The sequence below is a fragment of the Podarcis tiliguerta genome, assembly GCF_965153285.1.
Source record: "Podarcis tiliguerta genome assembly, chromosome: 8".
Taxonomy (NCBI): domain Eukaryota; kingdom Metazoa; phylum Chordata; class Lepidosauria; order Squamata; family Lacertidae; genus Podarcis; species Podarcis tiliguerta.
This window is the reverse complement of record NC_139541.1, coordinates 29,978,752-30,050,840: the sequence shown is the minus strand read 5'-3', so window position 1 is coordinate 30,050,840 and position 72,089 is coordinate 29,978,752. Positions and strand designations below refer to the sequence as shown.

Here is a 72,089-nt window from a genome sequence, read left to right as displayed (position 1 = left end):
CTTATTCTCCATGAATTTGTCCAATCCTCTTTTAAAGACATCCAAGCTGTTGGCCGTCACTGCCACCTGTGGGAGCAAGTCCCAAGTTTGACAATGCACTGTGTAAAGGAGCACTGTCTTTTACCTGACCCAAATCTTTCAACAAACTCATTTTGGGTCACTTCTATCAAAAAGCCAGTGAAGCAATCTTGTGGCTGGCCTGGCCATCGCACTTTGGCTCATCAGGTGCCAAAGTTGCACATTCCTCCTATATCATCTTAGGAGTCATGACTTGTGTAAAATTCCCTATTGTTCAGTAGGATTTCATTTCTCAAAAAGATCCCACATGGGCACAAATTCAATCCGCAATATGCACTTCTGATATGGGAACAATAGATAACCATTGTGAAAGGGTGGGCACCCATCTTGCCTGCTTAGAAATTAACTTTTTCCCCACCTGCTTTGCATTGAGTTCATATAGCCAAAGCATTTCCATCTTTGCAACAATGTAGCTATGAGCTATCCTGCCCGCCCGCCCGCTTGCACCCACCCCCTCCCCACCCTCATACACTTTTAAACAAGGAACTTTAAATAAATGATAAATGTTCAGCGAACCGGGCCAATAGCCTGCGATAAACATTCCTAAACCCATTATTCTGCATAAAGGGTGCCAAATTCTGCTCTCAATTATGCCGGCATAAATCCAAAGTCAGGATTTGCTGGAGCCAGAACTCATGGCTGTAAATAATGTAAGAATCTGCCTTTTGGTGCCCAGAAGGAAAGGGAGAGAGGCAGGAAATAGATTGTGGGCTGGCAGCTGAAAGGATGCATTATTCCCAAAACCATTTTCCAAAGCGTCTGTGTCTTGGCCTCCAGAATCCACAACAGCATGAATACATTGATGGTATTTTCTTACCATTAATATTGAAGGACATCACCTTCCTGACACTTTCAGGTTGTCTGGATGGGAGACAAACTAATTGCTGTCACCTTTCCTTGAGCGCAAGTCCCTGCCATTCAGGTTCCCTTTCACTCACACCTGCAACTTCTTTCCTCTCCAAGTGAAGTCAATCACTTCGGCTCCTTTCAATTTATTTTATTTTATTTAGCATTAAAAAGGGAAAAAAAAATACCAGACATTATGAATGCTGGTGACCTTGTTTTCTATGTCCTTCCTACAACACCCAGATAATGCATATATATCAGGAGTGGGGAGTCTTCAGCCCATGGACCTAATTAAGCCCGGCATAGGTCATAATTTGGCCCATGTGGCTGTTTCTCTCAAACCAGGGCTACCTGCCCCACACCAGCCTTTTTGTTTTTGATTTCTGGTGATGATTTAATAAAACCTCAAACAGTGGTACCTCAGGTTATATACGCTTCAGGTTACATACGCTTCAGGTTACAGATTCCGCTAACCCAGAAATATTACCTTGGGTTAAGAACTTTGTTTCAGGATGAGAACAGAAATCATGCTCCGGCGGCACGGCGGCAGCAGGAGGCCCCATTAGTTAAAGTGATGCTTCAGGTTAAGAACAGTTTCAGGTTAAGAACGGACCTCCAGAATGAATTAAGTACTTAACCCAAGGTACCACTGTAAGTAAGTTCATCATGCTACGTACACATTATAACAGCGTAATACATGAATTAAACAATGAGAGCAATTTCATAATGTTCTTATCCCTACATTAAGCCTTATTGCCAACTGTTCGTTAGTAGCTAGATTGATTGTAAATCCCTAACTAGTGCTGGGTATGAATGATCCAGATCTTCCATGTTAAATAAAGTTTAGCCAGTTTCTCATAAATCTATTTTGCCAGCATTCTCCTTCTTTGCTCTTTAAGTAATAAGTCAGCTTTATCATGATTGTATATTCCCAAACCTTTTCATGACATGTTCCAAAAGAAGGTACAAAATATTGCCTCAATGTTTATTTTCTTTCATAGATTGCTCTAGCTGCTGTGATTTTGTAGGAGGCTAATGCTTTGCATTCTGTGATTGATTTAAAGAAGAATTCCCTCGATCCCTAGATCCAAACACAGGGCAAGCATTCTCTGGTAAGAGAGTCCCAGCAGAGATTTAAAATCACAAAACATGCAGCAAGGCAAAGCATTGAAATATAGGCTGTTAGACCTTTAAAACACCCCCCTTTAAAGTCCCTTTTGAATCATTTTCCCATTTGGCATAGGAAATACCACACAGTTTTGGTAAGTTAAAAAAAAAATTGACTTGTCAAAGGTAAGATTCATGTGCTTTTCCATACAGCAGCAAGAAAACACAGGTAGAAAAAAAAACATGTAGTTACAAAACTTGGTACAATGTCTCTAAACACACTGCACTTGGACCAATTAGTCCAGATGTCTGGTCAGAATCACATGGTGGACGAGACTGAACAAAGAGAATTTGCTGCCCTGCATCCCTCAAGGAGAGGCGCGTAATGTAGTCAAGTATGGCAAAATAGCTTACTCTATAGTCTTAAATCATTCTTGCATTAACTAGAGCTAAGCATGCTGGTTATATGATACTGAATTTCCCACAAGTTTATGAGAATTCGTTATTTGAATTTGTAAGCTGGGGAACTCGCTAGAAACTTTCAAAGTGTGCCTCATTATATTTTACTGGGTTTGGAGGGAAGACTGAAGGTTGGATTATTTTAATGAGATCTGGTTATGCTTCATACAATATTGCTAAGCATTTGTTGGAGGGCTAGGAGTCAAGAAAGTGGTATATTGAGCCCCAATCCAGAGAACCATTGTTATGAAATAGGTTTTTAGTCACTCACAGTTAATTTCTCCAACTGATTTCAATCAAATTGCATAGTTCAGGGATTGGATTCCCTGTAGTTTACACACACACACACACTCATCTATTTATAACATACTGGTAAGGGAAGAAAGGCAGAGAGTGATTTAACAACCAACCCATCTCCACACCGAATTCTAGGAATTGTCACTCCATGAATATGGGGCTCCTAACCACTCTCAGGACCCTTAGTAAACTGCACCTCCCAGAATTATTTGGGTGAAGAAATTGCTGTTTTAAGTGGTATCCTGGCACTTTGAATGTATTGTGTGAATGTGACCTCAGTCAGCCATTGTTTACACAGTTGCAGTATAAGTTACCCCTATTTTTTTGGCCCTGGGTCACGCGTTAGGATGCTCAGGCCCTTTGCAGTGGATTTATGGTGACCAGCCACTATCCCCTGCGGCCTGGGATAATGCCATCCTGATGCTTTACAGTAACACATTACCAGCGTCCAAAAGGGTTGTTATGACTTCTTGTAAAGCTTTCAAAGACACCAATAAAATATTGATATCAAAATCCCAACATAGCTTTAAACAGGCAAATCAATGAGAGCAAAGGAAAAGCTGGTCAGGAAGCATGCCAACTTAACAGAAGTGTGATTTGCTACTGGACCTGCATAAATTATTGCTTCTGGATGATGCCAAACATTAGGTGGCAAGCAGGCGTGTGGGAAGGCTGGAGGTAATGCCACGGTGCCAAAGCCAGGGTGACGGCTGTGGAGATTATGAAGCTTCCTCAGGTGAAGTGCAGCTCACCGTTTCATTGGAGGATTTTGCACCAGGAGGGATACAAGGCCCATGCAGCCTGGGTTGCCTGGGAGACTGCAATATGCTTCACCCCTATTCCCCTCCCAGAGCTACAATTCATAAAGTTTCCTGGGAAGACGGATGGACTGTTAAACCACTGTGGAAACTGTAGCTCTATGGGGAAGAACAGGGGCTCTGTTCCTGCTCCATTCCTGATTGTCGAGCCTCTCCTACCTTGAAGCCACTTCAGTGGTACCTCAAGTTAAGAACTTAATTTATTCTGGAGGTCCGTTCTTAACCTGAAACTGTTCTTAACCTGAGATACCACTTTAGCTAATGGGGCCTCCTGCTGCTGTCGCGTGATTTCTGTTCTCATCCTGAAGCAAAGTTCTTAACCCGAGGTACTATTTCTGGGTTAGTGGAGTCTGTAACCTGAAGCGTCTGTAACCTGAAGTGTCTGTAACCTGAGGTACCACTGTACGTCATGCCTCCACAGCAGCCACTTTGTGATATGCCACACCCCATCACTGTAGCCATTTTGTGACTTGCGCCCATGGTGCTTTCTCAGCTGAAAATATTTGGTGGCCCCTGTTGTAGCTATTTTCCGGAGGCCCGAGCGTTTTTCATATCCTCATTAAGAGTACATTGGCAGTCCTTTGTGGCTGCTTCTCAGGATGCATGTCACCCCAAGTTGCCCCCGAGGAAGCGCAGGATATGAGTGTGTTAAATCAATCAATCAACCTGCTCGTTGTCAACTTCTCTGCATGGAGCACGCAGGCCCTGTGCAAAGGCTTTGGTACCAAGACTTTGCTGAATAATGGTAACTGCCAGAGGGACATTTGGTGTGCTCTCTTTGCTCCGAGCTCCCCTGCTGCTTATCCTGGAGTCAGCCTGCTGTTTGAAATGCCAAATGCTTGTTAGGAAGATGTAATCTATCTCCAGCGACTGCAGGAGTCGCATTGTGAAAGGAGCTTGGATATGCCCAATCAATTCTCTATAATTATGCTTTGCATTTGGTTGAAGGTATGAGGGGGGACAGATCTTAAGGAAGTCCCGATGGCAGTTTCTTGTGAACTACTATTTTGGCATGAGCCTGCCCAAGATATTGGCCTCATCTGCATTATACATTTAGGACCATATCATACCACTTCAAACGGTCATGGCTTCACCCAGAGAGTTTCCTGGGAAGAGAAAGGAATGTTAAAAAATGAGAGGGAAGTGCTAGGATTATCACACCATACATTGAAAGCACTGTGATGCCACAGGATGGAACTAGGCCCCATCTGCACTACACATTTAAAGCAACACAATGCCACATTAAGCAATCATGGCTTCCCCCAAAGAATTCTGGGAGCTATTATTTGTTAAAGATGCTGAGAGCTGTTAGGAGGCCCCTATTCCCCTCACAGCCTACAATTGCAAAGTTCCCTGAGAAGAGGGCTTTATTGTTTAAAACCCCACGGAGGACTGTAGCTCTGAGATGTGGGAATGGGGGCCTCCTAGCAGCTCTCAGCACACTTAACAAACTACAGTTCCCAGGATTCTTTGAGAAAAGCTGTGACTCTTTGGACAGGTCTGATCCTGCTTTAAACATATATGGGGCCAAGGATGAGTGATGATGCATGGCTATGATACACCAACATTCCCAAGCTGACCAAAGTTACCATGAGAATGCATCAGACTGGACTGGCACAATCACTACAGGATTGAAGTATTTTTCAGCTAGCTCCCTCCAGGAAAGGGCCTCAGCTCAGTGGCAGAGCATCTGCCTTACATGCAGAAGGTACCAGGTTCGATCCCTGGCATCTCCAGGTATTACTGAGAGGTACTTCCTGCCTGAAATCCTGGAGAGCTGCTACCAATCAGTGTAGACAATACTGAGCTATAAGGACCAATAGTCTGTTTTGCGTTCCTAGGTTCCATCCTGGCTGAAAGTACCAATTTCAGAGGGACTGAGAAAGGAGATGCTGAACGATCGAGATCCAACTTGCCAGAATAGCAAACGAAACGAAAAATATATATGAAAAGGGAGTCTTAAAAAGAGAGAGGCTTAAAAAAAAGAAACAGTGATGAGAAATAAGATTGTTAAGCAACATTTTTTTTAATTCTTCTCAATTATGAATATTCATAAGTCTGAATGAAGTATGGACTCAGTTAACAGCACAGCATGGAATGCAAACCAAAAGTAATTTAACACCTGTTTTGCTTCTGTGAGAATATTAAGGCGCTTTATCTTAAATAGCCGAGGCGTCATTTTTCTTTCTTATGCAAATGCTAATGAGTTATTTATTGTCCACCTGTTACAAACATCTCCGCCCTTGTCAGTCATGTTTTACATGCTCTCTGAACAAGCCTCGGTGCATCCTAACGGAAAAGCACCTTGGCATTTTAATGCAAAGCAATATCCAATAACTAACCATTTTCCTCACCCCCTTTTTTTAAAAAGGTTTTATATAGAGAATGTGCATATCAAATTGAAAATTGTGATATATTTATCACAAGTTTTCTAAGAATCCATGAAAAAAGAAGGGCGGGGAGTTAGACAAAGTTTAAATAATCATGATCTATACTTTGTAATCAATGCCATGAAATGAATTTGTTTCTATTTTATTTATTTAGAATATTTATGTTGCAATTTGTAGCCCAGAGAGGCTCTCCAGGTGCATAATTCACTCAATAAAAGTCACATTTAAATCTGGTATCAGGAACCGAAATAGCAGGGTGCCTTGATAGTGTCAGGATTACTCCGAGGATATTTCCACTTCATTCATTCATTCATTCATTCATTTACATATAATTGCATTTTGATCTCACATTTTTTCTACAAGGAGTTCAAGGGTGGCATACGTCGTTCTCTTCCCTCTCCATTATCTCCTCACAACAACCCTGTGAGATAGGTTAGACTGGGAGATGGAATGTGGCCCAACGCCACCTAGTGAACTTCATGGCTGAGTGGGGATTTGAACCATCATCTCCCAGGTCCCAGTCCAACCCCCTAACCACTACCCCTCACTGGCTTTCTTGGTCTTCCTAGTCTAGGTCTCTTCTTTTGTCAACCTTTCTCTTTTTTGGGCAAGGTTTCAGAGCCCACTGATATCCTCTTGTTGTAGGCAGTGGGGCTAAGCAAGCTGGATCACAGAGCAGCTTAGCCCGTGATAGAGTGATATCTTCCCAGTAATCTATTATATGGCAGTAGAAGATAGCATGGTGGGTGGATGTCCTACCTGTCATTTGGACAGCCACATCAGTTAGGGTTGCCATATTTCAAAAAGTAAAAACCAGAGCACTCCAAAATTGTTTAGCTTTTGTCCCCCCCCCCCTTTTTTTTAGGAAAACAGAAATTAGGAAACCACAATTTTTCGATTGACTTGCCTAAGATCCAGGACAAAGCACCACCTTTTGAAAATTCCCCCCAGACATCAATTCCACCTTTGAAATCCTGGTAATTCCCCCCAGATGTATACCAGCCCTACATTAGTAGCTTAGCAGGAAGTAGAAGGGGAGGGATGAGCAGATGGGGAAACCAGTGAGGCGCAAATTGTTTGACTCCAGTGATGTGCTTGCACCACCCTGACCTCACTGCCTCATCCTTTCCCTCTATCCCAGTGGTTCTCAACCTGTGGGTCCCCAGATGTTGTTAGACTACAACTCCCATCATCCCTGAGCTCTGGCCTTGCTAGCTAGGGATGATGGGAGTTGTAGTTCAACAACCCACAGGTTGAGAAAGGCTGCTCTATCCCCTGGTAAGCAGCTGCAGTAAGACCAACAAGACATCAGCTGGGCAGAATCCCATCATGCAATCTGCTACTGTTACAGGGGTATGCAACACGGTGCCTGGACAGTATCATGAAGAGGAGGCTACACAAAAGATACACCCACTCAGATGGAGCATGACCATGCACAGCAGAACCATAGGATGAGAGTTTACCCTGCCTCATCTTTAATGCTCAGCAGAATGTGCCAACTGTTGGGACATCTTCCTAGCTTTCCATTCAGTTATGGACCTCTTGCCTTGCTCATGTAGCTCAGAATCTTGACTTCTGAACCTTGTGTTTGCCTGACTAAATATCTCTTCCTTGTTTTCAATTAGGAGTCCTTGCTGTTGCACTTTGGGGACAGAAGTCTGACAGCTATGGTCCTTCCACCTAGATCTTTAACCTCACTTTGCTCCCTCCTTTGACAATGATTATAGGAAAACAGCTGTCCCTCTTTAAATCTCTCTGTCTCTCCCTCATTCTATCTCTAGGAGTGATAGCGCTGTGCTTGCCAACAAACACAGCTCAAAGTGCGTAAAACTCAGACGTGGGAGATACACACAAAGTCCACACACACCTCACCCAGCATATTAAGTGGATTCTGCCAGAAACAGCAGACCCGGCATTTCAACCACATTACACTATTTCATTTATTGTTTCAAAAGCGTCCCGTTGCTGTTTGTTTTTCTTTAAATGGGTTTCAGTTATCTAGGTGCCCAACTATTCCACATGTTTGAATCCATCCAAATTCAAGCTGAGATTAAAACCACAGAGCAGAGGAAGGGGGGAAAAACACTAACTCAGCTCTCAGTGATTTGGTGATGAAATATAATTGCACCTTTGGAAGGAAATTGCAAGCTGGGAAGGGAGGGAAAATACACAGTTCCCCCTTCTGACAAATTAGCTGTGCGCTAAGATGCACCTCCAGCAGCACCTGGAAGTGCTAAAAGAGCAAGCTACGGTCTGCTTGCACTTCCAAGCTGATCTTAAAAATACAAGGCAAGCTGACACAGGCGTCAGATGATGGGTGAAAATTCGCAAGATTGCACCTACCAAAGGGAGCTCCGGGCGGCTTGGGAAGGGAATGATAAGTGACCTTGATGAGTAGAACTTTTCTGCACATTAGCTTTTTTCCTCCCCCTCGTCAAAAACTTACAGAACTTTGATAATGAAAAAAGAAGATATGCATAGTTCAAGGAAGGGGCAGAATCTCATTTGCACACCAGATGCAGGTTTGGCTGAACTCCTTTCTCTCTCCTTAAGAGAAGAAGAGCCTAGTGCATTAGACCTCAAGCCCAGCACCCAGAGAACGTAAGATGGGGCCTTCTGGATGTGGACAATGGTCCACCTGGTTTAGCACCCTGTCCTCATTGTAGCTGACCAGATGCCTGTGGAGAATGGTTAAACAGGACCTGCTCACAAGGGCACTCTGCCTCCTCTGCCTTCTTCAGTTTAAGGCAGGTCTTAGTCCCGGAAACTATTTTCAAGGTTCAGGCATACAGCATTATGCTCACATTCTGTTTTCTTTTCTTATGGCCCAGATCTTTTGATCTGAATTGTTTCAACCAGGCGTGATTCACCTCACAGGCTGGCTAACCTGCAGGCCTTTAGATCTTCACAGAATTGTAGAGTTGGAAGGGATCCTGAGGATCATCTAGTTCATGGGTAGGCAAATTCAGGCCCGGGGGCCGGATCTGACCCAATCGCCTTCTAAATCCCCCCCTGCGGACGGTCCAGGAATCAGAGTATTTTTACATGAGTAGAATGTGTCCTTTTATTTAAAATGCATCTCTGGGTTATTTGTGGGCCATAGGAATTTGTTCATTTTTTTCCTTCAAAATATAGTCCAGCCCCCCACAAGGTCTAAGGGACATTGGACTGGCCCCCCGCTGAAAAAGTTTGCTGACCCCTGATCAACCCGCTGCAATGCCCAGATCTCAACTAGATCATACAGTACAGGTGGCCATCCAACCTCTGCTTAAAAACTTCCAAAGAAGGAGAGTTCACCACATTCCGAGGGAGCCCATTCCAGTGTCGAACAGCTCTCACTGTCAGAAAGTTCTTCCTGATGTTTAGTTAGAATCTCCTTGCTTGTAACTTGAATGCATTGGTTTCGGTCCTAGCCTCTGGAGCAGGAGAAAGAAAGCTTGCTCCATCCTTCATGTGACAGCCCTTTAGCTATTCGAAGATGGCTATCATATCTCCTCTTAGTCTTCAACTCCCACCTACCCCAGCCAATATGGAAAATGGTCAGGGGATGATCAGAGTTGGAGTTCCAAAATATTTGGAAGGTCACAGGTTTCCCATCCCTGTTTTGTTGCTTAGGAAAAGATTCCCAATCCTCATAATTCAGCATTCATGTTGCAAGGACAGGACACAGACTAAGCTTGTGGGCCTTTGTTCCAGTGATGGCAGCTGGCTACCGAATGGGATAATTAAGAAAGTCCAACCATCCTTCAGACCACTGGCATCCCCAGATATAGACAGCTCATTGAGCTTTTCAGTCTATCAGGAAGCCAATTTGAAACACTGGCATTGCTGAGACCAGCTTGGCTTGGCCTCACTGCTTCTGGGGTTTGTTCCCTTGCTGGGAACTTTGACAAGGTTCTAAAGCCGAAATCCACTGGGCTTTGACTAATGTGCATGTTGCTTAAAGTGAAAGAGGACCTCCCTGGGCTCAGAGGGACTCAAGCTTATCTAATGTGTTTGGCACTTGAGCCCTAAGAGAAACTTGGCCAGAGAGGGAACTATTTGAAGGAGGGGTTAGGGTGGCCACATACAAATTGCTAGAGAGAGCAAATGGTCACACAGATTTGTATATGATGTACCTCTGTTGTGTTATACGTGTAGATGGAAATTTGAAAATAATAATTTTGCTAATAATTCAATACATTCCACCATAGAAAGGAAGAATGTGACCATGTGACCTTTGTGCCTGCTCAGTTAAGGGCCCCAGTGGTCACTGCTGATGGGCAGTTTCAATGCCCTTGATACCCCTTCCTAAAGTTGCTTTATCTTTAAACTAGACTTTGACCAGACAGGCATAAAGGGAAGGGCTTGAGTCATATCTCTCCTACCAATGTTTTATTTGTGCTCGTTATACAGACTTTGCGTTGTGAAAAAACAGACTTTGCTTTACTACAAAGTTACTAAAGAATATTAACTTCCAAGCCCTGCAAGCTAGGGATGATGGGAGTTTTAGTCCAAAAACAGCTGGAAAAGTTTGGAAAACATTGATCTACAGGGAGGAGACTGGATGGCTGAATGCTGAGAATATTCATCCAGCAGTTACTGATATAGAGTAACAGCAACATAACTAATTGTCCTGATGGTCCATCAGGACGAGATTGCAAGATGGCCTTCTGTAGAAAGATGACACAGGCTTGATTTTTAAAGCCTGGGATTCTCTAGATGCTGGGGAGAATGGTTGTAACCTAGCATTTTCCCTTAAGTGCTAGGTTGCTGCTGTTTTACTTGCAGGAAACTACTGACCGACCCATGTACCTATCTAGTTTTTAAAATATTGTGTGAGCCCCTTCTTCATTCTGGACATTCTCAGACATAAGTTTACCTATTCAGTGAAAGTTATCCTTGGAAAAAAGAAAGTGTATAGCCCTTAATAGGGACTTTACACAGGGGTTGAACCAATTCCTTATTTCACAGTTTTCTTCCTCATCGTTGTCCCCTCCCGCAACTCTTAGACATGCCCACTACTGCAAATCAAGAGTAATTCTCCTGAAGTGTGCATGTGTCCCATTTTCCTGAGCTCAGCTTTACAAGAAGCAATCTCATAAGCTCAGAGGGGGTCTTACTGCTTCTTAAGCCACACGCAGGCTATGACCATATGTTCTGCTTCTACCATAATGAGGGACACAGATCACTCAACACTCCCTCCCCCCAACCGCCCATGAGGCAGCAAGGAGATATGAAAACCTGAGTCGTGACCAAACTGCACTGAGAGATCCCAAACTCCTGTCACAGTGTCCTCTTCTCATTTTATTTGACAAAGAAGCCAAGAGGAATGACTTTAATTCCGGTTAATTAGCGAGAGAACATTAAGACTGGAATAGAACGGAGAAATATTAATGTGGGGAGTCATTAATCTTTGACATTGATGGGAAAGGGTTATTCGTTTTCCAGACCAATCCTGTGTCTGTTTACCTGAAGGGAAGGCTCATGGGGGTTCAATAGGTTTCTTGCAGTTGAGAGCGGGCAGCTTTCGTTTTCAGCCAAAGGGCCACATTTGCTCTCTGGGAATATCTTGGGGGCCACATTCCAGTGATGGGCAGAACCAGAGACAAATGTGGGTAAAGCAGAGGTAAAAGGGGGTGGAGCAATTGGTGTGAATTTTGTTTGCATATATTAGGCTTCATTCTCTCACACACTCACTCATTCACACACACAAACACACACACACCATTCTAGCAAGCAAGAGGCATTATCACAGGACAATTATTTCAGCTAGCCGAAAGCAGTCAAGGAAGGCATGGGGCAGGGCCAGTGAGGGTAGCATGAGGCTCAAGAGGATGACCTAGCTGGATCTGATTAGCAGCCTTGTCATCCGCATATTATTTTCCTCTTCCTCTTCCCCATCCCCTTTTTCCTTTTGTGTTGTGCATTTCTTTTCTCAGCTGCAGCACATTCAAATACAACTCACCCATGCCGAGTGAGCAAAGAGGATCCTTTAGAACAAGGGTAGAGAACCCGTGGCCCTCCAGATGTTTCTGAAATTCACATTCTATTTAATTCATAAGATTTCCACACTGCTTGATTGTAAAAAGCAACAACACCCAAAACACCCCAAAGCAGTTTGCAAAAGAGATAAAACAATAAAATTATCACTAAGAGAAATTGACAAAGGTAATTTAATAATTTAAAAATATAAAATGACGATAGGCTAAAAGCAGATTAAGACTTGCATCAACTTTCTAAACATCTGCGAATGCTTGTCTTAAAAAAAAACGTTTTTAGCAGGTGCCAAAAGACATACAGTGAAGGTGCCTGCCTGATACCAATAGGCAGGGAGTTCCAAAGTGTAGGTGCAGCTAATGTGGATGGAACAAGTCTTTTGTGGCACCTGTAGCAGTGCCAGTTCTGCTGATCCCTAGAATGCTTGCTGGGGCTGACGGGAGTTGTAGTCAGTGCTATTTTTCACTGACTCCAGACCACCATGAACACCTCCCTTGTTCTCTTAGAATGGCAATGGCGCCCACCTGAGAGGTGTCAGAACTGAGTTCTGGTGAGTTCCAGCTGAAAAAAGCCCTAGTTGTAGTTCAGCAATATTTGGAAGGCTGCAGGTTTCCTACCCCTAAATTAGATTTTAAAAACCACCCACCATTTTCTTGTAACATCACTGTGCTTTATCTCTCCTCCTGGTTCTTTTCCAGAAATTTGCCTCTTGCAAATGAGTCTCTGGCCCCCTTTCCATGTTATCGAAGATAATCTCAGCCTGCACACTTCTTATTCTGCTCCTCCGATTAACTATGCGGCTCGCCTCAGCTAATTTGACAGCTGTTCTTGCCTAACTGGCTTCCTTTCTGAGTTCTTTATTTCCAGTCTCCTCCTTGCTCAGTCGCTCTGACTCAGTTTTATGTTCAGCCTGCAGCAAAGCAGCCAGGCCTGCTTCCTAATCCCTAAGAAGAAATGCCTTGCCAGCTCCCTGCACAGGGGGTGACCTTCAGTTCCATGTACCCAGATTTTATTACGTGCTTTTCAATGCTCTGAAACCTTTAGCTGGCATTGATTGTCAGAATCCGCTGCTGGAGCCTCCACAGCTACCAGTGGTACTGATAGGCTTTGCTGTTTTGGACATGGTGACCTTACACCTCAAGGGGTATTAAGGGAATCAGCCAGGGTTCCAAACAGCCTGTCTTGCAGGAGTCAGCAGCTCAAGAAGCAAAAGAGGGGAGTGAAAGGTTGTGACATCCGGTCTTTGCAGAGTAGGCTACATTGCAGCCACATGGAAGGCAGAGGTTTCTGCACATGAACTCAGCAGGAACCTTGACTGGCCAGGATTTACATGCCTGGAATGGCTTGGAAGTAGCCCTAATGAGGCATTCAAGAGAATGGGCAGGTAGGAACACAATCATTCATTTGCAACACATGTGCCATCAGCATCCTCCCACATTGTCAGCTGAGTCCAAAGGAAGCACTTTCAACATGTATAGGGTTTCCTCCATGGATGTGGCAACATTGGCCATCAGGGATCCCATGAATATTGAAGTGGCTCCCTCCAGACAGAGCCCATCACATACTTATCATTGCCATCACCTTGTCATCCTCACGTTGTCAATGTTGTCCAATGTATTCCCACTGGTTCCTTCACACACATGGTACCCACAAGTACTGGATAGGGCTGCTATTTTAAACTCTCTAGCACCCTCCATTCAGCCACTGCAATTGAGCAGTGTTCTAGAATGGCTACTTACACACTGCCAAAGGAGAGGAGATGCATTACCAAAAAGAAAAAAGAGGACGAAAGTAGATACAAAATTTGCACATTTGTTTTAAATTCAGTTTTGGAAAGAAGTAGTATAATGTAAATAGAAATAGCATGCATCTCACCATAGCAGAGAAGACTCAGGTAGCCTAAGTGGCTGCTCAGTCGGCTACCCAGGTGCTCACTGCTGATAGGATAGTTCCAAGTGCCAGACCTCTGGGTCTTTATCCTTAAATTGGACTTGGGCTGCCCAGCCTTTCAAACACAGAACTCTTGGAAACAGAAGCTGTTCTGTATAAAGTGTTATTGTTGTTGTTTCCATTTATAGACTACTTTACTATCCAAAAGATCTGAAAGTGATTTACATAGAGAATGATAGAAACTTTATCAAATTATTCAGATAATGTAATACATTAAAAAAGGAAAAGAATCATAACCATGGACACAATATAAAATAAACAAGGTCAGAGAGCACTCCAAGGCAGTATAATGGAAAATGTCAATCAGCTCAACATCCATACAATGTCACTCCCCATCCAGTTCACACAACTGCTACAACCATCTATTACCTCAAAAATACCATTCATACATAAAACACTCACATTCTGCTATATTACAGCCCACATAGAAAGGACCACTACCAAACATACACACATGCACAACTCTCCTAATCTCTGAAGCTCTAATGGACTCACGGCACCCACCCACTGGATCATCAAATATTCCTCTCCCATACCTCACCTGAGAGGGACCAAGATCTATACCAGAGCAGACTCTCACTGCTCCCATCCACTCAGTCCCAGCTATAGAATCATAGGATGCCTGGAACTGCAGAGCCTCAGCACCTGAGAAAGAAACATTCAGCACCAAGAATGCCCAATGGTCAGTCTGGGTGGGCCAGGCCAGTACTTCCCTCAGATGATCAAAGCTCCGGATCCTCAGAACGTATCCCTAGGGACAGCCCTCTGCACAGAATGGAATGTTTCCAGTTGCAGTCCCGCCAACTCCTGACAGCATGCCACCATTTGCTAGCCTTCAAGATGCTAAAAGATTGTTGTCCCTGAGACTAACATGTCAACGCTTTGGCCTACGTCCAATTTAAAGATGGCAGAGGGGCTTCCAAGGAACAAGAGCAACTGCTTTCAGGTCCCTTCCTCGTGCCTTCTGAGAATCAAATCAGCGGCGCCTTGAATCCGTTCCATCTTTTAGGGCAGTAATTATTGTCAAACCATGCTAATGAATTAAATACAAGCCTTTTATAGATGCATTGATCATCATTTACATGAAATAACCAGACAGCCAAAATCTCGACGGTAAATCAAAAAGGAGGAAAAATGGTTTATTCAGGTTAATCCTAGTTAAACCAGCTAAATTTTTCAACATATCCCAGCGGCCTCTTTTACAGAAGAGTGGGGGGGGAAAGGGAGATGTGACTTGAATGAGATGAGGAGGGATGGATTTCGGCGCTGGCTGAATCCATTCATGAGAAAGGGGTAGTGTTCAGGTTTTTTTTAAAAAAAAATCCTGCGAAAGCAGACAAAATGGTTTCAAGTTTTCCTTTAAACATCTCTGTGATGTGCAGCCCCCCTGCTGAGCAAGCCAACCCTTTGAAACTATTTAGCAAAACCAGCCAATCCCAGCTATGAAGTGATTGAAATTCAGCACCACAACTACTGATTCCTTCCTGTTGCTGGAGGCTATGAGCAGGGCGAGAAAGACTGGGAGCTGGTAAACACTACAGGATGCAAAATAACATATATATTTTTTTTATTTTAAAAAATCGCCTATCCTTGTAAAGGAAATTTTTAAAAAGCCCCTCTTTGATGATAGGATTGAATACGCACTAATTAAGTCATTGTGTGCGCTTGCGTGTGTGTGCGTGATTAAAAGCACCAGTGAAAAGGATTTAACAATGCTGCAAGTTTAATGTAAAAGTAGTGTGATGTTGTGTTAAAGGCAATAACTGTATTGTTTTTAACAATGACAACAATTGGGTCTTGCGTTGGCCCTTCACCATAAGTCCCAGGGTGGGTAGCAACAATATAAAAATACAGGATTTTTATTTGAATGCAAGAAGAACCTGGTGGATCAGGCCAATGGCCCACTCAAGCCAGCATCCTGTTCTGACAGTGACCAATCAGATGTCTGCAGGAAGGCCACATGGCAGGGCCCAAACACAAGAGCCTTCTCCCCTCCTGCGGTTTCCAGCACCTGCTATTCAGAAGCTTTGCTGTCTCCAGCTGCGGAGGCCAGCAGCCATCAATCACCCTCTCCTCCATAAATCTGTCTAATCCTCTTTCAAAGCCATCTAAGTTGGTGGCTATCACTGCCTCTTGTGGGAGTGAGTTCCATAGTTTAACTAGACACTGCATGGAGAAGTACTTTATATTATTTGTGCTGAATCTCCCAACAGGATGCCCTTGAGTTCTAGTGTTATATGAGGTGGGGGAACGGGACTTTTTTCTGTCAGCTTTCTCCATGCCATACATGATTTTATGAACTTTGATCATGTCACTCCTTAATTGCCTTTTCCCTAAACTCAAAAGCCCCAAATGCCACCATCTTTCCTCTTAGAGAAGTCATTCCATTCCCTGGATCACTTTGGTTGAACTACCTCATGGGAAACATTTTAACCAGCTGTCCTCAAAAGGTAAGAATAGGGACTATCCCTGGAAGGTAGGACTGGTAGGCAGACCTAACAAAGACATTTCTGCTATGTAGTCCCCATCCTGAATGGCATTCCTCTTTTTTGCGGGGAGGCACATGCATAAAGTGTCTCCACTTCTACTCCTCCAAGTGAAACCCAAAATTCATGCATCAAACTCAGGCTTGGACATTTATATTACCTGAACACTCCAGAGCACTTTACGACATTGTTCACCATAACCCCTGCAGTCCTGAGACACGGCCATATATTCTGAAGGCTTTCTGAGGAAATATACACATTTAGCTGAATCTCTAGGTCAGAAGTGTTGGGAAATCGCTGTTTTAAACAACAGTGCCAAAAGTAAAATTTAATGGTGGAACAAATATACTTTTTATTTTATATTTTTTTAAAAACCACACAAATGGCCTAGGGATTGCAGAGATGAAGTTGTCAGGAACAGTTTGTGAAAAGACATTGCCCAGGTAGGTGCTTTCTGTGGTCCTGTGGCAGCACTGAAATAACTGGACACTGAAGTTGGGAGAAATCAGCCCAAATCTTTATCGACTACAGGAGGAAAGCTGGTTTGGCATGGCAATAGGTCATGGATTCAGTTCCTTAGTCCAGCAGCTCTTGCTGATGGAATGGCGCTCAGTCAGAGTTGCGAAGCATCCAAGCCCCAAACCATAGGAGAAACCGAGCATTGAGCCCTAATGTGGTTCACGCCAAACATCCAAGGTCTCATTAGAAGATTCAAGGCAGGCAGAGGACCACACTCAAGCTTAGGGCAAACTACAGCCAGTCCTCCACCCCAAGCCCCTTATAGGGGTCCCCTTTACTATGTTGATCCTACCCAATCCATTTCCGCCAGAGTATACAAAGTCCCAATGCCACCAAACAGAAATAAACTGATGTAATGACTGAAAGGGGGGGGCACCCATCCTTGGAGCCAATTAAGGTTGGTAACAAAAAATAAAATAAATACATTTCCAATCCTGTCAACCAGCAGCCAAGTATTCCAGGGAGGCGGTAACACTGAGGTGGGGCTGGTGAGAAGCTCACAAGGGGTGAGTGACCCCAAGTCCTTGTGGGTGAGGTCTTCTAAGGCCTACTTTGTTTTGTGAGGTCTCCTGCAGAATGGTTGTCATCCCATGAGATCCCACAAGAACTCCCAAGGGGAAATGCAACTTCGCCCCCTCCACTGCTGTTTGAGCCCTCTGCCACCAGGCAACATCACCCTGTGTGCAGGACGCACCCAGGTCGGGGCTTGTCACCAAACGAGAAGAAATGAAGGCCAATAAGTTTGAATGAGCTACTAAGAGTGCGATCCTATGCTCATTCCTATGCATCGCCAGGGGTGGACTAGATGGCCCATTGGTTCCCTTCCCAGGCTACACTTCTATGGTCCTGCGAGTCTAAGAAGTTGGTGTAAAGCGAGACAGTGTATATTATTCTGGTGTTAAGTTACATCGGGAGCAAACCCCGTTTGGCATCGGGGTGGCTGCTGCTACACCTGGCAGAGGGAAAACAAGGCTTTAAAATACCCTGGGTTGCTAGGTCATGTGACTGAGCTGAATGGCCCTGGATCCAGCCTTAAGTTCGCACTGTGCAGGACGCACCCCTGCTACACCTCCATAACCCCCCTTTTAGTTAACACTGGCCTTGGCTCAGCTGTAGCTCAACTAGCCAAGAAGAGCAAGTTATGATGGTATAGTATCTTTAGCTGAGCCAAGCTTGAAGACTGAGCTGGAGATCTCCTAAGCTGCTCGTCCCGGTGGATCTTGCCATAGGATTGCCCCCCCCCCCATCATCTCCCTGGAGACATTCAGTTATGATAAACATCTTTTCTTCCATATTTTGTTGATGTTCGTATGCAGTGTTAAATGTTGCTAAAGAGTTCCCATTTTAATTGAGAACAGTCTCAGGAGGAGTTGACAGTTCCATAGCCTCCCACATTTCACATATGGGAAACATGGGAGTTCAGGCCTCCTGTACTCATAACTGTGAAGAATATACAGACCTGCCTGATTTGCAGCTTCCAAAGCATTACTTGAACTAAAACACAGCCATCCTTCGAAATGGAGACATTTCCACATTTCGCAATGCAACTCTCCAGATAAGTAATGAGTGCGAAAATGCATACACTCATGTAAAGTGTGCCCCAAAATACATTATATTAAGTGAAATGTGAACTGAAATCTTGATGAATTTTCAGGAGAGATTTTTTATAAAAAACCCCCCAAAAAACTCACATGTGAAAACGTGAAGAAATTAAGAGTGCAAAAATAAGAAACTGAGAGAAACCAGTATGGATAAGTAAGGTAAAGGTAAAGGTACCCCTGACCGTTAGGTCCAGTTGCGGATGACTCTGGGGTTGCACGCTCATCTCGCTCTATAGGTCGAGGGAGCCGTTGTTTGTCTGCAGACAGCTTCCGGGTCATGTGGCCAGCATGACTAAGCCGCTGCCAAAGCAGTGCATGGAAACGCCATTTACCTTCCCACCGGAGTGGTACCTATTTATCTACTTGCACTTTGATGTGCTTTCGAACTGCTAGGTTGGCAGAAGCAGGGACTGAGCAATGGGAGCTCACCCCATCGCGGGGATTCGAACCGCTGACCTTCTGATCAGCAAGCCCTAGGCTCTGTGGTTTAGACCACAGCTCCACCCATGTCCAATGAATAAGTACTCGGGCCTATAACCCATCAAGAATAAATGCCTGGTCCTCTGTTCTCCTGTGATTCCCATCACTGATGCCTCTCCAACATAGGTATCAAAAGGAAGGTTTTCATCAACTGACCAATCTGCAACAGATGGTCATCCAACTGCTGTTTAAAAATCTCCAATGATGAAGAGACAACCATCTTCCAAGGTAGTCGGTTCCACTATCAAACAGCTCTTCCCAACAGAATGTTCTTCCTAATGCTTAGTCAGAATCTCCTTTCTCATCATTCGGGAGATAGTGCCTTCTGAAAAAAAACTGGTGCAAAAAAATGTGTGTCGCAAAAGAGCGGCGGAAAAACCCAAGAGACTTTCTTGGCGGACTGGTGGCCATTCAGCCAGCACACAAACAAGGACTCTACAGGACAAACGACACCTGCCACATTCCATAATATACATTTGTATTAATGTCTTGCTTGATCAGCAACTTTCAGACTCTCTCTACTTCAGTGCCTATATGAACGTTGCTATAATTATTTAGATCTAAACTGTGCCTTCAGGCTGTGTAAAAGGCAGGGGGGATTTTCAGTTTGCCTTTCCTTCCCCTCAATATGTAACAATTAATATTTAATTCTAAATATATATCTATAGAGAAAGAGAGTACTGAGTGGATACAGAGGAAAAGATGTATGGCAGATATGTAATTTGATCACCTAGCATCTTGCAAGGGAAGGTAGGTGGGGAAATATGTAAGTGTGATTTTCTCTGCAAGACCGCCATCTCCTCTGAGGGTTCTTGGCTCCTTCTTCTTGGCTCCAGCTTCTTGGAAAAGCTGGTGGCTAAAGAAGGATGGAACTGTCCATTTTGCTTCTCTCATTTTTTCCAGTCTCAAATCCAGTTCTCCACATTTCCATATCAGTCCACATTTATCATTCTCCATTTCCCTTTTTGTTATTTTCATTGATTTTAGAAGATAATCATTGATTGTAGAATTGGAAGGGACCCTGAGGATCACCTAATGCAGGAATATGCAGCTGTCCCATAGAGGGATCAAACCTGCAACCTTAGCATATCGGCACCACACTCTAACCAATCGAGCTATCCACTTGGACATAAGATATAAGAGAAAACAGAATAAACACATTAAAAAAAAAAAAAAACCTCAGGAAAGCATTAGTACAAATTTCTCCTAAAACCGTTTTTTGCAGTTTTGCCTAATATACAATCTTTTTGCAATGCACTTTCCCCTAATAAAATGCATTTTTATATGTTGTTTTCAATAATGTAGGTCTTTGTATGTACACTTTACCCCCAATATATGCATTTTTGTATGCATTACATGGCTAGAGAACCAAACTGCAAAATTCAGAGACAGCTGTGTTTTGGTTTGCACATTCTTTCAGAGGATGCAGAGGGTTCATCTTTCAATACAAACTGGATTGAATTTCTCCCTCAGCTGTGTTTATTGGTTCCAGAGGAAAAAATCCATGTGCAACCCCATTGACCCAGAAAACCTTGGGAGTAAAGTGATGAAATTTGGGGTCCTGTGCTGGCATGCAGTTATTTCCTGTCATTTTCACAGGGAAACAGAAGCACTCAGGTGTAGAAAGGATGGAGGAGTAATGATGTTGTCCAATTATATTCACTGTTGTGCTACACTACACCCACTGCTGTGAATGGGATTTAGCACAACATGCTGGTATCATGGTCCAAAAGCCAGTTCTGTGATGCAACAGGTCCTGCAGTTTGAACAGAACATGAGAACCACTAGCATAATAGTCAGAAAAACCAGTTCACCGTTCCCCACATCTAAATGCACCCTTAAGTTTCATTTCTTACTAGATTCCTTTCTGTGAGATGCCGCCTTCTTTAACAACCCTGTGCCCAAACCGGGAAACTTCTCTTTTTTATTCCCCGACCCTCTTTCCACCCCCCTACCCCTGCCCCTGCAGAGAGGAAGAACTGTTTTATGAACCTTGACATGGCAGATAAAATGCTGTGTGTCTTTGTTTTGCGCAAAGTTTCCTTTGCCTCTAAGCATCAGAGATTAAATCTGTTCAGATGGAGAGGTGGGGGGGGGGGGAGAGAGAGATGCAATGTTCTTTGTTCTCTGCACAAAAGATAGACACACACACATATAAAAAAAGGGATTCTTGGGAGGGGGGCTGTGGAAGATGGGAGTGGGAAAAAGAGAGGGAATGTGAGCCTTCGTTGAGCTGTTAAGGGAAATAGCCCACAGAAACCAGTTTTTTAAAAGCAGCTATGAATATTCACCCTGGTGTTGTGATGGGAGCCCCACCTTTTATTTCTGAGATGCGAGTGTCAGCCTGCTACACCTTGAATAGAAACAAGGTTCTCTACGGTTTGGTTTTGTTGGTTTTTAAAAATCATCCTCATTGCCAAAGTTCTTTCATGAATACAAATTTACATCCCAATAGAAATCACTTATAACCAAAATCTAACATCAGACGGCAGACTGCCTAAAACTTTTTTTGAAATGACTGACAATCTGGATTTGATTGATATATGGAGGACAAAGAACCCCCTAGGTAAAGAAGGAACTTTCTTCTCTGAGGCCCACCTGTCCTGGTCAAGGATCGACCAAATCTGGACCTCCAGGGGGCTGGCACCCAAGACTAAAAAGGTGGAAATCTGCCCAAAAACATGCTCCGACCACAACGCTCTGAAATTAGATCTCAGACTTACTCAAACCGGTTCCTTCAGATGGAGAATGAATGACACTCTTTTAAGAGATCAAGAGATTGTGAAAAAGGCCCAAAAAACATTAAAGGACTATTTTGAGATAAATTTGAATACTACAGTAGAAAAAAGAACGATCTGGGACGCAAGCAAAGCTGTCATGAGGGGGTTTCTGATACAACAGAATACAATTAAGAAGAAGCTCTGGAATGGAAAGAAAGATAAAATACTGGAGAAAATACATCAAGGAGAGAAAAAATTGAGAACTAAACCAAAGTCAAAGGATCTGTTGAGAGAAATTAAATTCCATCAAGCAGAATATTCAAAATTGATTAATCAGGAGATTGAATGGAAAATAAAACAGATGAAGCAAAGATCCTTTGAATCAGCAAATAAATGTGGAAAGCTGCTAGCTTGGCAGCTGAAAAAAAGACAAAAGTTGAATACAGTTACAAATCTAGAGATTGAAGGAAGAACGGTGCAGAAACCAGAGGAAATTAGGAAGTGCTTCCACAGATATTTTAAAGAACTTTATGTACAGGGGCCTCAGAAAGAATCAGAGATAGATCATTTTTTAAAGACAAATGGACTATCAAAAATAACTCAAGATAAAAGATCAATCTTGAACTCTACAATAACCACCCAGGAAATTGAAAGTGCCATTCAGAACATGCAACTAGGCAAATCTCCAGGCCCGGATGGGCTTACCTCCAAATACTACAAGACTTTGAAAGACTATTTAACACAACCCTTGTTGGAGGTATGCAACCAGATCATGGATGGGAAGAGGGCACCAGAAACGTGGAAAGAAGCGTTCATCACATTGATACCTAAGATAGAATCTGAAAAGACTCAACTCAAGAACTACCGCCCCATCTCACTCCTGAATGTGGATTACAAAATATTTGCAGACATTTTGGCAAGTAGACTTAAAAAAGTTTTAATTGAAGTAATTCACAAAGACCAAGCAGGCTTTCTCCCTGGTAGACATTTATATGAGAATACCAGAAACATCATCGATATTTTGGAACTTTTACAAACTAACAGGAACACAAGGGCGGTGTTAATTTTTGTTGATGCGGAGAAAGCATTTGACAATATATCTTGGATGTTCATGAAGAAAAACTTGGAAGGGATGGGAGTGGGGCGGGGGTTTGAAAATGGGTTACGAGCAATTTATTCAGAGCAAAAGGCCAAATTAATAGTGAACAATGTGGTGACGGAGGAGTTCAAAATTGAAAAAGGGACACGACAAGGGTGCCCTCTATCCCCTCTTTTATTCATTTCAGTCCTGGAGGTGCTATTGAACATGATAAGGGAGGACCGGCTGGTACAAGGGATAGAGGTCGGAGTGAAACAATATAAACTTAAAGCTTTTGCAGATGACCTAGTTTTGACATTGCAGGAGCCAGAATCCAGTACAAAAAGAGTTCTTGAACTTATATCTGAGTTTGGTCAGGTGGCGGGGTTTAAGTTGAACAAACAAAAAACCAAGGTTTTGACCAAGAATTTGACACTTACAGAAACAGAGGGGTTTCAGAGAGAAACAGAATTAAATGTGGTAAAGAAAGTGAAATACCTAGGGATCTATTTGTCTTCCAAAAATTTGAATTTATTTAAGGACAATTATGAAAAATGCTGGTTGGAAGTAAAGAAGGACTTAGAAATTTGGTCAAGATTGAAACTTTCCTTGTTGGGAAGGATTGCAGCAATTAAAATGAATGTATTGCCGAAAATGTTATTCTTGTTTCAAACCCTACAGATCGTGGACAGAGAGGAATGTTTTGGAAAATGGCAGAAGGATATATCTAAGTTTGTCTGGCAGGGCAAAAAGCCCCGAATAAAGTATAAAATATTAACTGATTCAAAAGAAAGAGGGGGGTTTGCCCTGCCGGATTTGAGGTTGTACTATGAAGCTGCAGCCTTCTGCTGGCTGAAAGATTGGTTTTTGCTAGAAAACACCGACGTCCTAGATCTGGAAGGTTTTGATAATGCATTTGGTTGGCATGCATATCTATGGTATGACAAGGTTAAAGTTCACAAATTGTTTAAAAGCCATATTGTCAGAAAAGCGATTTTTGCAGTCTGGATGAAATATAAAGACTTATTAGAGAGTAAAACACCGAGGTGGCTATCACCGGTGGAGGCCAAAGCTCGAAAAAGACCCAATATGGAGGCCTATTGGCCGAAATATTGGGAATTAATTGAAAAAATTGGAGACGGTTGGAAGTTGCAGAGCCAGGACAAATTAAAAAACAAGGTGCGAGATTGGTTACATTATGCTCAAATTCAAGAGGTTTTTAAAATGGATAAAAAGGTTGGTTTCCAGGAGGGGAAATCGAAACTAGAGACAGAATTGTTAGAACCAAAGACCAAGATTTTATCTAGAATGTATAACTTGCTGCTTATGTGGAACACACAGGATGAGACAGTTAAATCTGCTATGATAAAATGGGCACAGGATGTTGGACATAATATTATGTTTGAAGACTGGGAAAGGTTATGGAACACCGGAATGAAATTCACGGCATCTAGTGCCTTGAAGGAAAACATTATGAAAATGATATACCGGTGGTACATGACCCCAGTCAGGCTAGCCAAGATGCATCACCTGTCTGACAACAAATGTTGGAAGTGTAAGGAAGCAGAGGGGACTTTCTTCCATCTCTGGTGGACCTGCCCAAAAGTGAAGGCCTTCTGGGAAATGATTTATAATGAATTGAAAAAGGTATTTAGGTATACCTTTCCTAAGAAACCAGAGGCCTTCCTGTTGGGCATGGTGGACCAGAAAATGTCAAAGAAAGATAGAACTTTGTTTATGTACGCTAGCACAGCAGCAAGAATACTCATTGCAAAGAGTTGGAAGACACAAGATTTGCCCACGCTGGAGGACTGGCAGACGCAGTTGATGGACTACATGGAGATAGCTGAACTGACCGGCAGAATCCGAGATTTGGATAAAGAAACAATTGAGGAGGACTGGGGAAAATTTAAAGATTATCTGAAAAAATATTATAAGCTGTATGAATCCTAAGAAAGTGCATGATTAGGAAACGTTAAGCTTCTGCGAATATGATTAAGTAAATGGTAAAATTAGTGACAAAAGAGAAAAGGAGACAATTTAAATTGAATATGTTATGTTTATTTTAAAGGTATTGAAATTGAGATATAATATATTGTATTTGGATACATAACATTCGAAAGTTACAACAAGGTATGAAATAAGGTAACAAAATGCTGACATTGTTAATGCAAAGAACGCAGAATCGGAAGGGGTGGGGAAGTCCAAGTTTTATTTTGTTTTTGTTGTTAAAAAAGAGAAAATTTGTTTCTTGTAACTACTTTATTTGTTTATAAACCTATAAAATTATGGAAAGAAACGCAATAAAAAAAATTTATAAAAAAAAAAAGAAATCACTTTCTCATCTGAATTCATGAGTTTTAATAGCACCTTCCGACCGTTCGGATTGGTGTGCGTGCACTTTCTTAAGTAAACAGACTAGTTTTCGACAAAAGGGTCTGATCTCTACATCCTTCCCTTAAACCCCCTCCTCCCTGGTCCCTTTCTTGCATTTTCATTAGCTGCATCGCTTCAGGTCCTGCCTTTAATACTCCCCCCTTTAAAACATTTTTGATCTTCTATCATCTTTGATGTCAGCTTCAGAAAGAATTTCTTTTTGCCTCTTTTCATATCAGCCAGCTGAAATGACTTAGCAAGGGACCATGCCAGGCTAATGTTCTATGTGGAAAGCAGGGAGGGGGGATTATTATAGGTAATCACGCAAGCTCCAGTCTTAGCAAAAGAAAAAAAGAGCCCTGATGAGAATAAGGATAGGTGTGCTGACAAAGCCAGTGTTTTGTAGTGGTTAGAATGTCAGACTGGGACCTAGGAGAGGGCAAGATTCTAATCCATACTTAGTCATGAATCTCACTGGGTGACCTTGGGCCAGCTGCTGCCTCTCAGCCTAACCGAATTCACAGGGTTGTTGTGGGGGTTAGTGAAAGAGAACCATATACACTACCTTGAGCTCCTTAGAGGAAAAGGTGGAAAACTGTATATATAAGTTACACCTCTACTTCTCCTTTACATCTGCAGGTGAGGCAGTGGATGTGCTGGCCTGCATTCTTGTCCTGGTAATGGACTGGAAGAGAGCCAACAAACTGAAATTCAATCCTGATAAGACAGAGGCACAGTTAGTGGGTGGTTGCCTGTGTTAGAATTCCTGCTCCTTGATTGCAGTCATGGGGTTGTTGTCTATCACATGATGGTGTATGTTTTCACTCCACAGAGTGGGAAGCGATGGAGACGGGATGTTTGTGTTACTGTGTTCTGTGGAGTATTGTCCTTTGTTCTTTCTCTTTGCTGTCTGATGCTAGAGAGGGGGGGGAGCCATGTTGCAGTGCTCCGTGTGTGTTTATATGTAAATAAAGTAGATTAGCCAAAATGCTGAGTTGCTGAGTTCTGTTACGCAAGCTGCGAAGACTCTGCGGATCCCTAAATGCGCCAATGTCTGTTGGCATCCATCGCTGTGGTGTTCGGGCAAAAGAAAGCTTTTGAAGCTCCTGAATGATCGACCAGGAGGGAGGGAACATGCCATTTCGGCATGTATCTCTGCCAGGGTCCTACCTGAGTGTAGGACGAGCTCCTGACAGCCTGCTCTTCAAGGAGTCACACTCCCTCTGAAGGAGTGGGTATGCAGCTTGGGGGTAGTTCTGTCATTTGAGGTTCAGGTGGCCTCAATGGCCTCCCATCAGCTTCCCTCTATGTACTGTGGAGAGGAATATGTATGCCTATATATTTGTTGTATAGAGGATACAATCCAGAACCTGCCAGAACCTCAATTGCCACCAAATGGAAAAACCTTACAGGATTTGAGGTTTTCACTTTGGTATAACAACAGGTGGAGTTTAGCATTAGTTGAAGAAGGAAAGAACTTCAAAAAATACATGTTGCCCAAAGCTTGGGGGACCCTGAGAAATGTTGTGCTGTTCACTGGTCTCCAAGGCCATTGAGTCAGAACTCTCAGGCTGAGCACAGCCGCTTGCCATTCAAAACCTGCACCCCAACTTTCTCTGCAACATGAGATGTGATCCCAGGGTCCACCCCCTCAGATTATGTTGGCAAAAGGGCTTTTGTCCTCTCTGCTGGAAGCATCATATTGGTGACTCCTTTTAGAACATTCGCCAGATGTCCACCCTTGACCATAAGGTGTCAAGGCATGCTCATCTCAGAGTGCTTCCTTTCATTTCCTCCTAGAGCACTCCAAAGGAAACAGCTCACTCACCTGCCCTTCCACCTGAACTACAGGTGAAGCAGAGGAGGAGGCAGAGGCGGAGGCAGAAAAGACAAACATTAAGTGTCAGGAGATGGGCTGGTGGTGTTATCTGCTTGACACTCATCTGTTCTTGTCGCATGGATGGACCAGTCTGTTGCAATTCATTAGCTCACTTCTCCCTCTCTCTGCATATCTGCTGTAGGCTTTAATGTGACAAATATATTAGCAGGGAAGGGGGGCATGGAAGGCCATGGGGGAAGCATAAGCCATCTTAATTGGTTTACATAAAAGGCAGAGGTCCCTTATGCTCTTTGCATTAGCAGTGAAACGAAGGACTTACCTCTTGCCCTTCAGCTGTGCAAGCAGTCCTATATAAAGCAACAAGCCTGAAGGAAAGAGGGGTACCTCCTCTGCCTCCCCGTCTTTCCAGGTTGGCTTGAAAACAACAGCCTGAAAAGGTATTCAAGTCCTCCCTTCATCATCATCATCATCATCATTTATTATTTATACCCTGCCCATCTGGCTGGGTTTCCCCAGCCACTCTGGGCGGCTTCCAACAAAATATTAAAATACAATAATCTATTAAACATTAAACACTTCCCTAAACAGGGCTGCCTTCTGATTGCCTTCAGATTCATTGTAGTAATGGCTGGAGGAGCAAACAGCTATATGAGGAAAAGTTGACAATTTGGTAGGGTGGGGGGCAGAGAGATGAAAAGCCCATGTGGGTTACTTTATTTTTATGAAATTTCTCCTTCCACCTCCTCTATTCCCCTTGCAAAAGCCCCAGCAAGCTTTCGGATTAGCTCAGCTGGTTTTCTTCTGTTTACCTGTTTACCTGCGGCTGAAAGGAAATACAAAAGGAAACAAAGCAAACAAAGAACAATTACCACCCCGAGAGCACAGCTCGGAGTGTGTTTGATACAGCTGAGGGTAGGCAGGCGGCTGAATGAAAAGCAGGTGAGGTGGGAGAGTCGACTGTATCGTTTCAGACAGCAAAGCAGGAAGTGCCGCTTCCTGAACGGAATGTGGAAAGCAGCCTGAGACTGAGTCAGATCATCCATCTAACTCAATATTGTCTACACCAGTGGTTCCCAAATTGGGTGGGACCATCCCACGGCGAGGTGGGATTACTAAGAAGCAGGAGGTCACTGGCTGTATAAATGACTACCAGTCTTTGAAAAGCTGGCATCACTGGATCAAGTTAATCACTTTTGTTGAATTGATTAAGCTAAATAGTTTCCATTGGATTTTGAACACATTGTTAGCATTTTGAATTTTATTGTTCTAAGGTTGCCATACATCAGGGATTTCCTGGACATAGCCAGTATTCAGCCCTCGTAAACAGCGTCCAGTAGGAAATTGCTTAAACATCCGGGAAAATCTGGATGTATGGCAGCCCATGTTGGTAGTGTAGATTTTGGCAATAAAAACAATAGATCAATAACTAGAAAAAGCTCAGCAACTTTTTTAAAAAAAAATAAAAATAGGCAACCCTAGCATGTTCCTTATTAAGTCATGCAAACCAATCTTCTGAATAATGCTTTTTATAGAATAGGGTCAGGGTTACTGGGAATGAGTTTATCAATTTGGCATAAGAGAGTTATGGTAAGCAGAGACCACAGTATGCTACCTCCCCACCTCACAGGCCACTACTAAGGGTGGGGGGGGGGAATTCAGTTCCATTTGCATTTAAAGGCAAACCTACCTAATTCACATCCTATGAAAAAATACGTGAATTGAAACACTGTCCTTCTTCCAAATTCGCACTTCTCCAACTTTTGCAGAGCAGCTTTCCAAACATGTGTACACAACCATGGAAACGAGGGAGGAAGTGTTCACAAATATGCAAATATTTCTGAAAATAAGAGTAAAATTAATTAATTGGGGGGGCGAGTGTATTGTTTGGGGAGTCATCAGTCTGGAAGATATTTGTGGGTCCATTCTAAAACTCTGATTCTTTATCTGTGAGGTTAGAATCTATAAGAGGAAATCAGCTGAAGCAGTCAAACTAGTTCATTTGTGAAGGTAGCAGCCTTAGCCGCTCAGCCAAGTACCCATCATCAGCATCTTTAAAGAGTGAGATCTGTTGCCATAGAGACAAATGGGTGGGCCTTTTCCCACCTCACCTGGCTGGATGCCAGGTTATCCTAGGATGGAGAACAATAGCCCAAGAGGGGCTGTGTGTGAGAGTTTTAGCTAATGCTGGAAGCTGGAGACACAGAGGATTGTCTTGTTCTGTGCTGGACCCAAAGATATGGCTTGGGGATCTTCCTGGGAACCTAATGGGAAGGCAAAATCTGCCAGAGAGTAATGCTGTGAGCCCCTCCATCCTATACTCAGGTTGCATATATGTGTAAATAAAACCATCTATCCCAGGCATAGGCAAACTCAGCCTATGTTTTGGGATTACAACTCCCATCATCCCTGACCACTGGTCCTGTTAGCTAGGGATGATGGGAGTTTTAGTCCCAAAACATCTGGAGGGCCGAGTTTGCCTATGCCTGATCTATCCTAAAGACACCACAGTCTGTCTTAAGAGCATAAGAAGAGCCTGCTGGATCAGGCCTGTCTAGTTCAGTATCCTATTTACACAGTGGCAGAACAGTTGCCTGTGGGAAATCAGGAAGCAGGATTCAAGCACAAGAACATTTCCCCTTTCTGTGGTTTCCAGAAATTAGTAGTTCTGCCTCCAACTGTAGCTATCGTGGATATTAGTCATCAGTAGCCATCTTATTTTCAAGGAAACGAAAAACTGGGCAAGTGCTGGGACACCTAGGGTATCTTGCTGCTCTCAGATATTGGGGTGTGTGCAACAGTACCAAGGAATTTGCATGAAGACTTTTAAAAAAAAAAACAAATTTGCAGGTTGTTATGGAGATGTGGAGAACTGAGCTTCAGATTGGCAAAACCATAATGGACAGATTTGCCCATTGAGAATGCAGTGAGATTCTTTGGCCTCCTGGTGTCCAATAAGACAGTGCAGACATGCTCCACAGCCAGCATGAAGGAGAAGCCAGGTTAATAATGGCTTTGCCTTCTGCATTTGTATTCAGGCTACCCACCCCTGGATACCCAGTGCATTTCAATATGGGGTTGTTACACCAAGACAAATGGTGGAGGTAGGCTCCAGAAGTAAAGGAAAGGACAGGACAATTAATATTTTACAGCCTTGCGACAAATTTACTAACTTTCGGCAGCAAATGACTTCATATATTGTCTGACGTTCTGAGCCAAAATATTAAGTGGGCATTACAGATGGCAATTTGTGTGATTTTTGGGAGCGATGATGGATGGTTGTAATCGAGCTGGAAATAGCCGGCTAATTAATTATTGTGCACTCAGAGAGAGCATTAACTGGAAGACAGTGGAAGTCTGCAGCATCACCTGTGATGAGTGATAAATGACTTTTACTCCAGCATTGCAGAGACAGACGCTCTGAGCATTCATCTGCTCGCAAAGGACAACGCTCCCTTTGGCAAAGGAGCCGTGTGCTACAGAAGTCACGCTGGCTACCCTTGCATGGAACTTCTGGAGGGGGTTGGATGTATGCCACTAACTTCAGCCTCTGCTCATCACATTCACATCGGAAACTGTGACCTTCTGAATAAAACCACTTGTCGTCCCCTGGGTGGCAAAACTGTGGCCCTCCAGGTGCTGCTGGACTACAAATCCCATCATCCCTGAGCATCTGCCATGCCAACTGAGACTGATGGGAACTGGAGTATATTGACAGCTGGAGGTTCATCAGCCCTGCTCTGACTGCTTCCATCACAGCCAGAATAACTTCCAGCTGCTCTGTCCCAGTCCCTTGCCTCAGAGGACTTGTTGCCTGCAAACTTGAATCCTAGGAACTGGAGATCGTTCAGGGACTGAGAGATGTTGGCAGACCCCTGTTCCTCAAACAGAGCTACGGTTCCTAGGGGGAAGAGGGATTGATTGTTAAACCACTCTGGGAATGGCAGCTCTATGAGGCAAACAGGGATCTCCTAACAACTCTCTGCACCCTTAAGAAACCACAGCTCCCAGGACTCTTTAGGATAAGCTATTATTTTTTAACATGGCATGATACTGCTTTAAATGTATAGTGCAGATGGAGCCTAGCTCTGTCCTTGTACCAGATTTGAGTGTGATTTTGAATATGTTTTTAGAATCTTTTGTAAGCGACTTTGGAAAATCCCTCAGGTCTTTAAACTGGGGTAGTAGTATTATTGATAAATAAATCATGAATAAATAACTGACAGTGGCTCTGTAAGGTCTCAGACTCTGGTGTCTTTACTAGCTCAGCTTTCAAAAACCCTTTATTGCCAGGATTGGATATGGGGTTTTTCTACTTGCAGAATATAAGCTGCATTGCTGTGCTCTGAGTTTTGCCACCATAGAGTCATACCCCCCTGCTTACTCCCAACAAACTGACAGATACCATTTCAGAGCCTTCTGCATATAATGATGGGCCTTTGGTGGGGGAAAGGTGTCTGATGGGTCCAGTATCCTCCCGCCTGAGTTTCCAGGAAACAATCCAATGCCCTTTCACACAGTGCAGAGTTAAATTATGGAACTCACTCCCACAGGAGTCAATGATGGACACCAAGCTAGAGGGTTTTTAAAGAGTACTGGACAAATTCATGAAGGAGAAGACTACTGAGAGCTGCTAGCCTCCACAGTTGGAGGTACAATGCTTCTGAATACCAGTTGCTGGAAACCACAGGAGAGGAGAGTGCTGTTGTATTTGGGTCCTTCTTGTGGACTTTCCTTTTGGGGCATCTGGTTAGCCACTGTGAGGACACGATGCAGGGTTCTTTTTATGTTCTCATGTTCTTATGCCATCTGGAAAACCAAGTCTGTGTTATAGGAGAATTTCAGGCAGACGATCTGCTGTTTGCTGGTTCATTCATTCATTATTATTTAAGGTACTTTAACTCACTTGCAAAGCTCATAGAAGATCAATTAAAAGCAGCAACAAATCATCTCAATGGCAAAAAGTGTGCAACATCCCAAAGAGCCCATTTAACGAGGTGGAGATAATGACTTTTCACATTGATGGTTCCCCTTCCTCCTCCTCACAAGGCAATTGGTTCTGATAGCTTCTGTAAGACCATCAAATGAGTTGCCAGTTCTAGTGGCTTTTGTAGCAGGGGAAGGCGGAGGGAGTCTCAGCTGCTGAAGCAGCAAGGGATAAGGTTGACAACAATGGCCATTTTGTTGGCTACTTCCCTTCCCATCCTGGATGCCTCATTCATGGCATCCAACAAACCACCATCATTCAAGCACAAATAAGGCAGCCTAAATGTTCACGCTTGCCAAATATCAGATAGCAATATGAGCAAATGGAAGGTAAAGAGATTGCTGGCCTTAGGACAAACTGGTAGAAGGCAGAAGTGAAGGCAAGGGAAGGAATGTGCTTGCAGACTGTTGCTTGGTTTGCCTCACTGATATCAACAGTCTGCAACCCACAAGGGGCAGATAGCCAATCAGCAGACACGGTGCTGGCCCAACACAGCCTGAAATGTCTCAGCCACCTCTCATCACTTTCTGGTTGGGATGAGAATTCCTTATCCAATTTAATGTCCCTGCAGCAGCGGACAGTGGCTTCAAAAGCCATGCTGTTTCACTCGATGCCATCACTCAGGGAATGCATAATACCTGCAAATAATCTGTGAGCTGAGATGACATTATATTATTTCACCAAGTTCCCTGAAGGCCCCTGTGTGGTCTCTCGTAAGTTGCTTTCGCCACATGCTGAACACACTCAAAAATCAATTAAACACATTGGGTTGCAGCTTCACATTGAACAAAAAGGCATTTGTTGCTTCCTCATCGCTGCTGACTAACAGACATGACTTGGGGGAAGCTGGCCATTTCACAGGGATTAGCAAAAACAGAGAGACAGGTGTTTAAATATAACTGCATCGTTCTTTTCTTTTTAAAAGATGTGTTGTTGTTTCGGCAGAACCAAATCTTTACGGAACAATTAATTTACAGCGAGGGCACTACTTTCCACGTTCCACAAGATAAATAATACAGAAATCATAAAAGCCAATTGTGTCAGATTAATAATTGATATTTGGCCGTTTTGTGGCCTGCCTTTATGTATGTATTGGACTTTGCCACAGTCTAGTTTGATAGGATTTTAAGAAATCAATACCCTTTCCTGCATTTAGACCAGAGTTTCTCCCATTCGATGAAATCGTATTCATTCATCACTTAAAACCCATTAGTTACGGAGGCAGGGAGCTGTATTACACCAAGCCAGACCACTGATCCTTGCAGCTCAGTACTGTCTACTCTGACTGGCAGCAGCTGCCCAAGGTTTTCAGGCAGGAGACTTTCCCTGCTGTGCCTGGAGACAGCAGGAGTTGAAACTGGGACCTTTTGGATGCAAAGCATATACTCTCCCATCGAGTTACAGTCTTCTGCATCAGTTAGTCTCACAGCTTTGAATCAGGTATGCCTGATTCTAAGGTGAGACTTCAGGAAATTGGCTGGGAGAATACCTCGGTTTAAATGAGTGAAACAGGGAGTCGTCATATACCAGCTTCAATCAGTGAAATGGGCATGGATTCAGAAACTGGGGTGCATAGAAGTCCTGGGCATCTCTGGGATCTCAACTACACCAGCCCAGAACTTTATCATTCAGATCCCCTTGCAAAGACAGATCATCCTGGCACAGGCAGGACATCCCTCCCCAGGGGCCACAGCCCTTGTTCCCAAGGGCCTCTTAATCTCCACCCCTCTGATGGTGCACCTGGCTGAACCTTGCTAAGTGGTGATGATCAACCCCTTTCAATTTCCCCATCCATTCCTTAGGGGAGGGGCATAGAGCCTGCAGTAGGTAGCCAGACTCATTGGGCTCCAGCCCAAGTCTATGGGCAGCACTGGGGAATTGGAACAGATCAATAGGTTATCTTTTTAGGTGTCTTGATCTCAAGCTGCTTAGGGCTTTGTATCTTGAGCAAGAGGCACCCTTTCAACCTCAGCTTCCACAGCTGCAAAATGGCCCTTTCAGCCCCCCATCAGGTTAAAAAATTCACAGGCCTCCAACCCAATAATAGTGAATCTTTTAAGTGCAAATACAAAATGGCCTTTTAAGACACTTCTTTGTATTGCTTGCAGCTAAAAGACTGTTTAGCATTTCTCCCACTACTGTTATTAATAATCATCATCATATCCCTTTTCTCCAGTGCATTATGACGTACGAGGTGCACTAAGTGGTTTCAATCACTTGGGAAGTGTGTAATGGCTTAGTAATGCATTCCCTGTTCAGTCTTTCAACTTTTATGCAACAGCAATGAAAATATAAAATGTGTTTAATTAAAGAAGGTGGCTTGTTTTATTGAACAAATGTACTGAATAAATAAAAGGAATCATAGCGCATTTTAATGTGCTCATCCAACATTCAAAGTAGGGTTTCGTTTATTATGTGTAGTAATAGATTTCATTGCCTTTTTTTTAAGGGAGAGGGGAAGGAACAAACATTTTAAATCAATGCATATATATCTATATCTATATTTGTTTGTTTGTTTTTAATTTTCATGAGCATTAAATTGTAAGTTTCCCAGCTGTGAATCAGAAGAGCTGAGATCATAAATTGATTGGAAGGAGAGAGGAGTCTTCGGGAACATCATTCATTAAATAAAGCTGCCTGCGTCCAGTCACTTACTCCAATGAGTCATAATAAGGTCACATTCAAACCCTTCATTTAGAGGACTATTATACCACTTTAAGCAGTCCTGGCTCCCCACCCCGGGAATCCTGGGAAGTGTAGTTTGTTAAGGATGCTGAGAATTGTTAGAAGACCCCTATTCCCCTCACAGAGTTACAACTCCCTGAGTGGCTCAACAGTCAATCTCTGTTTCCAGGAAATGCTGAGTATAGGCCTTTATTTTGCCCAAAAATTGTTCTGAAGGGAAGCACTTCTATTTGTTTCTTTAACCATTTGGAGAAGGCCTGTAGCTCAGTGACACATGTCCAACTTGCACTTCAAACCCCAGCATCTCCAAGCAGGGCTGTGAGATTTCCCTGCCTGAAACCCTGGAAAGCCATTGCTAGCCAGTGCAGACAATACTGGGGTTCATGGGCCAATGGTTTGACTCAGTAGAAGGCAATTTTACATGTTCCTACATCTCAAGTAGGAGGTCAGTGGCACTAAAATGGTATAGTTACAAGAGATGAGCCAGAGCTTCAAGACTACAAGCAGAAGTAGCTAAAAGAAGAAGAAGAGTTTGGATTTGATATCCCGCTTTATCACTACCCTAAGGAGTCTCAAAGCGGCTAACAATATCCTTTCCCTTCCTCCCCCACAACAAACATTCTGTGAGGTGAGTGAGGCTGAGAGACTTCAGAGAAGTGTGACTAGCCCAAGGTCACCCAGCAGCTGCATGTGGAGGAGCAGGGACACAAACCCGGTTCACCAGATTACAAGTCTACCGTTCTTAACCACTACACCACACTGGCAGGGAAATCCCCTGCCCTCCACCCCCACTCCAAACACCCACTGCTAAAGAGGGTGGTCCATTAGGACAAATGGGGCACTCCTCCACCAACTTCAGATTCCTCCAATACCACCTGCCGTCTTATTTACAGCAAGTCCAGGGGTAGTCCTGGTTGTTGGCGTTCTCTTCCTGGGTCTCGGTGCTGCCCTGTAGTACTCAGGAAGGAACAGGATGGGGATAAAACTAAAATGAGTTAGGTCAGCCTATCATTAGTTTTGACTCTACCTACCTGTGGGAGTTAGGCATGTTTAGCCTGGAAAAGAGGAGACTGAGAGATGTGATGGCCATCATCAAATATCTAGAGGGCTGTCACATGAAAGATGGAGCAGGTTTGTTTTCTCCTGTTCTGGAGGATAGGATTCATAATTATGAATCCTCAAGAAATGAGATTCTGATAAAGGACTTTCTGACAGTAAGAGCCGTTAGACAGTGGAATGGACTCCCTCAGAAGGTGAAGGACCCTTCTTCTTTGAAAGTTTCTAAACAGAATTTGGATGGCCACCTGTCGGGAATGCTTTAGTTGTGATTCCTGCATTGCAGGGGATTGGACTAGATGGCCCCTTGGGTCCCTTTCAACTCTACATTTCTATGATTCTAGTGTTGGCTTCCCTACTTTCTGCCCCAGCATTCCCAGTGGGTATCAGCCACCCCTGAGTGATACCTCAGTTCTAGGCCAAATCTGCTCTGCTGTTAAGCCCCAGGGCTCATGAACTAAGATAGATAGGAGATGCCTTGCCCCAGTTCCTCTGAATTGCTGCTGAGTCACTGCAGCTGCAACAGTACTGCAAGTTTATTAGAATATAAAAGGAGGGAAACACATGAGGAAATTAAATATTGAAAGCTCGGTTGAAATAATAGAGTCTTTGCTCATCATCATTTGCTTGCTTCCACCGCTCAGCCTATCTGTTTCGGCATTTGGTTCTGATTTATTGCATAATGGTTCCCCTTTTACACTGTAATGCAATTCATATCGCTTTTTAATGTACACCGCACGGTAATGAGTGTACCAAAGAGAGTAGCAAGAAGATCCTGATTGGTTTGTCATGGTGGAAAATACCCGTTAATTATTTTGTCTATCTATATTGGACCCTTTCGCAGATTGAAAGTCATGTAAAACACACAAAGAGACTTTTTGTCAGTATTCTATGGTGAGAAGAAGATACAGGCCACACATTCACCTTAGATTTAAAGCAGTATCTTACCCCTTTAACACTCACAGCTTCCCCCAAAGAGTCCTGGGAACTGCAGTTTGTTAAGTACTAATGTGCCCCTATGCTCCCTCCTCCACTCATGCACTTGGCTTCAGTGAAGCTATATTTATTTCTCAAACCACAGTTTCATGTGATGTCTGAACCAGGAAACTATGACTTAAGGAGTCCTTCCAAACCTGCACATGAGGCCAGCATGAGAGCCTTAAACCACTGTTTCCCAGTTTGGATGTCAAGGTAAACTGTGACTTAGGAAAGTAGGACACCGTTGTTCTCTGTAGCCAGGCACACACAGGAATGAGCTACTGTGTCAAGAAGGGAGCAGGGAGACACCCAGTTCTTTCCCAGGCAGATCAAACATGGCTTATCCAGCTGGAGTCACCACATCTAAACTGACCACAGAAAGGCTGTCTGCTAGCCAAGGAACAGAGGCACCAGCTTCTTCAGAGGATTTTGGGGGGGCATCGTGATGCCACGCAACATCCTGACATTGCATGTGCAATGATGTGAGGAATCAGGGGGCAGAGCCAAACACTCTCTGAAAACTGAGGGGGCCCAGCTCCCTCAAAAAAGCATGGGGGGGGACTGCCTTAACCCCTACAAGTTGGTGCCTATGCCAGGGAGGCATTGGAGAGGCAAAGAGAGGGAGGTGTAACAGAGGATTTTGAGATGAATAGTTCTCCAGTCTCTTGAGTTTACCTCGACCTACAACTTCTTATTTAGGATAAAAGCAAAGGAAATGCCAAAATGTGAAGTATGGGTTAATTTGGATTGCTGACAGTCAGATATGCATAAAAATGAGTCCCTGTCCCAAGACTCCTCTGAATTTCCTTGCCACAAGCGTGTAAACCAGCTGAGGTGCCCCTATTTCGTCAGTTAACATAGTCTCTGGGGTGCCTCTTGTAATAGCTTTGCCAGTGTCAAATGTCAGGTAAATAGTGCTCTGTTCAGGGAAAATGCCAGAAAACCATCCAACATAAATTATTTACAGGCCGACGTGATAGCCGATCCCACACACCCTGGGACCCAGTAATGCTTAGTCAGGCCAGCGCAAGGACCTTGCGGTTTACAGAGATCTTGAAAAACAGACTTCTCTGCCAGTAGACCTCCTTTCTCTTCAACAGAATGACAAGCAATGAGTTTCCAGATGGGGAAAGGGGTGGGATTGTTTCTCTGTGCCAATTCCAGGTGAGAGGAGGCAGGCAGGCAGGCAAAAGCCACCGCATAGCCTGCTCCAGCTGGATTATCCCACCTCAACCTCCATGGGGCTATCTACCATCATTTGCCTCACCCGAAAGGAGAGAGAAAAAAGGAGGGGAAGACTAGGCTGAGGCACAGCCCACCCCCATCTGATTCAGGGGCCCAACCTAGGGACACCCATCCCAGATTTAGCCCCAAATCAATTTTTCAAGATGATCCTGCAGGGTGCCCAATGCCTCACCCCATAACAGTCCAACCCAGTGCAATTCTGGACCATCTCCACCAAATTTGTTTAGGGATTTGGGCTTTGTCTGAATCATGGTTCAGATTACCACAGAGCCTACTACAGCTGGACTTCTCGCCTCATTGACCTCCTAGGTTTCAAACTGACACTATGGCTCTTGCCCCCAGTGCCCGCCTGTTTGTGGTGAACTGTTCCCAGGTTCAGTTGATCATTGCTAGGTGCTCCCACCAGTGAGCTGTCAAGGGTCACAATGGCTGTCAACCTCCCTTACAGGACTGGGTGACAAAGGATATGTCAGGAAGAGGCAGTGTCAAGTTCTGACCCATTGCTATAACCCAGGCAGGGCAGCTTAAAGGCTGCAGGACCATGGACAGCTCCAAATGAGCAACTTACTCCATTGAAAGTTTAGAGCCCAGAGGACTTGGAAGCCTTTGTCTCCAGACTACCTCCTCTAGCCTCCACCCGCTTGGAGAGAGGAGACTTAAAGGGCCACCCCTCTAGCCTGAAATTGCCCACTCCTCCTATCACCCTCCCAATACTGCTGGACTGGTGATGTGCTGTAGGAGGCATCTGGTTCTTCTTGCTCAAGGGAAGGCATCAGGCTCTGACCCTGTAGGCCCTGGTGGTCTGGGACATTCCTCTGGGAGTTCCTGTCCACCCACCTCAGGTCATCACACAATGAAGCAGTGGGTTACTATTAAACTGGGAGATGATCCAAATACCTGTGGCCCTTGAATGTTCCCACAAATCTTTGCATGGACACCCCCCTTCATTATGGAAGAGTTATTCTGCCCCATACAGGGATTTATGATTCATGGAAAGGAAACTTAGCTAAATGTGGTATGGAGCTCCATGCACACAAAGGAGCCTGGATACAAATGTGGAATGGAAGCATCAGACCCCTGAATCAGCATTGTGTGTATTACAATCTACAAATGTGCATGACTTTTAATATTTTATACAACGGCGGGAGGGGGTGAATAACAAGTCCGTCTGTCTTGGAGATAAGTGTATTTTTCATTAAATTCAACACACTGCGGTTCATTTCCAAGAAATAATAAATTGATGATAGCAATGGAAACTGATTGCATTGTGATGGGCCATGGCAGCAAATCAACACCCTCTCACGCAGCCAAATAGAGGTTCATAGGCAAAATTACACTTGATTCCCAGAGAGAGTGTTTCAAACAAATTTACAGGCAATGACCCTCAAAATTGCACATACAATAATGCAAATAATTATTCTCAGACATGCAAGCCAGGCTTCAAACACTCGCCAGAATGAGACGCTTGTCTTGCTCAGTTGCACAAGCAGCAGGGCTCTGGGATTTCCCATTTGGAAACATTTGTGCTGGATGGTGACCATTAACTCCTTGCTTATTTGCTCTTGCATGGCCCCAGAATGCTTCTTTCATTTTGACCTTCTCTTCATTTACACATGTGCACGAGCGACCTTCATATACATCCGCTGAGAGCTTGTGTTAATGAGCTAGTGTGGTGTAGTGGTTAGAGCATCGAATTAGAACCTAAGAGACCAGGGTTCAAATCCACACGCAGCCATGAAGCTGACCTTGAACCAGTCACTTTCTCTCAGCCTAACCTACCTCACAGGGTTGCTGTGGGCAGGGCCGTCTTAAGCATATCCAACGCCATGGTTCAAAGCTCCCTCCGGCACCCCGCCACCCATTTCCCAGAGTTGTCAACCTTTTGTTAGGGGGCTGGAGGAGGAGGGGCAGCGTCTGGAGGGTGGCTCCTCCAGCGGGGAAGAGGCGGAGGCTGGATGCCGTGCCTCCCAGCTCACCTGACTGCTTCGGGCCGCAGTGGCCACGGCAGACGGAGGCATGGAGCTGCCTCGGCACGGCATGTCAGAGGCGGGTGAGGGCGGCGAGCTGATATCGGGAGGCGCCGCGTCCAGCTTCTGCCTCTTCCGTGGCGCCCTCCAGAACTTGGTGCACTGGCACCCCGCGTCACTAGCCTCTATGGGTAAGACGCCCCTGGCTGTGGGGTTAAATGAAGAAGGGGAGAGCCATGTACAGTATGCCACATTGAGCTCCTTGAAGAAAAAGATGGGATATAAATGCAATAAATAAATGAACAAATAATAATAATTCTGTCTCTGTTCTTCAGTTCACATTTTTCCTTTTTCTCCAATACTCAGACTAAGCCCTGGTGATGATCTGCCTGGAGGGCATAAGTCTTGAAATATGGGTGCCAACATTCAAAATGCCTTCTGAGCATTCACACACAGGATCCCCTGTTCAGATGTTGTGTCAAATGCATTAGCAGTGGGCATGCTCTGCTTCCCTTCTTTGCATTTAGTGGACCAGAAACATTTTCACATACAGAAGCTATAAATGCAGCAAGTTTTAAAAAGCAAAGTGATATGGATCAAGCCAGCCCCTTCAAACAAACTTTCCAAAAGTTGTGTATGTTTGTCAATTTGATGGGATGTGTAGTCAGTTTCTTTTATCACGGAGCAAGTGCGGGAATGTTTGGCTTTTACAGAACAAGAAACCCCTGCAGGAGATGAGCTGCATGAGGCTATTAGCAGATTTTCAACGTAAAGCTAATTGATAAAATCATCGCAACCCAGTTTATATCTTCCTCCCCAAACAAAAGGGAATACTTCAGTTTGTTTATTCCAAATATACTTGACACATTAATTTAACATGAAACGAAAGGGTTTAATGAAGTCTGAAGAGAATTGCTATCTGCCCTTTGAATGAGTTATCTAAAATGCCACTTTATTATGCAAAGCTATGTAAAATAAATTGCATCCCAGCCCTTGTTCAAAAAGGAGCTTATCACAGGCTGATGTTTACAGAGAAATGATGGGAAGATCTGGGGACCATTCCTCGACTTTAAAGACATGGGGGGATTTTTTTGATATTTTTTTTAGCACCAACAGTCTTGTATTCAGAAGCAGCTAATTTGACATGCAGATAATTATCATCTTGCTTTGAAATGTGATTAAGTGCAATTATATTCAGCTGGAAAAAGATATACTGAACAATGAAAACAAAATATAAGCACTGAGTCATACCATCGTAGTGGAAGAAGGAGCCCCAAATAGATCACTTTTTAACCTCCTAACCTAAAGTCCTAATACATCACAAATCAAATGATCCATATATCATTGTGCACAATTTAGATCAGGGATGGGGAGGCCAGATGTTGCTAGACTACAATTCCCATCATCCCTGATCATTAGCCATGCTGGCCAAAGGGAATAAGGTCTTTCACAGCATCTGGCAAGCCAGAGGTTCCCTGTCCCTGATCTAGGCTACAAAATATTATAATGCACTTTCTTTCTTCCTGGGTAGACTTCAGTGCTAGCTCCAATCAGAGTAGACACAGTGAAATTAATGGACATGGCCAACTTAAATTCATTAATTTCAATGGATCTGCTCTTAAGTAGTGCAATGGTTTGCTTCCAACCTTTCTTCTAAGTCCTTCATTTTGTCTGTCCTGACTCTTCCAACATTCAGCTTCCTAGGATGTCCACGACTTCTAGTGTTAAAAGAGGAGGAAAACTTTCCCATTGTCCACTTTTCCCATGCCATGCCCAACTTTATAAACGTCAGTCATGTCATTTCTTACTCACATTTTCTCTAAACTAAAAAGTCCACAAGCTGTGCAACCTTTCATGGTGTAGTGGTTAAGAGCGGTAGACACATAATCTGGTGAACTGGGTTCAATTCCCCACTCCTCCACATGCAGCTGCTGGGTGACCTTGGGCTAGTAACACTTCTCTGAAGTCTCTCAGCCTCACTCACCTCACAGAGTGTTTGTTGTGGGGGAGGAAGGGAAAGGAGAATGTTAGCCACTTTGAGACTCCTTCGGGTAGTGATAAAGCGGGATATCAAATCCAAGCTCCTTCTCCTCTTCTTCACAGGGGAATCACTCCATCTCCTTGATAGTTGTGATTGGCCTTTCCTGGACCTTTTCCAACTCAAACAATATTCTTTCTTGAGTCAGGTGACCAGAACTGCACACATGATTCCGACTGCAGTTGCACCATCGATTTGTACAAAAGAGATGATGGGCATGACTGTCCAACGACATCTAGAGGGCAAAACGCACAGTGTCCACTCTAGCTCTAACCATTGTACCGCACCATCTTTCAACCGTCGGTTGTGCTGGATCATACAGAATAATTAAGACCTTTTAACCCACCCCTCCTGATTTTGAAACCCCTTTGTTTATTTTTATTTTTTTACCGGATTTCTTTCTTTCTTTTCTAAAAAAAGAATAAGAATAGGAATTTACTGCTTGTTATTCATGTGGCGCTCTCATACATAATTTATCATTTGATATTTTCTTCCCCTTTTCCTTTTTGTTGCACAAAATAATGTGGAACATGGCTCCTGGCTCTAACTGGCTGGTGGAAAGTGATTTTTATCGTGCAGAGCCAAATAAAGTAGAGCGGATAAACAATGTGTATTCATTGTGATAGATGCTTTACTCCAAACAGCCTCCCCAGGCACTGTCAATGACAGAGTACCTCCTGTTCGGCATTCTTCCCTTCCCTTCCTTCTACATGCTGTCTCCTAGGCAAAGGTTCGCTTCTTTCTGATAAACTTAAGAGGGCCTTAAGGAAGGAGGAAGGTGAAAGGAATGGAAAGGGAAAGAAGGTAGTTAGGACAAGGTGGCTTGAGAAGTTGCAGTAAGTAGGGCATGATCATGTAAGGCATCACACTGCAGCAGAGAAGGAACTTCCAGCACACACAGGGAAGCAGGGGGAGTGGAATTCAGTTCAGTTTGACTGTAGAAATCCTCACATTCCGAAACAATATGCAAGGTGAATAAACTTCTATAAATCTTGATATGCGGTTTTCCAGCCAACCAATGCATACAAAACATGCATATACTAGGGTAAAATGGGCACACATTAGTGAAAATAAAATCAGAAATGCCTTATTGGCATATTGGCAAAATTGCTACGATAGATGGTAGATGATGATAGATAGATAGATAGATAGATAGATAGATAGATAGATAGATAGATATAGATGGATAGATAGATAGATAGATGATAGATAGATAGATAGATAGATAGATAGATAGATAGATAGATAGATGATAGATGATAGATAGATGGATGGATAGAAAGATAGATATAGATAGATAGATAGATGATTGATAGATAGATAGATAGATGATAGATAGATAAATGATAGATAGATGATAGATAGATAGATAGATAGATAGATAGATAGATAGATAGATAGATAGATAGATGATAGATAGTATATTGGGGCAAATTGGCACTAAAACGCTGGTATAAATTTTCCAAACTGTTGTGGAAATGGGGAGAACTGTAGCTCAGAAAAATGAGCAATACTTCAAGGACCACCTCTCTTTCTATGAACTGAGCGGGACCCTGCACTCATCATCTGAAGCCCTCCTTCACGCGCCTCCTCTGCAAGAGGTCCAGAGGGCAGCAACAGAAGAACGGGCCTTTTCTGGGGTGGCTCCCTGCTGGTGGAATGCTCTCCCCAAGAGTCATCTAGTCAGTGAGCCATTACGCCACGTGATTGTTTTTGTAAATTTTGCATTTTACTTATTGTAAAGGCCTTTGGTTGTGTACGATAAACTTGGCTAAATAGTGATGGGGAGCAAGTGGCAGTACCAGATAATTTGGGAGTTTGCAATGGATCCCAGCTTTTTCATCTGCCCAAATGTCAGGAAGTCACTGACTAAGGGTGAAGGTTCTCAGGCATCATTCTACCCTGTTTCCCCGAAAATAAGACAGTGTCTTATATTAATTTTTGCTCCCAAAAATGCACTAGGTCTTATTTTCAGGGGATGTCTTATTTTTCCATAAAGACGAAGAATAAGGTACACATTTATTGTCTAATTGTGAGTCAGCCAGACTCCGTCAGGGCAGAGCGAGCAGCAGGCGGCAGCTTGTCCTGGCAGTGGTGCGGGCTCTCTGATTTAAAGAGACCTCGCACTGCCTGAACAGCTCCGGCTGTGCTGCAGCCAATCAGTGAGCTGCACGACGGCGACCGCAGCTATGGTCCAGAGGAGTCAGACCCCTTACAGTAGCTTCGGGGGCCTTATATTCCGGGGAGGCCTTATGTTCGGGGGGAGGCCTAATTATCGGGGAGGTCTTATTTTTGGGGGATGCCTTATAGTACATCAAGAGGCAAAACTGGAAGTAGGTCTTATTTTCGGGGGGTGTCTTACTTTTGGGGAAACAGGGTAGAAGCAGCCTCATCTTGCACCCAGGGAGAGAGCAGCAGTCCCTCTGGCTCAGGCAAACAGCAGGATCAGAGAGGTCAGGAAGGAAGGTTAAGAGGTATGCAGGGCAAAATGAGGAGGAGAACTCCCCCTCTCCCTCTCAAGTTTATTCCCCAAGAACAAGTGCATAAGTGCTTCTATCTTAGCCAGCCTCTAGGGATAAGGAATGTCTCCATGCAGTGAGTTAAACATCAGGACAGATAGGAAGCTCATGAGCAATGCAACTCTCTGTAATTATTCTGAAATTTGCATATGGCCGTTCCTTTTGGCTAAAAGCGGGGATTTGAAGATTCTGAATTATTAACTTCTTGTTGTGGTACCAACAGAAAGCATAATACTTGTTAAACATATTTCTTTTTTTAAAAAAAGAGAGGAGTAGATCTGTAACGCACAAACACTGTTCAACATGAACTTTTGATAGCCCTGTTCATGCATCATATAAGAACATAAAAGGACCCTTCTGGATCAGGCTAATAGCCCATCTACTCCAGTATCTTGTACTTATAGAACTACAACTCCCATAATTGCTGACCATTGGTCATGCTTGCTAGCGGGTCTATTGGGAGCTGCTGCCCAAAATAACTGGTTGGGAAAAGCGGCCCTAGATCAAAGGTTTGTTGATGGTAGAACATGTGGAAAACACTGTGGCAGATTATTTAATTCTAGCTTTAATTGTTAACAGCATTAACCATGATGCATGCTTTTGATATGTAAGTCATTGGGTTGTCTATTAGCTTTTATGAGGAATTATGTGTTGTGGTAGATCATCAATCGATCATTAGTTTCATTTGTCAGAAACCACATGATTAAAATGTACAACAATTGGATTTTATTAAAAGCCCTCTAACGGGCCATCCTTTAAAGAAAATCAAAGATTAGAGGTCATTTTAAACTAGGGTGTGGTTTTGTTTTCCCCCCATCCCCTGAAGCAGGGCACAACTCTTGATAGCTAATTATTTTCTGTAATTTGAATTTTGGTTAATACATTATTTACAGGAGCTTAAATAGCAGCATTGTTTTCTTAATTGCTTCAGAAACCATTAGTAGATTTGCAGGATTGAAATAAACCGATAATTACTCTAAAAAGTAGGCCACCTTGCTTGGCGAGTCATGGTGGGGAGGGTAATAGGCAGAATCCACCTGTTGTCAGGACAAGACCATATTATAATTAGAATCATAAAATTGTAGAGCTGGAAGATACCCAAAGGGGTATCTAATCCAAGCTCCTGAAATGAAGAAAGCACACCTATAGAATCCCTATAAAATCACAAAATTGTTGAGTTGGTTGCACAACTAGGTCTTGGTTTATTAATTTCACACTCACATGCTTCCAGCGTGCCAACCTCACCACTGCCTAGCCTCTTTTGATGCTCCCAGTCCTTTTCTTCTCCTGAGCAAGAGTTCATCTTCTTGAGTCCATACAGGTGACATTGTATCATCCATCCACAAATGATATCTGGTCAATCTTCCTTACCATGAGCTGGGATGAAAAAGATCTAGACTAGATGGAAATGCTTGTGCTGGAGTAGTTTGGTCATTTGATCTTTATGAGAGAGAATTTCATTAGTGATGTATTCTTTCAAGTTATGGTCTTTAACATAGTGGCACCTGTAGTTTGGAATGCACTTCCAATTAACATCAGGGTATTGTTAGAGGGTTTTGAATTATGGTGCTGGAGGAGACTCTTGAGAGTCCCATGGACTGCAAGAAGATCAAACCTCTCCATTCTTAAGGAAATCAGCCCTGAGTGCTCACTGGAAGGACAGATCCTGAAGCTGAGACTCCAGTACTTTGGCCACCTCATGAGAAGAGAAGATGCCCTGGAAAAGACCCTGATGTTGGGAAAGATGGAGGACACAAGGAGAAGGGGACGACAGAGGACGAGATGGTTGGACAGTGTTCTCGAAGCTACCAGCATGAGTCTGACCAAACTGTGGGAGGCAGTGGAAGACAGGAGTGACTCTAGTCCATGGGGCCACGAAGAGTTGGATACGACTAAACGACTAAATGACAACATTGTTAGAGGGAACCAGGCAGAGGTTCTCGGCAGTGGTGCCCACCCTGTGAAATGTCCTGTCATCAGATGTCAAGGAGATAAATAACAATACAACTTTTAGAAGGCATCTGAAGGCAGCCCTGCATAGGGAAGTTTTGAATGTTTGATGCTTTATTATGCTTTTTATATTTGTTGGAAGCCAACCAGAGTAGCTGGGCAACCTAGTCAGATGGGTAAAGGTAAAGGTAAAGGACCCCTGACAGTTAAGTCCAGTCACAGATGACTCTGGGGTTGCGGTGCTCATCTTGCTTTACAGGCTGAGGGAGCCGGCATTTGTCTGCAGATAGTTTTTCTGGTTCATGTGGCCAGCATGACTAAGCCGCTTCTGGTGCAATGGAACACCGAAACCAGAGCAGCACACGGAAATGCCGTTTACCTTCCAGCCGGAGCGGTACCTATTTATCTACTTGCACTTTTTGGCATGCTTTCAAACTGCTTGGTTGGCAAGAGCTGGGACTGAGCAACGGGAGCTCACCCTGTCGCAGGGATTCAAACTGCCAGCCTTCTGATTGGCAAGTCCAAGAGGCTCAGTGCCACCCGCGTCCCTATTCAGATGGGTAGGGTACCATTCTTAGCTTTAGCATAAGCATTAGCATTTAGGGACCAGCTTAAAATTCACCTCTTCAGCTGTTATCCTCATGATGAGTGGTCCAGCTATGGTGATGTCTTCATTTGATCTACTGATTTGTGACATGTTTTGTATTTGTTTGATGGGTGCAATGTGATTGTCAATGTAGTGCTGTTCACTGCCATAGTATTTTTCCTTAAGGTTGGCGATACAGAAATATTTGCAAGCAAATAAATAAATAAATAAGCATGGGCTCAGTGTGTTTTGACAGTTCAGTGAAGAGAAACATGTTGGTTAGAGTAACTATTCACAGCAGCCTTTAAATTGTGAGGGTGTGGGACTGCTTTTAAATGTGTCTAGATGTTCTTCATTATTTCAGATATGTTGAATATGCCATGTTTTGTTTTAACTGCATGGTTTTACTACCTTGCTGTTGTGGAGGCCACCCTGCAGTGGAGGTCAGCCCATTAGGGTCAATGGGTCACTGGCCAATGAACCTCAGCCTACCCTCAGCCAGTCCCTCATCTGCCTGCCTTCTTACTTAACAATCAGTCCAGAGGCTGTCAGTTTCCCCCACCTTAGTTTCAGTATAGAACTCATCAGGGAGGAGGATGGGGACAATTTATTGACTATGGCGGTGGTTGCACCTGCCATTGGCTCTGGCTCCACCTACTGTTGGCCTCCTGTCTTACACCCTACCAGTCTCAATGGACACTAGCTGCCATTTTTGCCCTAGAATTCTTTTGGAGGAAGGGCAGGATAGAAATTTAATAAATGAATGCATTAAATAAGTGAAATAGAAGGGAAAGTTTGAAAATGGAAAGATACAGCTAAACCCAAATATCAGCTATTTTAGGATCTAGTTCCAAAACTGGATGGGCTCATTCAAAAAACGTGTCCTCTTCAAAGCAAACTCCCTGATTTTCAGTGGTTTGTTGGATTTAAAACTTGTAAAACCAAATCCCTCAAGTGAACTCCATCTGTAATCTAAGACACAGATTACATCATCTTTGGGGCTCAGGACAGTGTACAAGGGGGTGATACAACAATGCAGCATAAGGCACTAGTCCATCCTAGACCACACGATCAGCCGTTGGCCCTTTGGAGTCTTCTCTGTGTGATCTAGAATTTAATCACTGGTCCATCTTCAACCACAATTGCTACATCCTGCCCTCTGATCTTCCTATGCTAGACTGGAATCCTAGTTTTAGTTTATCTCCAAATCTGGTCAAGTTCTAACACCATATGACCTAATTTAGGTTGATGGAGATGGCTTAGCCCAAGGTCACCCAGGAAGCCTTGCAGGTGAATGGGGATTTAAATCCACACTTGCCTGGTAAAGCTTCAACCCTCCATTCCAGCCTTCACCAACCTGGTGCCCTCCAGACATTCCTGGACTACAACTCCCCTCACCTCTGACCATTGGCCAAGATGGCTTGGGCTGATGGGAGCTGGAGTCCAACAACATCCAGAGGATACAAGATTGTGGGGAACTGATCTACTCACTACGCCACAGTGTTTCCAATAATTCATCTGCTATGGATGGATTTTGCCCATTACATTCAAAATTTAAGTTGTGGAGGGGACATTATTAAGAAATATGGCTCCTCAAGCTTCATTGCAGCTCTAAATAAAATCGCTAATTTATTTTTCCTGGAAGGCTACCACAGGCTACAAAAATATGCTGAAGCATGTTTAATGGAAGCAGAGGAGAAAATGGCAGTGATGGAAAATGTGTTGTGAAGTAGACCTATACATCTGGAAGAAAGCATCTATGAATATTGTCCAGCAGAAAAGTTCTCTTAGAACTGTAGGGGTTGCTGTAGTTACACAAGAATACATCTCCAGGACAGCATTGACTTAAGACAAGTGAGTGACAAGCTAATCTTTTCCTAAATAAAACATGAATTGAGAATAATGAAGATCGCTCTAACTTATGTCCTCCAAAAAGGAAATGGAAAGTGAGCAGATGGGAAGGAGCAGAAAGCTAAAGGCAGCAGCGGGGTGGGAGGGGGAGGGTACAGATCAAAAACTGCAATCAGTTGTCAAAGCCATTCTTATTGCTGCGACTTTTTTGTTTAGCTCAAAAGACTTCAAAGTGAGCACCCTCTGAGAATTTGCCCAACAGTTCAAAGGGCCTTGAGAGTTGAAGCAAGTCGATCATCTCAAGATCTTACGGAGTTTCTCTTAAGTGGTGGCTATCAAAAGCTGTGCTCCAGGGAAACCCTCCAATTCCTTAGAAGCTTAAGAGGAGTTTTTAGACGAGCACATCGACAACAGCAGACAAGTGTCCCTGAAAGTGAGCTGGCTCCTAGCCACTGATCTTCCCTTGAAACCCAGAGTTCCCCCTTGGGATGGTCCATTTAGATGGTCCTTACAATTTTTGCAGAGTGACAATGAGTCGTAACTGGCCTGGCCAGCATCTTCCTGCATCACATGTGACAGAATGCAATGTGCACAGCAAAACATAAGAACACAGAGAGCCGGTGTGATGTAGTAGCTAGAAGGCTGGTGTGCTGGTCCCGGGGGGAAGGTTACGGTTGGCGTAGTCAAAGTCCGGTCCTGGGTCACTAGTCTGGAAACAGTTCACAAGGAGTGAGGGGAGGTCCGAAGCAGGAAGCCGGGCAGGGACAGGAACACTGGAAGGGCAGGTCTGGGTCTGGGCAGGAGCAGGTACTCAACAACGTTGCTCCCACAACCTGGGACCGGGCTGAATGGCCTTTATCTTCTCTGAGGCCAGGGGCAGTCCCGGCCCCCAGGAAACCTGCCTCTCCCGGCCTTAAGGCGAGCAATCCTCCTGGGAGAAACCAGTTCCCTCTGCCTCTCTGCCCTAAGCCTCTGCAGTTCAGGAGAGGCTGGGGAGTTACTGGACCCAGGGGGAGACTCACCTTCCTCTGGCAGGGCCAGGAGAGGCGCACCTGTAGGCACTGTGTCCTTAATCACCTCTGGAGCTAGAGTGGAGTCACCTGATGCCTGCTCCTGAGGATCTGGCACAGGTGCAGGCGCTTCAGATCCAAGGACCCGCCCCAGCTCAGCCGGCCCTGGAGGCAGGGACTCTTGTGCAGGCTGGGGTTCCTCCGGTTCAGCCTCTGAATCGGATTCCCAGGCCATCACAGCTGGACTAGGCTCAAATCCCCATTCAACCATGAAGTTCACTGGGTGACCTTGGGCAACAGTCACTATCTCTTGGCCTAATCCACCATGAGGATAAAACGGAGGGGGCAGGAGTCATAAGAACATAAGAAAAACAATGGCCCATCTAGACCAGCATGCCATTCCCACAGTGGCCACCTAGATGCCCATGGAAAACCCGCAAGCAGGACTCAAGCACAAGAGCACTCTCTGCATTTGAAGCCTCCAGCAGCTGGTATTCAGAAGCATTGCAGCCTCTGACAATGGATGCAGAGCATAGCCTACATCATGGCTGGTAGTTACTGGTAGCATTACCCCCCGTGAGTTTATCTAATCTTCATTGAAAGCCAGCCAAGCTGATGGCCATCATTGCCTCCTGTGAGAGCAAGTTCCATAACTAACTATTCTGCTCTTCTGTCTGTTATTTTACCTTGTCCAGCAGCCTCCTAACTTGTGGAACATCTCACCTGAGTTGTTAGAGGACTCCTATTTTCCCCTCAGAGAACTAGGATTCCCAGAGTAACAACAGGGAAGGCCAGGGAAATGGAGAAAGGGGTAAAGAGAGAAATAATATGCATTTATTTCGGTTGTACATTTTTTAAAGTTTGGGTTCATGGGATCTGGGGGTGATGGACTTGTGCCAAAAGCTTCATGGGAAAGTTAGGTTTGAGGAGGTTTTGTCCCTTTGCTGAACTTTCATTGAGATTGACAACTTTCTCCCAGTTTGCGTTTTGAATTGGGATGTGGAATGAGGTGGAGGTGAAGGGGCCCGAGGCTTAAGAAATGCCCTCGCGGCTCAGAACCTCATGAGGTGCCACTCATGTCAATGACAAAAGTTAATGAAATGGGTCTCTATCACTGAGTGGGTGACCTATTGAAATAATTGAAAGTCTATTTGCCTGGGAAATAAAGCAGATTAGGATGGTTGCGAGGGAAAATCGCATCGGAAGATAAATGGCACCTGAAGCTCCGACCTTTAATGACCTCAGACGAACAATCTGGAAATGACATGAAATTCAGGCTTCGTCTTCTTTTAAAAAAGGAGGATAATTTATAAAGCATATGCCAGAATGAACAATGGCTATGGACAGGACTCGTAAGTAAGTGGAGGTAACACGTCAAAAAACAAAATATTGCTGGGAATACCAAATGGGTTTGAAGCATGATCTGATTCAGGACAAGTTCGTAGGAACATCAGGGCTGGGCAACCACAGGCCCAGCAGCCAGATGTGGCCCCCATGCCTCTCAATGTGGCCCTCAGGACTCTCCCTAGGCTGTGCACCTCACTGGTCCTGCTCCACAACTTCCTCAAATGCTTTTGCCTGCATGGAATGCATCACTGAACTGTGACTATGGTCACATTGAAACAGTAACATTTAAGGTCTTATGATACCACTTTAAATAGTCAGGGCTTCCCACCCACCTCCAAGACCCTAGAGAACTGTAGTTTGTTAAGAGTGCTGAGAGTCGTTAAGAGACCCCTATTTCCCTCCACAGAACTACAATTCCCAGAGTTCCCTGTGAAGGGCAGTTGATGGTAAGTGTTGTGTATATAACCTACTATAAAAGATCCCCAAACTGCGGGAGGCAGTGGAAGACAGGAGTGCCTGGCGTGCTCTGGTTCATGGAGTCACGAAGAATCGGACATGACTAAACAACAACAAAGATCCATACATCCATTTTTCCACCCACTTTTCCCTCTGACCAGTCTTGTCACCAGCACACACACCCTAGATATTTCCTAAGAAGGGAATGTTCTCCACCCCTAGAGTACTGCCTCAATTGATAAATCATTTGTCTGTGTAGCCCAGTAGCGTCTACTCTGGCTGGCAGCAGCTCTCCAAGGTCTCAGGTAGGGGTCTCTCTCTCTTTACCCAGTATCTGGCCCTTCTTGGAGAAGAAGCTGGGGGCTGAATTTAGGATGTTCTGCATACAAAGCATGTGTTCCATCACTGGGCTATGGCTCCTCCCCTGTGGGGCTCACACTAGAGTGGCAGTTTTAGCACTTAAGCACATAGAATCATAGAATTGTAGAGTTGGAAGGGACCCAGAGTGTCAGCTCACAAAAGATCACCCTGTCAGATTTTAATACTGTTCATGCATACGTGAATTTAATAACAATACAGTAAAAGAAATGCAATGTGATAAATCAGTCTTTGCGCCTGAAGACTGGAAAGTGAACGATGAAAGTTCAATTTTTAAACAGAAATCCATGTGGGGGGTGGGATCCAGGAAATTACAGACATACTAGTTTAGTGCTGTTCCAGGAAAACAGCTGGAAAGCATTACTAAAGATAGAATCAACAAGGGTATAGAAGAACAAGCCTTGCTAAAGAAGGACCAGTATGGCTTTTACAAGGAAAGCTCACTAACCTTGACAAAGACCCTCACTAAAGTGTAGCAGCCATGGGATAAGAGAAAGAATAAATGGACCATTCTCACAATGTAGAGATGTAGGAAGTGGAGTCTTTAACTTGAATGAACTAACCACTAAACTGAAAGGTCTTCCCTACAGGCCTGAATCAAGGAAAACGTGAGTTTTGAGGAGGGATTTGGAGGAAGGAGGAAAGGTGGCCTTACAGAGACATTATGAAGGCAGTCTCAGACATAAGGGGCAGTAAGGGAGAAAAAGGAATGATAGAGGGCGCAGCAGACTTTTAGGTGAGCAAAGGTGATGGATAGTTGGGATTAGGCTTGCCAGACCTTCAGGTGTGACCTAGTGTCTCCAGGTTTGCCTGGTCTCCTCTAGATGTCAGGGGGATCTCCAGGTGCATGAGAGTACCTTTAATGATGATGATGATGATGATTAGTGTGCATACAACTTGCAAGCTCCAGCCGAGCAGGAGCTGGCTGCAAATTGCAGCACAGACACTCCGGGCATGGGGTCTGCCCATCTCCCCTACACTTCCATGTCCAGGGCCTGCCCCCATAACATCACCAGGTAGCAGCCCTAGGTCTCAGGTTTGGGCCCTCAAATCTCAGGGACTGGGATGCTCCTCACCTGGCAAACGTAGTTGGGATATAAGTGCAGAGAGATAAGCAGGGAGCAAGACTATAGAGAGGTTTGAAGGTAAGGACAAGAAGCTAGCAAACCAAGATAGGGACTTGGGGTAGGGTGGGCACTGCAAAGCCAGAAATACGACAGGAATTCATAACTGTGTCAGCAGGCAGGGCTGAGGGGACCCAGATGGACTAGAGAGGAGGAGATTGCAGCAGTCAAGACAAGAAATGACATGGCTGTAAACCAGAGGTTTGGGCGGCACTTATTTTCATTTTGTGAAAATAAGAAGCTGCCTTGTACCAAGTCAGATCATTGGTCCAGCTAGCTTAGTAATGTCTGCATAGGCTAGGAACAGCTACCCAGAGTTTTACACAGGTCCTTCCAGCTCTGACCAGGAGATGTAAGCATTTGTGCCTAGACCTTCTGCATGCAAAGCACATGCTCTGCCGCCAAGCTAAGGATATTCAGCTTGTAATTCTGTTTTTATTTTTTGCTTGAATGGCAACCTCCCTATCTCTCTTGTAAATAAAATACAATAAACCACTGAAAGAACTGCAAATGCGTTTAAAGGAACCTGACCACCCCACGTGCCACTCTGAAATGTGCCAGCAACAGCAATTTCACTTACAGCATGAATAAGCCAAATATAATTTAAAGTCACCAGTCCTTCCTGGGCTTGATAAGGATTTAAAAAGCTGCTGTTTACAGATTTGCCAACCCGCCCGTCCCCCCACACCCAAAGAAACCCAGAGCGTTCCCAGAAGAACACCCCTAAGTTCTATTATGTACATTACACAGCAGGACTCAGCCTGTTCTCTCATCAGTTTAAAGCTGTTACATAGCAGATTATGGGCTAAATGTCAACATTTGGGCGATCACGCTGATTAACTGTGCATGAAAGATGCCTCCAGTACAAGCTTATTATGAGGCCAGAAGCAGAATCAAAGATTTTTGAACTACCATTTATATATTTAGTCCTCTTATCCCTGCCGTTAGGTCCTGCTGTGCAGATTTTCTTTCATGGGGAGAAGGAGGAGAGAGAAATTATTTCTAGGGCCTTCATTAGCACTCTATTACTAGCAAGTGGTTGCATTTTATATGTGCAACGTCGACCAATAGATTGAGCCTATTCCCAAATCATACTCTTTCCTGTGGCTACACACAACCTTTTCCTCCTCCCCTCTGCCTCCTTCTTCCTATTCTCAGTCATCCTCATCATCGCTGCTTTTTTCTAGGGATGCTTAAGCGTACACCATATTGGCACCTTTTCTTCTAGAAGAAAAGCACAGGTTAAAAGTGTGGCACATGCTGTTACAACTTTGTGGTGAGTACTGGCACCATTTTTTTCCAAAAGGAAAGCACAGCTGATAATGATACATTTCTTACCTGCTTTTCACCAGGAGGTCCCAGTGTATTTAAAATCCAGAATTAAAAACAAATTATAGTTGCAGGAATAGGGTGGTACCGAAAACACCAATTTCAGGTGCCAACGACCAGGGTAAAAAGGTGTATCTTCAACATTCACTGGAAGCTGTATAGTGAAGAAGTCAGATGCACCTCTGTGGGGAGGGGATTCCACAGCTTAGGGGCTCCCACAGAGAAGGCCCTCTCCTGGGCCACTATCAACCCACAAACATCTGAGGGCAGTGGAACTACCAAGAGGGACCCCTTCGCCGATCTTAGCACCTGAGAGGGTCTGTGGGGAAGGAGTTGGGTCTCTCAGACATTTGGGGCCTGAGTCATTATTTTTTTTTTTTTTTTTTTTTAAATTCTTTTTATTGAGTTTCTCTTAAGAAAGAAAAAAAAAGAAAAAGATCAAAAAGAAAAAGAAAAAACAAAACTAATCAACAGATTAATAAACAATATCCATACATAACGCAGGAATGACATTCATTACCATTTTTGTCCTTTTCCTTAAGGCATTATATTTTTAAATATTTAAACCTTTTCCCTACACCTCCCTTGACCTCCTACCCTCCCGTTTTCGGGTTTCTTAATAAGAAGTTCTTTCTTTTCTGCAGCTATTAGTTGTTACTGGTTTGCGCGTCGTAGGACTTAGATCAAACCTGCTATGGTTTTTAAGTCTCTGTAGTTACCTTCAATGTATACCATAAATTTTTTCCAATCGTTAACAAACTTTGTATTTTTTTGGTTTCTAATTTTTTGTGTCATTTTTGCTGACTCAACATACTCATATAATTTTGCTTGCCAATCTCTGATCGTTGGGATATTTGGGCTCTTCCAATTTTGTGCAATTAATATTCTAGCAGCAGCCGTAGCATATTGGAAAAACGTCTTATCTTCTTTTTTGATTTCGTCCCCAATTATTCCTAGTAAGAAGGCCTCTGGCTTTTTAGGAAAGGTGTATCTAAGTATTTTCTTTAACTCATTATATATAAGTTCCCAAAATTTCTTCATTGTTTCACAGGTCCACCACATATGGTAGAAATTACCTTCTTTAATTTTACACTTCCAGCAAGCCTTGTTTCCTGTTTTGTATATTTTCCCTAGTTTTGCCGGTGTGATGTACCACCTATACATCATCTTTTCCAAATTTTCTCTAAGTAGAACACATGCCGTGAATTTCATTCCACTAATCCATAAATTCGACCACTTTTCATATTCTATATTATGTCCGAGGTCCATTGCCCATTTTGTCATGACCTCCTTAATTTCTTCATCTTTAGTATCCCAATCTAATAATATGTTATACATTTTAGATAATAACTTGGATTTGCCTTCAATTATTTCTATCTGGAATTTAGATTTTTTCTCATTTATCCCTACTTTTTTATCTTCCTTCCAAACCGCATTTATTTGATGGAATTGCAGCCAGCCTGTTAACTTGTCTTTTAACTCCTCATATGTCCTCAATTTCCATCCACTCTCTGATCTTATCAGTAGGTCTTCATATGTCAGTCTTTCTCCTTCCATGTTTACTTTTTTGATTGTTAGAATATCAATTGGGGATAACCACCAGGGTGTTTTCCATTCCAAAAGTTTTTTATTTCTCTCCCAGACTTCATATAGTGGCCCTCTAATAATATGGTTTGAAAAACCTTTATGTACCTTTTCTTTATCTAGCCACAAATAGGCATGCCAACCGAACCTGTTGTTGAAGCCTTCCAAGTCTAGCAGGTCCGTATCTTCCAATCTTATCCAATCTCTGATCCAACAGAGACAGGAGGCCTCAAAATATAACTTCAGGTTAGGAACCGAGAATCCCCCTCTTTCTTTCCGATCTGTTAGTAATTTGAATTTAATTCTCGGTCTCTTCCCATTCCATATAAATTTCGAAAGAGTTCTTTGCCAATCTTTAAACATTGAGGAGCCTCTAATCACAGGGATGTTTTGAAACAAAAATATCATTCTTGGGAGTATGTTCATTTTTATGGCCGCCATCCTTCCCATCCATGAAAGTTTTACTCTGTTCCACATATCTAGATCTTTTTTGATCTCCTTCCATGCTGTGAGATAATTATCTTGAATTAGATTTATATTTTTTGTTGTTAGCCAAATTCCTAAATATTTTATTTTTTTAGCCACCTTAATTCCGTTCTGTGTCTCCAGTTTTTCTCTTTCGTCTTTTTCCAAATTTTTAGTCAACATTTTTGTCTTTAATTTATTTAACTTGAAACCGGACAACTTGCCATATTCTTCTAATAGCTCCAAGGCCTTACTAACACTCTTCTGTGGTTCTTCCAGAGATAGCACCATATCATCTGCATATGCTTTTAGTTTGTATTCTTTCATTCCTATTTTGATCCCTCTAATCTCTGATGTTGCTCTAATCTTATTCGTTATAACCTCCAATCCCATAATGAATAAAAGCGGGGATAGAGGGCACCCCTGTCTTGTTCCTTTTTCAATTTTAAATGAATTTGTTAAATTGTTATTTATAATCAGTTTGGCCGATTGGTTTGAATAAATCGATTTTATCCCTTCCATAAATTCGCCCTCTAGCCCTGCTTTCTCCATGCTTTTTAACAAGAACAACCATGAGACATTATCGAACGCCTTCTCTGCGTCTATGAAAATCAGCGCCGCAGGTACCTCATTCTTACACTCCAAATATTCTATGATGTTTATGATATGCCTCACATTATCTTTGAGAAACCTGTTTGGGAGGAATCCTGCTTGGTCTTTATGTATTAGATTTACTAAGCACTTTTTCAGTCTATTTGCCATCACTTCTGCAAAAATTTTATAATCGTTATTTAATAATGATATAGGCCTATAGTTTTTGATATATAATTTGTCCGTGTCCGGTTTAGGGATCATCGTAATATGGGCCTCTTTCCACGTTTCTGGTATCTTACCTCCTCTTAGTATGTTATTCATAAGATCACATAACACTGGCGTTAGTTGGTTTTCTAATATTTTATAATATTTGGCTGGCAGTCCGTCTGGTCCTGGGGCTTTCCCTAATTTCATCTTCCTTATCGTATCCTGGATCTCTTCTGCATTTATAGGTTTATTTAGTTGAGATCTTTCTTCCTCTGTTATGGTCTTCCCACTGTAGTTTTCAAAATATTCTTCTATCCGGGTTGTCTCTTCGTCTTCCTTTTTGTACAAGTTCTCATAAAATTTAAGAAAATTTTCCTTTATTTCTTTTGGGTCTTCTATCAGTTGTTCCTCTATTCTTATCCTATTTATTACATTTTGTTTTTGCCTTTTTCGCAGTTGCCAAGCTAATAATTTACCCGTTTTATTAGCCGATTCAAAATATTTTTGTTTCATCAGCTTAATTTTCCATTCAATTTCTTGACTTGTTAAAATTGAATATTGTGTTTGTAACATTTTTATTGTTTGTATATTTAGTTCGTCTTTCGGGTTTGTTATTAATTTTTTCTCACATTCTCTTAGCTGGCTAAGGACTTCCTCTTTCTTTTGTTCTCTTACTTTCTTCTTATAGCTATTTTGCTGGATAAAAAAACCTCTTAGCACTGCCTTGCTGGCGTCCCAGACTACATCTATACTTGATTCTTTATTGAGATTCAGACTAAAGTAGTCTTTTAGAGTGGCTTTGGTCTTTGCAATAACGTCTTCACTCTCTAGTAAATGTTCATTCATTCTCCATCTAAACCCGTCTTGAGATATACCTTTTATTTCGAAGATTATTGAGTTATGATCGGATAGAGTTCTAGGTTGGATTTCACACTTAGATGTTCTTAATGTGAGTTCTCTTGAGATCCAGATTTGATCAATTCTGCCCCAGCTCTTATGTGGCTCTGAGAAGAAGGTGAATTGCTTCTCAATTGGGTGTTTGTATCTCCAAATGTCTACTAGATCTAAATTTTCCTCTAAGTTGTTGAAGGATCTTGGCAGCTTCCCTTGATTACCTTTTTTCTTTTCTGATTGTCTATCTATTTCTGGTGCCGGTACTCCATTAAAATCACCCAATAATATCGTCTTGTTACACTCTAACTCCAATAGTATTTCTTCCAGTTTCTTAAAGAACTCCAATTTATTCAGGTTCGGGGCATATATGTTTATCACGTTGAGTTTTTCACCTTGGAAGTTAATTTGAACCCCCAAAATCCTTCCTTCATCATCTTTGCAAATTAACTTGGGTTCCCATTTTTCTTTGACATATGTCACTACCCCTCTTTTTTTTTCGGCAATGGAGTTTACAAACTCAACGCCTAATTTTTTATTTATGAGGATATGTTTATGCTTTTTAGTCATGTGTGTCTCCTGTATACATATCAGATCAAGGTTCTTTCTTTTCAAAACATTCACGATTTTATTCCTTTTGGTTTTTTCATTCAGTCCATTCACATTCCAAGACAAAATTTTCAGATTCATTATTGTATTTACTTTTCAAACTACAAATAACCAATAATTTAAATTCGAGTGGCTTTGTTTTCTGGTTCCTCTTCCTCTTCTTCTTCTTCCGCTACTCCCTCTTCTTCCGCCTCTTCCTCTTCTTCTTCCTCCCTTCTTTTGTCTTCCTGTTCCTTTCCTTTCTCCTTTTTCCTTCTTCTCTCCTCTGGGTCTTCGTTTCTTCCTCCATATCTCACCTCCGCTTTCCCAAGCTCTTTCTCGTATCTACGCAGAAACTTCCTTACTTCTTGGGTCTCAGTAATTCTAAATCTTTTTTCTTTATAGAAAAAGGAGATCCCCTCAGGGAACTCCCATCTGTGTTGTATACCATTGTTTTTTAACACACTTACTAGCTGTTTATATCCTTCTCTTTTGCGAAGGAGTCTAATTGGTACTTCTTTAAAGATGATAATTGGCCTGCCTTCAATAATTAATTTCTTTTGATAACTTGTTCTTAATATCATGTTTTTGAATTCCATTGAATTGAATATAACTAAGCAGTCTCCTGGGACTTTCCTCAATTTTACTTGTGTAGACCTTATTTTAATCCTGAAGGCATTTACAATTTGATAGGCAACCTCCTCCTCTTTCAATTCTAACCATTTCGCTAGCTCTTTTGTCATTTTTTCTTTTATATTCTCATTTGTCTCTTCTCCTACTCCTCTAAATTTTAAATTTAGTTGTTTCTGTTTCATTTCAATCATTGCTAAATTATCCAAGATTTGGTCTTTATTTCTATTCAGTTCTCCTATTTCATCTTTTATCCTCTCTGTCTCCTTCTTTTGTTCTTTCATATCTTTTTGTATTTTTTTGCTTGTTTCTTCCATAGTCTTTGATCGAACAGTCAGGTCTTTAATTTTATTTGACAATTCTCCTACTGCTCCCTCTATTTTCTTATCTATCAACTCATGCATCTCTCCTAGCTTTTCCTCCATGTGTATTTCGCTCTGTTTGAATTCTTCCTTTATTTTTTGCCATAAGATATCTAAATCCTTTATTTCTTCTTGTCGGGATGCTCTCCTGTCAGATGGTGTTCCTCCTATCTTTTTCCCATTCTTCCCGGCCATCTCTTCCCTCACACCTTTTAATTTGTAAATTTCTTGTAATATTTATTCTCTCCCCTAGAGGGCGCACAATCTTTACCAATTTTAATTAATTATCCGGCAATATATTCAACAGCCTTTTCATGAATTTTTTAAAAAAGGGAACATATAATATAGTTCTGAAACAGTATTAACTTATAAGGTTTCCAACTCCAAATAAAGACCCAAATACCAGTTGGCTTCCCAGAAATTGCCAATTATTTTCCCCAGACCCAAATCTCAATCTCTAAGTTTACAATCTGTAAACTCTAAATGTAGGTAAGGTCCGCAGTAAAATCCAGTTAGTACAAGTTATTTCAAATTAATTCAGTAATACACTCATCAGAAAATTATTATTTATGCACTGAAAAAGGACCTTGTGTAAAGACCATTAATAGGGTATTAATCTTGTAAAAAAAACTTTGTATAAAATGGCCACTAAGAAACTAAAGATTTAGCACATATCTTGAAGTATATATTCTTATTTTAAATGATGGCTTCTTGTTCTTTCTTTTGCTTGATCTTCAGCCACTTGATTAGCTTAATCCAATTCAAATGTTTTATCAGGAGAGGGAATCAATATTTAGAGATTGGTCTGAGAAGAAACGATTCCTTCTGTGTCCAAAAAGAGGCAAATCACACCAACACAGTCCTTGGAGAAGGAAGCAATGGGTGGGCAAAAAAGAAAACAGAAATTTAAGCGTAGTCCTTAATGTGCTTGCTAGTAGTTTCCAGACCGTTAAGCCTCCAAAAGAAAGAAAGAGGAGGTAAAAAGAAGAATGCAGTTTGTTTTAAGTTCTACGTTCTATGCTCTTCAGCCACTTGCTGGCTCAATCCAATATGGGTTATATTAAAGAGAGACCCAAGAGTCCGAAATCAATCTGATTGCTGGGGAGGGGTATATACCCCCATGGTCTAAGTGTGCCTCTTCTTAAATGATTTCAAAAAAAGCTCCAACCTTGAAAGTCCAGGGTGTTCTTAATTTAATCCCAACATTAAAACAGAAGAGAATAAATATCCAAGTAAGGATATGTGTATATTCAGTTCATGGGGTTCCTAGTAGCTCAGAGAAAGAAAGTAAAAATCCAATAATAATAATAATAAAAAAAACAGAACATCACAGTTCTTTAATAGCGGGGGGTTAAAGTCCAATAGTTAAGGTTTGCAAAGAGAAGAAAAAGGAGTGGCAGAACCTAATAAACACTCCTGTTTTTTCAATTTCCAGACTGTAACATAGAGGGTTCAGGATTTAGAGCAGAGAGAAACAGGCAAATAGGAATTATTATTTAAAGCCTTTATATTTTATTTTATCTTCTTTCCTCTTTCTTCCTACCCTCTGTATCTCAGTCTCAAGAATTAAGGCTCTGAAATGTTTCAGTCTTTGTAGCCACTCTGTTCAGTTCTTTCTCTTATCTCTTAAGGGTTTCCCCAGAAAGAATACAAAGTTTCTAAAGGTCTTCTTTGTTATGTTTATGTTATTTAGATTCCTTTGCCTCACTTCACTGCAAATTGCAAGTTGCAAATTGCTGAGGGCTTTCACTCTGTTGTTTCCACAGCAGGAGACTAATCACTTCCTTTCTTCACTCCTACGGCTCTGTTTGCTGCGCCATATTCACGCCGAAAAGCAGTGCGGGTTCCTTATTTAAATCCTTTTACATTCAGAGTTCACTTAGTGTATAGCCCAAATTTTTAGCCACAGATTACTCCAAAAACACTAAGGGTTCTGTTCTTAAAGTTACGGAGGTTTGTCGCTTTTCCAGTGGGAGCTAGAGGCATCGCCACACGGGGTCCGCAGAGCTTACCATTTGCGTTTCTCAGTCCCGTCGTTCTCGAGTCCTCTTTTAAAAAAAAACCCGAAGAAACGTCGGGGCTACTCCAACGCCGCTGGTCAGCATATCCCTCAAGGGGGCCCCCCTTGAGATTTTGGAGGTCGCAGTGCCCTTGCGTTGCCCCCAAGCCCCCGTGTAGCTCGGAGAAGCCCTTCAGCTGCTTCTCTGCGCTCCCTGCTGCTTGCGATCCAAACCAGGAAGTCTCTGGGGCCTGAGTCATTAAAGGCTTTAAACACTAACACAAGCACCTTGACTTGGGCATGGAAATGAAGTTTTAGAACAGGGGTTATAGAAGTTCTAAAGGCAGCCCCAGCCTTTAATCCGGCCAGTGCAGAATAGCTCACACAGCAGGGAAAGCACAGGCAAAGTTCTAGGGAGATCCCTTCTAGGAGGCTGGGGAGCAGTGGTGGCTGGTGCCAATTGGAATTGGTAGGACGGAAGGCAGGGAGGCCAACAGTAGGTGGCGCCACAGCCAATGACTGGCAGAGACAAGAAGTTCTACTTTTTCCACAAATACCCCTCCCGCCTGAGTTCTACAAGGGCAACATAGAGAATAAAGAGGAGGAAGCTGGTAGGTTGCAACTCTCCCTGGACTGATCTTAGGTAGGAAGGCATGGCAGTTGGGTGGATACTGACTGAAGGCAGGCTGAGGTTGGTGGGCAGTGCCCTGTTTGCAGTACTGAACCAGCCTCCACAGCTAGGGAGCAAGAAGGGAGAGTTCTGTTCTTGGGCAATTTATGTGCACTTCAAGCATATCATCAAGGAATTGACTGCTGAAAGCAGAGGATATCACTCATGCAGGAGGGACTCAAGAGTTGCGCAAGTTACAAAGATGGAAATGGCTATGTGCTAAAGGAGCATGCACTATCTGTGTTACCCCCAACAGGTCATTTTGCTGTGTTAAGAAAAAGGTGTCATAAATGTCCACATAGGTTACAGGTCCACATAGAATCACATAACCATCCAGCTTTTCCATTCTGTGATTCCATGTAGACCTAGGAAGCTGCCTTAGTCCAATTCAGACCATTGTTCCATTTAGTTTCAGCAGCAGCAGCAGCCATTCTGGTGCTATTCAGCTGCTCTTGGACTACATCTACCACCTGTCTCAGCAATCATGCCCAATGGCCAGGGATGGTGGGAGTTGTAGTCAAAAGAACCTAAGAAGAGCCTGCTGTGGACAGCTTCCCCAGATGCCTGTGGGAAACCAGCAAGCAGGACCCAAGTGCAACAGTACTCTCCCATCCTGTGGTTTCCAGCTACTGGTATTCTGAAGCATCACTGCCTATGACTGTGGAAGTCGAACAAGGCCATAAGGGCTAGTAGCCATCAAGAGCCCTCTCTTCCATGAATTTGTCTAATCCTCTTTTAAAGCCATCTAGGTTGGTGGCCATCACTGCCTCCTGCAGGAGTGAGTTCCATTGTTTAACTATGTGTTGTGTGAAGTAGTCCTTTCCTTTGTCTGTCCTGAATCTTCCAACATTCAGCTTCATTGGATGTCAACTAGTTTTAGTGTCATGAGAAGGAACTTTTCTCTGCCCACTTTCTCCATGCCATGCATAGTTGTATAAACTTCTCTCGTGTTGCTTCTTACTCGCCTTTTCTCTCAACTAAAAGGTCCAGAACGCTGAAATCTTTCCTCATAGAGGAGTCACTCCACCGCTTGATCATTTCCAGAATCCAGGGACAGCAAACCTTTCGTCCTCCAGAATTGTTGGGCTCCAACTCCCATCAGTCCCATCCGCACAGCCAATGGTTGGGGGTGATGGGAGTTGGAATCTATTAGCATGTAGAAGACAAGAAGATCCCGTGGTCTGAAAGTTGTTTTCCAGCATCTCTCTCTACAGTTTTCCACTGCATGTGTCCTGGGCATTGTGGCTGCCTTATCACAGCCCTCCACAGCTTGAAGCTTCTTGGGATGAACAAAGTCATAGTGCCTGAAGTCCAAAAAGGATAGGGAACAGACAGGCTAGAAGGCCATCCTCCTCTCTCTATCGGAGGCATTACAAGATTTTCTCTGGCCAACACAGGCCAAACGATGAAGCCTTTGAACTCCTCCAATAAGGCATGTTGTGCATTTCACGAAGCAAGAATAGAAATGTACGAATGTCAAGGGTGGTGGATCTGAGATCCTTTTATCTCTGGGGGAATTAGCAGGTGGAATGTCCACCCCTTAAGATTTCTTTAGCTCTGTATCCTGCATGTTTAGTTATATGTGTGTGTGTGTGTGTGTGTGTGTGTGTATAGTTGCTTTGTTCCTCTGAGGTTCACTTCTGAGGTTAACTAGTAGCTTTTGCTACTAGTACATTGGAACATAGGAATCTGCCTTATACCGTATCAGATCACTGGGCTATCCAGCTCACTATTGTCTAAACTAGTGTTGCCCAAACTTGGGTCTCCAACTGTTTTTGAGTTACAGTGGCCATCATCCCTGACCACTGGTCCTGCTAGCTAGGGATGATGGGAGTTGTAGTCCAAAAATAGTTGGAGACCTAAGTTTGGGAAACACTGGTCTAAACTAACAGGGAGCAGCTCTTTAGGGTTTCAGGAAAGGAGTCTCTTCCAGCCCTACCTAGAGATGCTATTGGGGGCTGAGCTTAGGACCTTCGGCACACAAAACAGATGCTCTACCATTGAGCTATGGCCTTTCCCCAAGACAGTGGGTGGGCAGCAGCGCTTGCAGTTACCCCCTATCAAGCCCCACTCACAGGTACAAAAAGTAAGAACTCAAGCCTGCATACGTTATCCCTGTCAAAACATGGCCTCAACTGGGTTCAGTCTTGTGCACTGCAGCGCCTGGGCTCTTTATCAGGTAGGAGAAATTGGATGCATACTGAAAGTGGCTAGGCAAGGCCTCTTTGAAGGGAGATCAAAGCAGCACCAATGTCTCTTAAAATAGCACTGTGCATGATTCTAAGGCCTCAACTGCTTTCTTCAAGCTGTTAGAATTCTTTCTCCCACCCCTCCAGTCAATGCTGTTTCAATGATAACACATCCAACACAACATGCTCAGGCATCCAGAGATAGATCACTTGCATATTTCATGACAGAGACTTTGTGCCGACATTTTGATGAGTGGTTTGGCTAATCTCTCTCTCTCTTTTACAGGCTGGGCTCTGACTTTAATGGCATCTCGGACCGTGTTGCGGAGAGGCCCCTATCCATTGTCAGCCTGGGCTTTCACCGGGTGCTGCTGCTGTCTGGGTCCTTAGCCCTGCTATCCTTTCATCTCCTTTATATAACTTAATTGTCTGTATCTTGGTAATGTAACAGTTAGCAGAGCATTCTTCTGCAGGCCAGTTAACAAAAATGGGAAATGATTCACATTAGCAGCTTACTAAATGTGCAATAGCAAGTTCTTTGCTTTTCGTCAACCTGTTTTGGTTCGCTATCGTTATGGCAGGCTCTCAAATGGACCAAAAGAACATCATAAGAGCCTGCTGGATCAGGCCAACAGCCCACTATCCTGTACTCCCAGTGGTCCATCAGATGCCCCAGTTGGAAGCCTGTAAGCAGGACCTGAGCACAGGAGCAGCTCCCCTCCTGCGGCTTCCGGCAATTGGTGTGCAGGAATATTACAGCCTCTGGCCAAGCATGCAGACAATAGCCTTCATTGCTAGTAGCCATCAGTAGCCTTTATCCTCCATGAATTCTCTTTGAAAGTCATCCAAGATGACTAGCTAGCTTCTAGAGGTACGTAAGGATTCTGAGGATTTTTAAAATATGAAAACAATTAGATTTTAGAGGGTTCTTTTTTAATCAAACTCTGAGCATGACAAAGGCTGCATCTTTATTATAAATATAATTTGAAGATAGAACTCCAAGAAATGCACTTTACAGAATGTTGTTACAGGATATCCAATCCCTTTTAATACCACCATAGTTCTCAAAGTTTCATGGCAGGGTAGGGGAGGAACAGTTAAATGGCATTTAGATTTCTGGCATTAAGAGCCATTCCAAATCTCCTTGTGGTCTACTTAAAAACAACCATAAAAGAACTTAATGTCAATGGATTTGCCTCATGCCTTAAGCACACAAGCTGGAACGAATGCCAAGGAAGGTGACCAAGATGATAAAGCATCTGGAAAACGAGCCTTATGAGGAATGGTTGAGGGAATTGGGTAAGTGTAGCCAGAAGCAAGTCTTCAAATATCTGAAGGGCTTTCACATGGAAGATGGAGCAAGCTTGTTTTCTGCTGCTCCAGAGGGTAGGACCTGAACCAATGGATTCAAATGACAGGGAAAGAGATTCCAACTAAACATTAGGAAGAACTTGCTGGCATTCAGACTTGTTTGACAGTGGGCTTCCTCAGAGGGCGATGGGCTCTCCTTAATTGGAGGTTTTTAAACATAGGGATGATGGCCAACTGTCAATGACTTTTTAGCTGCGATTCCTGCATTGCTGGGGATTGGACTACATGAGGTTTTGGATCCCTTCCAACTCTACAAGTCTATGATTCTCTGATCCACCAGAGCATTCTATAACCAATGAACAATTTTTTTAATCCAGTTAATGAAAAGGGGAAAAAAGTAGCATGTCAACATAGATGCAAGCAACCACAATACATTTTGGCCTAAAATAATTATACTAAGCAGTTGCTAAAGGATTAGTCTTTTCAAAATTTTGCAGAATTCTTGTGCAAAATACAGAATTGTGTTCTGTATTTTACCTACCTTCGTTCAGATCTGGGGAAAAACATCTCTGTATTTAGCAGGCCGCAATAGCTTTGTTAGAACACAAGGTGCATGGGATTGGTTTATGATATTTATAATTGGCATCGCACCATTAAATTAATCTGTCCTTCTGTTCATTTTCATGGCACAATTTTGCAGAAACAAGCGAGTGGCATGGTTTGTCATGGATTGTTTTGTTGTAGCTTACTTCCAACCAAACCTTGACTTTCTAGAGTAATGCCAATGCTTGACACTCTGCCCAAGTGGTGCTTTTGGGGCAGACATATTATTAGCCTGCACATTTCTCAAATATTTCTAACACCTATTTATATTATGTGTTAACACCTTACGGCGGGGTCACAACTCTTCCATGTATCATTGTTATTGGCTGGTAGAACAGACTGGGTGACAGAAAAATCAAAGTGCAGAAATGTTCACAGACACCATGCACATCAGGGAAGCCTACATGAGATCAAAGAGTTGCTTTGGGAAGTACAGTGTAGCTGGGACATCAGTGCATTTTGTATTTAAGTTGAATTTTTATGTATCCTAGTATTCTGACTGACCGCTTTGCTGACCATATACATCATTTGTAAGCTGGAATAAAGCTGAAAAAACAAATGCAAAGTTTTACTTTCATGTGTCAGACTCAATGCCTTTAATGTCGTGTAAGAAGTTCAGTGCTTGAAGCAAAAGGGTTGTGGTTGTTACATCTCTATTTCCTGGTGGGGTGTGGTGGGGAGGGAATCAATCAGTGAGTCTTCAAAAGAGAAGGAACAATTCTCTAACAAAATAAAAAATATATTTGCAGGATAAGGCATTTCTGTGCTCAGAAACTGCTGCCTCATTTTAATTCAAAGGTTCCTGGACAAAGACCAGATTTACTTTCAGATTTGGCTGTTTCATTAACACACAAATCTAGAAAGTATGATCACAATCCAAAGGGCTGTCATAATTTTTTATTTTTAAAAAATAATAATACCACCACCACTCATGTTTGGCTAGCTTTTGAACTGCATCGTATATTTTGAAACTTACAATGATGCATTGACCAGATGTTACTCCACATCTTTTCATTCTATTTCTCCAACATAAATGTGGAAGACTAACTGATCACTGATCTCTATCTACAACCAGGGATGGGAGTCCTGCAGCTCTCAAACAATTGCTCGACTTCCAACTCCCATCTGCCCCAGTCAGCATGGCCAATTAGATCTACAGGAACTAGAGACAGTACTGCAATGATGGGAGCCCAGTGTGTCCCATAATCACCCATGAGGGCCATATCAATCAGAGTCCATTATCTTACCATGGGAAAGTGACTGAGAAAGGCCTAGCTGTTTATTTGATAACAACAGAAGATGGTTGGGCTCTCTTATTTCTTCAGTCAAGGTGAGGGGCCTAAGCTCTCCAAATGCATCCAGGAGGCTAAAGATGTCAGAGCACAAGGTCAATAAATTGTATTTGTCATCATATAGCAGCTAGTGCAAGTGCAACCTCCGCCAGGGGCACACAGTGATGGAAGGCATTAGAAGCTTATTTCTGCTATAGCTTTAAAACAACAACCCAACAAGCTATCAGATCTCATGAGATTCTCAGTATGAGTCCAAGGATGGCTGGGCCTGCTCACACATAAAGCAAAAACTCCTGTGCAAACTGGCCCATCTAAACCTCAGTTGTCTGGTTCATAGCTTTTCATCCAAAAAGGTTACTATTTTTTATTAAGAAGTATTGATTTTCTCTTAGAAAACATTCAATTGCTTTACCAATTATAGACAAGCTACACGTCATTATGGGAAAGCACTTTAATCCTTTATTAAAACTGACCAAGTACACAAACAATCAGATCTGAACAGTGACTTGGGACAGTTAGCCATACTTTCCACTCAACTTTTTTTTTTTTATAAATACATTACATGAACACCAGCCTCGTTCCTCTGCATACATACAGGAAATAAAGAGCCAGGCATCCAGAAATTTAACCCACAATAACTAAATCTTCCGAAGGGAATTCATAGTAGGGAACCTCGAGATTTAATGGAGCTGGACCTTTGCGGATTCTGCCAGACGCATCGTAATGCGACCCATGGCAGGGGCAATAATAGCCACCAAAATCCCCAGCATTTGAAATGGGTACGCAGCCAAGATGGGTGCAAACACCGATCAGGATGACCCATTCAGGTTTCTTTACTCGGTCTAAATCATGCTGGGGGTCTCTTAAATCAGTCAAAGATACTGCAGCTTCTTGCTCAATCTCTTTTGCGGTTCTGTGACGCACAAAGAGAGGCTTCCCTCTCCACTTGAAAGTCATATTCTTGCCTTCAGGAATATCGGAGAGCTTGATCTCAATCTTCGACAATGCCAACACATCAGCAGAAGCACTCATGCTGCTGACGAACTGAGTGACAGCATTCTTAGCAGCATATGCTGTCGCCACACAGGTTGTTGCTGTCATAAAGTAGGAGAAGACTTTCCTGGATTCACTGCTCTCTTGAGATGATTTTGCAGCATCTGTTACATCATGACGACGGTAGTCAGAGAAGTCAGGCACAGCGACATCATTGTGGACGTAACGAATGCTAGCAGGAGCTGCAAAAGAATGGAGAAAACCAATTACTGATTTTTTAAAAATTACAGGACAATATACTGGTACCAGATTGACACCATAAAATTTATATTTTTGGTACTACACTAACTATCATGAACATTTAACTATTGATTTTCATACAAGTTCCATACAAGAACTAAATCACCTTATGGAGGTGCAGACATTCCATTTATTTCTTCCTGCAATTATACATGAAAATCTATTATCTCCTGGCTGGGAAGCCAATAAATTGTCATCAAATGATAGTAAATACCAGAAAAGAACACAAATATGATTACAGTGGTACCTTGGGTTACATACACTTCAGGTTACAGACTCCGCTAAGCCAGAAATAGTGCTTCAGGTTAAGAACTTTGCTTCAGGATGAGAACAGAAATTGTGCTCTGGCGGCGCGGCAGCAGCAGGAGGCCCCATTAACTAAAGTGGTGCTTCAGGTTAAGAACAGTTTCAGGTTAAGTACGGACCTCCGGAACAAATTAAGTACTTAACCCGAGGTACCACTGTATATTGGAGTAAGGGGGAGAAATCTGGTGTGCTTTGTATGCTGTAAATAAATCCCTAATATTCCAAAGTGTTTTGTTAAACCCACTCCAGTAGCCCTTTATAGGGTTGCTATATGTCCTCTTTTTCACGAGTATGTAAAATGAGTGTCATCATAGCGATTCATAGTTTAAAGTAGAAGTCAGCAAATGTGTTCTCTTTTTTGCTCTTCAAAATATGGCAACCTTACAACTTGATTAAATTTTAAAAGACACTTTTAATTGACTACATTTAGAAGATTTCTCTACATTTTATGGGGAATTCTATGGCCTAATCTACAAACCTGTTAAACCAAAGTACCTTGATTTACATTTAGCCAAGCAAACAAGTGAACTTATGCTGGCATCATTAGCTACATTGTAGCCTATGAAATTACATCTAAAGTTTAGAGTAGGATTAGTATCTCTTTTAGATGCAGTAATATTAGTTTTTTTGGAAAACTTTGAATAAGAAAGCTTCCAAAGGCAAACTGACTCAAATTCAATTTTGTATGCTTGATATATTTGGTAAATCAAACTGGATAGTTGATTTCATGTCACTTATGAAAATATTATCAACTCTTTCCAGTTGCAGGAATTAGTTAAGCTAAAATATCTGGTGGGGGGGGGGATTCAACAAAGTTCATTTAGCATGATAACTCTGTCAAATCCAAAGGAGTATTTGGGAAATTATTTTTACTAGAGTATATGTAACTGTTTTAAGACACAACAGCTCAATACCATGCACCTTCATTAAGTTGCTTATTTTTTAAGAAATGAGGGCACTTCATAAAAATGTGACTTCGTAAGAATGCAAGTGCAAGTTTTATTTTTTGACTTAAGGGCAATAACACTAAGGGCTTCAGGAATCAAGCTCAAGGTAATTAGGATCTCTTGGGACATTGTGCAGAGATTACAATAAGTGTTTGCAACAAGCTTGAACTAATGAAGGGATAAGAGCATCTCTTTATAATAAGATGTTTTTTTTTTGAAGACTGCTTCCTTAGAAATTAAATGAAGGTTGTGTTAAGATTTTCAGGACAAGCTAATACACACTTAATTTCAAGGTCTAAAGTTAAATAGAAGACTATTTGCATCCAATAAAAAGCTAATGAAGCAACACAATTTTTTAAAGAAAGTTTAAACCATTTCTGCAATTCACTCTAGTAGCATATTATCTTCCCCTTTATACTTGGCCCATAATACAGGGGATATTTACATTTTAACCTTGTAGCAAATAACCCAAACTAGGTATATGCTGAAAATACTGATTTTTTTTTTTATAACTGCCACAACTTCCAAGCAGTCCCACAACTTAGCACCTGCCCTTTTATAAACTAGAACTCACTTTATTTGCTGGCTAATGGGTATCAGTTGATCACATTTAATAGGCCTCCACTGACCCATTGGCTGCTATTTCATTTAGTACTGTAATTTTACTAAACACCACCTTGTGATTTCAAGTGAAAGACAATTGGTAAGGCTCATCTGACACACACATGAAACCAAACCTTTAGTGTCATCAGCCCAGTCCCTTGAAAAGAAATTCAGCAGCCACCTTCTGTTTTAACCTTTAAACATCTGCTGAAAGCTTTTCTTTCCTGCCAAGATTATGTAGTCAATTAAGAAAACATCTTTCTGCAATAATTGACAATCTGATTTTAAATATCTACATGCTTTTATTGTACATATGTATTACTGTTGTAAAGTGCTTTGACTTTTTAAATGAAACAGTGGTATATAAATATTTTAACCAATGAATATGTTAAATAAATAAAATATTTTAAATAACTAAAATAAACATTTTAAATACATAAAACAATAAACTAGAAAACTACCAGTTGGAAACAAGCAACTGGGGCAGTGTGTGTACTGTTTCCTCAAGTACTGCTGGCTGGAGAGTGTTACAAAGAGGATAATGGACTAGAAATGATGCTCTCTGATCCAGCAGGGCTCTTCTATACAAAAAGTCAATCTCCAACATTCCACCCCACTCCCATTTTTCAATTTGGGAAAAGGAACAAATTCAGCCTATATACGAACAGCATCCCCAAGTATAGCTCTTACTTCCTATTATGCAAGTGAAAGGTTAGTTTCTCTAGAGGAGTGAAAAGCGAAGGGCTGAACTTAGTGATCCTGCAACAGTGAGAACAAAAAGATATCCCCTGGTGATATGAGATGAAGAACCAGCTAACACGGAACCTGTGGGGTGGCAAGCATTATGCTGGGGGCACAGATAAACACAGATACGATCCTTACACTATACAAGTCTAACCCCTTCCAACTCCCATTTTAGGAATAATTCTTAATATGGTAAATCTTTCTCTGGACTGCACCTCTGAGGCTGCAGGTAAAAACTTGTGGGATTTAATACTCCTTCCAAAGAAAACACCTGTACTGAGTCA

At 42.8% G+C, this 72,089-nt stretch overlaps 1 protein-coding gene and 1 long non-coding RNA gene across 2 annotated transcripts in view; both read right to left on the bottom strand.

Annotated features, from left to right (window-relative positions):
• Positions 1–20,471: 20,471 nt before the first annotated feature.
• Positions 20,472–35,654, bottom strand: LOC310682782. The gene is made up of 5 exons (XR_014514149.1): positions 35,585–35,654; positions 28,712–28,861; positions 27,344–27,453; positions 27,013–27,206; positions 20,472–20,766 (listed from the first exon to the last, which is right to left on the bottom strand). It is a non-coding gene; the product is annotated as an uncharacterized lncRNA (long non-coding RNA).
• Positions 35,655–68,348: 32,694 nt separating this feature from the next.
• Positions 68,349–72,089, bottom strand: part of UQCRFS1 (ubiquinol-cytochrome c reductase, Rieske iron-sulfur polypeptide 1) — a 5,677-nt gene continuing 1,936 nt past the window's right edge. The window contains exon 2 of the mRNA XM_083451975.1: positions 68,349–69,147. Within this exon, the coding sequence (XP_083308101.1) occupies positions 68,537–69,147 (611 nt within the window). The 3' untranslated portion in view covers positions 68,349–68,536. The remainder of the gene's footprint in view (positions 69,148–72,089) is intronic.